This window comes from Zingiber officinale, chromosome 1A (assembly GCF_018446385.1).
Source record: "Zingiber officinale cultivar Zhangliang chromosome 1A, Zo_v1.1, whole genome shotgun sequence".
NCBI classification, from domain to species: Eukaryota; Viridiplantae; Streptophyta; class Magnoliopsida; order Zingiberales; family Zingiberaceae; genus Zingiber; species Zingiber officinale.
Window position 1 is genome coordinate 42,704,904 of NC_055987.1, and position 72,089 is coordinate 42,776,992.

The 72,089-nt window shown below is 38.4% G+C and overlaps 2 protein-coding genes and 1 non-coding gene across 4 annotated transcripts; 1 reads left to right on the forward strand and 2 right to left on the reverse strand.

The window, feature by feature from the left end:
- Positions 1-43,122: 43,122 nt before the first annotated feature.
- Positions 43,123-43,208, reverse strand: TRNAM-CAU. Its single transcript is given in 2 exon segments — positions 43,123-43,158; positions 43,171-43,208. It is a non-coding gene; the product is annotated as a tRNA-Met (tRNA).
- Positions 43,209-47,621: 4,413 nt separating this feature from the next.
- Positions 47,622-57,249, reverse strand: LOC122023849 (peroxisomal membrane protein PMP22-like). 2 transcript variants are annotated; one of them, XR_006123242.1, is made up of 9 exons: positions 57,100-57,249; positions 56,928-57,026; positions 55,896-55,997; positions 55,729-55,804; positions 54,541-54,611; positions 54,364-54,449; positions 52,940-53,008; positions 52,549-52,592; positions 47,622-47,639 (listed from the first exon to the last, which is right to left on the reverse strand). XR_006123242.1 is itself a non-coding variant. In XM_042582238.1 (8 exons), exons 1-7 carry the CDS (start codon positions 57,169-57,171, stop codon positions 52,954-52,956), a joined length of 561 nt encoding a protein of 186 aa, XP_042438172.1. In that variant the 5' UTR covers positions 57,172-57,249; the 3' UTR covers positions 52,370-52,592; positions 52,940-52,953. The 2 variants fall into 2 exon arrangements, 1 of the variants encoding a protein (XP_042438172.1); XM_042582238.1 differs by lacking the exon at positions 47,622-47,639 and having other exon boundaries at positions 52,370-52,592.
- Positions 48,515-50,010, forward strand: LOC122023843 (3-ketoacyl-CoA synthase 12-like). The gene has a single exon (XM_042582226.1). It carries the CDS (start codon positions 48,631-48,633, stop codon positions 49,987-49,989), a length of 1,359 nt encoding a protein of 452 aa, XP_042438160.1. The 5' UTR covers positions 48,515-48,630; the 3' UTR covers positions 49,990-50,010.
- Positions 57,250-72,089: the final 14,840 nt, after the last annotated feature.

The following is a 72,089-nucleotide window of genomic DNA, read 5'->3' on the forward strand; positions in this document are numbered from 1 at the left end:
CTAGCATCCGATCACCCTTGACCTGCTAGGACTCCCTCACCAAGTATCCGGTCAATTGCTTTGACCCACTTGGACTTTTCCTCATCATGCCAAGTATCCGGTCACTCCCTTGACCTACTTGGACTTTCACCAGATGTCTGGTCAACCTTGACCCATCTGGATTTCCCCGTGTCTGGCTTCACTCACCAGGACTTCCCTTTTGCCTAGTTTCACTCACTAGGACTTCTTTTCTACCTGACTTCACTTACCAGGTCTTTCACCTAGCTTCACTCACTTGGATTTCTTTTCTGCCTGGCTTCACTCACCAGGACTTTCACCTAACTTCACTCACTAGGTCTTTCACCTGGCTTCACTCACCAGGATTTCCCTTCTGCCTAGATTTACTCACTAGGTCTTTCACCTGACTTCACTCACCAGGATTTCCCTTCTGCCTAGTTTCCCAGTTAGGAATTCCCAGTCAAGTATCTGGTCAACCTTGACCTACTTGGTTCTTCTTCAACCAACCTGATCAGACCCTGATCAAAGGGGAATTGCACCAAGCAATCTCCCCAAATGTACAACTGCACCTGCACTTGTCCACATCATCGAAGTCTTGTATTGTCAAACATTGAAACCCAAACCAAGACTCAAGCTTGGTCAACCAGGTCAATCTTGACCTGAGGGATATTGCATCAACACTATAAGCTACAAAAGGTATAACGAGTTATTTAATTTCGCATCATAACTAGTTCATCTTTTGTATATATCTTGAAAAACCAAACACAAGAGGCTATTGGTTTTTTAGTTATCATTTTTGTAATCGATTTTTCGTTTCGATTTCATGTTTCGATATTGTGTTTCTATTGGTGTGGAGATCCATTGATGGTTGGTTGCTTGAAGGAGAAGAAGAAGAGAAGGAGGTTCTCTTGTCTAGCATCCCTTGGAGGAAAGTGTTGGTCCCTTTGGAGGCCGGCAAGAGGAAAGGGGTGAATTGCCCTACAAAAATAAAACACCCTTTCTCGGATTTTTAACTAGATAACGAAACTTGTAATTAAAATAGAAGAGACTAAATAAACAAAATCTAAAACATACACAAAGGGTTTACTTGGTTTACAATCAGAGGATTGATAATCCAAGGCAAAGATGGTGCACTATCTGATTCTCCTCTAGGCGGAGTAGCTTCTTACAGCATTGACAGTACAAAAGAATAGAAAGCACAGAGAAAGATGGATTACAAGTTAGTTGAATGATCTATGCAAACCAGTGTTATATATATAGCACTGGTCGGGGCACCCCGAAGGGTTCAGGCGCCCTGGGGGGCATAAAATTTTATCCCCCAACGTTCAGATCGAGTTTGACATGATCTGGTCAATTCCTCTGGTACGGGCGCCCGGAAGGTTTCCGAGCGCCTTGGGCTGCTCCGGGTGCCCGGAATGGTTCCGGGCGCCCCGAGCCCTAAAGTCAACAGAGGTTGACTTTTTTGTCTCTGGTTCAGCTCATCTCTGTCCGGGTCTTGTTCACTCCGGCTCCGCTAGCTTGGGTGATTTCGGCCATCCGGAATAGGGCTCACCCGAACCCAAGTTCCGGCCTTCTCCTCGAGCAGCCTTCCTTCCCGGTTTCTCGTCCCTCGAATGTCGCGTATGTTCTTCTCGTCCACCCGTGTACTCTTCCGCGGTCACCTTGTCCCTCGGACACACTGAGCACGTCGGCTCTCTCCCATGCCATCCTTCTCGCTAGCCTAGTCTTCCGCTCAACTTCCTTTGTTCCTAAGCTCCTGCACACTTAGACACAAGGGTTAGACAACGCAGGATCTAACTTAGCTTGTTTGATCACATCAAAATACCTTGGAATTCCAACAATCTCCCCCTTTTTTATGTGAGTAACCCAAGTTAAGTTAGGGTAAAACAGATGCAATAAAAAATAGTTAATATGCAAATAAGTCCAAAAATTTTTCAATTGAAAAATTATATACCTCCCCCTAGACTTAACATACTTCTCCCCCTTTGATCACATAAAAAAATAGGGTTTCTAAACAAGTCTAACGTAAATTCTCAAAAAAAATCTTAAGTGTTAAAAATTTTTAAAAATTTCTAAGTTTAAAATATTCATAGGGACAAAATTTCTAAGGCAAATTGCAAAAAAAATTTAAGTATTTGCAAAAATTTCTAAGTAAAACAAAATTTTATGCAACATAATAGATACCTTAAAAAAAATCAAAAAAAAAAATTAAGGCAATTTTTTTTTAAATTTCAATGTAAAAATTTTCTAACTTAAAAAAAATTCTAAGTTAAAAACATAAAAAAATTTCTAATTTCCAAAAATAATAATTTTCTATATTTTTTTAAACCTGAATATTTTTAAAAATATTTTTTAAAATAAATTGAATAATCCTTTAAAGCATATTTGCAACAGAAATATTTTCTAAGTAAAATTTTCAAAACAAATGCTTAAAGGCTTTTAAGCATTATTTAATTCTAACTTTAATACTTTTTTCAGAAAGTTAATTAAACATTTGATTTCAGTATTTTGGCTTTCAGATCGTGGCGAGACACTAGGCCTTCTTGGTTATTGGAGCAACAACCACTTCCTTAGACAAAACCTCATAACGAAACTATCTGTTTAATTTTCTTGCTGAAAAATGCTAAGTTTAATTTTAATTTTTTTAAGTTAAACTTGTTTTTGGAACCCAATAGAGGTTCCTTCCTACAGGGTTAATTAAATATTTTCTAGGTACATAGGCCTTTGATATTTTTCTAATTTGATTTTGGTGAAACCTATAATACCAGTTTAGTCCTCTATAATTTTTAAAAGTAGAAACATTTGAACCGTTAGACTTTTTCAGCCTTACTATTTCTTCTTTTAATTTATCATTTTCAAACTTTATTTTATCAAAGTCTTCTATTAAACAAGATTTTGCCAAAGTTCTTTTTATTTCCAAAATTTCATTTTTTAATTTGGTATTTTCATTCTCTAATTTATACATGGATTTAGCCATTGCCTTAATACCAAAGTAAAGTTGATCAGGGGGTAAGAGGCATACCTCACTTACCATATCAGACTTGAAGCCTGAATCTCCCCCTACTTCGCTACTTTCATCTGAGGTCGCTCCCCCTTCATCGATGTTGGGTTCTGATGTACTTTTCCCTTCGTAGCTTGACTCAGTGCTATCCCAACATATTCTTGAATCTCGGACTCAGATGAAGAAGTGTCGTCCCAAGTAGCTTTTAGATTCTTGTGCTTTTTGGGTGCCTTGACTTTGCCCTTCTTTAGTTCTGGTCAGTCTTCTCTTAGGTGTCCTTCCTTTTGACACTGGTAGCAACGAACCCTTCTTCTATTTCTTGGATTCTTTTTATTCTGTATTTCTTTAAACTTATTAGATCTAAAAAACTTTTTAAAGTTTCTTACCATGTATGCTTCCTGATCCTCTTCTAAGTCTGACTCAGGTTCATCCCTTTTAGTTGCATTTAGTACGATCATCTGGCTTGATTCCTTTGTTGTTCCTGCACACCTGGTTTCATGTAGTTCAAGAGTGGAGAACAATTCTTCTAGAGTACTTACCTCCAGGTCTTTCGAAATATAGTAGGCGTCGACGATTGATGTCCATTCTGAGGTTCTGGGAAACGCGTTGAGTGTGTAGCGTATTGTAGCCTGATTTGTTACCATTTCTCCGAGGTTCTCGAGACCAGTAATCAGTTCTTTTACCTTCGCGTGTAGACTGGCTACCTTCTCACCTTTTTCCAGACGAATGTTCATCAGCTTGTTCCGGAGGATGTCTCTTCTAGCGAGCTTCGCTTCGGACGTGCCTTCGTGGAGTTCCAGGAACTTCTCCCAGAGTTCTTTAGCAGATGAATAGCTTCCGATGTGGTTGACTTCTTGAGGCGGCAACACGCTCAGCAGGTGATATTCCGCATGGTTGTTTGCTACAAACTCATGTTGCTCCTTCTTTGTACAATGGCTCTCTTCTTTTTCTTCTCCATCTTGATTCGTCGGAGCTAAAAAATCATACTTCATAATAAACCGAATTTTGAAATCAGTTTTTAGGAATACCTCCACACGACGCTTCCAGTCTGCGAAGTCCCCCTCGAATTTTGGTGGAACGATGCTTGGTCCGGCCATCTTGTTGCTTCGATCGGCGGTTAGTCCTCCTGAAGCACCTTGCTCTGATACCACTTATTGGTCCCTTTGGAGGCCGGCAAGAGGGGAGGGGTGAATTGCCCTACAAAAATAAAACACCCTTTCTCGGATTTTTAACTAGATAACGAAACTTGTAATTAAAATAGAAAAGACTAAATAAATAGAATCTAAAACAGATGCAAAGGGTTTACTTGGTTTGCAATCAGAGGATTGCTAATCCAAGGCAAAGATGGCGCACTATCTGATTCTCCTCTAGGCGGAGTAGCCTCTTACAGTGTTGACGGTACAAAAGAATAGAAAGCACAAAGAAAGATAGATTACAAGTTAGTTGAATGATCTGTGCAAACCAGTGCTATATTTATAGCACTAGTCGGGGCGCCCCGAATGATTCCAGGCGCCTTGGGGGGATAAAATTTTATCCCCCAACGTTCAGATCAAGTTTGACTCGATCTGGTCAATTCCTTGGGTCCGGGCGCCCGGAAGGGTTCCGGGCACCCCGAGCCCTAAAGTCAACAGAGGTTGACTTTTTCATCTCCGGTTCAGCTCATCTCGGTCCGAGTCTTGTTCGCTCCGGCTCCGTTAGCTTGGGTGATTTCGGCCATCCAGAATAGGGCTCACCCGAACCCAAGTTCTGGCCTTCTCCTCGAGCAGCCTTCCTTCCCGGTTTCTCGTCCCTCAAATATCGCGTACGTTCTTCTCGTCCACCGGTGTACTCTTCCGCGGTCACCTCATCCCTCGGACGCACCGAGCCCGTCGGCTCTCTCCCGTGCCGTCCTTCTCGCTAGCCGCGTCTTCCGCTCGACTTCCTGTGTTCCTAAGCTCTTGCACACTTAGACACAAGGGTTAGACAACGCAAGACCTAACTTAGCTTGTTTGATCACATCAAAACACCTTGGGGTTCCAACAGAAAGTTGGTGGCCGAACTTCATCATCTCTTGGAGAAAGTTGGTGGCCGAAACTTGGAAGGAAGAAGAAGGCTTGGGTGGATTCTCTTCTTGGTAGATCATCGCCCACACGACGTCTGAGATAAGAAGAGGAATACAATAGAAGATCGTGAGGTTTATAAGCTACAAAAGGTATAACTAGTTATTTAATTTTGCATCATAACTAGTTCATCTTTTGTATAGATCTTGAAAAACTAAACACAAGAGGCTATCGGTTTTTTAGTTATCATTTTTGTAATCAATTTTTCATTTCGATTTCATGTTTCGATATTGTGTTTCTATTGGTGTGGAGATCCATTGATGGCCGGTTGCTTGATGGAGAAGAAGAAGAGAAGGAGGTTCTCTTGTCTAGCATCCCTTGGAGGAAAGTTGGTGGTCGAACTTCATCATCTCTTGGAGAAAGTTGGTGATCGAAACTTGGAAGGAAGAAGAAGGCTTGGGTGGATTCTCATCTTGGTAGATCGTCGCCCACACGACGTCCGAGATAAGAAGAGAAATACAATAGAAGATCGTGAGGCCTATAAGCTACAAAAGGTATAACTAGTTATTTAATTTTGCATCATAACTAGTTCATCTTTTGTATAGATCTTGAAAAACTAAACACAAGAGGCTATCAGTTTTTTAGTTATCAATTTTTTGTTTCGATTTCATGTTTTGATATTGTGTTTCTATTGAGGTCTTCGTAGTTAAACCTAGGTTACTTAAGAAGTTTAAATATCCGATTTCTTTGAAAGCTTTGTCTAAGCAGTGGTGGATGCTCCCATACCCAAGAAGGTCATGTGCCTCCCACGTTTGACCTGGAAGCCGATCCTTGAAATGGATATTTGATCAACTTCTGTAATATGGTTTAACTTAAGAAGAACACATCGGTTAAATTTGGAGTTAGAATGTTAAGCATCGTTCTCAATCCAAATTTAACTTCTGAAGGACAACTTGGATTAATAATGTTAAGTTCTGTTTGCAATCTAAGTTGAACTTCAGTAGAGCACAAGGGTAGCTAGGAAAGTTTTATGCTTGTACAAAATTTTTGTACAAGGGAACTAGAGCAGTCTCCAAGTATAGTAACCAACAGTGTCCGACCCATTACTTGGGTAAGAAGTGGACTTTTGTGGATACAAGGCTTTATAGATGCTACAACAGGGACTGAGAGAAGAAATTGGTTTTGGTCTCCCGATGAGCTTGAGCTTCCTGTGTTCGCCCCAAACACCCAACTCAAGTTCATCAATAATAACTCATACCACTAAAGAGTTATTATTGAACTACCGCACCAATCCCAAATTACATTATGAGCTCCTTCTTTTAAGAGTGCATAAATCTTTCTGTGTTTAAGATATCGAATGTCCATTAATTAAATGAGTTACTGACAACTCACTTAATTAATATCTAGCTCCAAGAATAGTACCGCTCAACTTTATTGTCATATCGGACTAAATCCACCTACAGGGTTTACATGACAATCCTTATGAGCTCCTCAAGGGGACATCATCATCCTAGATTACTAGGACACAGTTTCCTTCTATAAACAACAAAACACCATATAAATAATATTATTTCCCAACTTATCGGGCATATTGATCAAACGAACTAAATCTCACCCATTGATAAATTAAAGAAATACATACTAAGTATATGTGCTTGTTATTATATCGGGATTAAGAGTATGCACATCCATAATAACAGAGGTCTTGTTCTTTTATGTAGTCAGTATAAAAAGAAACTACCTTAAATGGTCCTGCTCAATACACTCATAGTGTACTAGTGTAATTTTATAGTCAAGATAAACTAATACCAAATTACGCTACAACCACTCCAATTGTTTGTCCCATTCCATCTTGGTTGAGAGCTACTATTTATAATTTATAAGGAACTAATAACATGATCTTCTGTGTAGCACCACACACCATGTTATCTACAATATAAATTAAATGGACAACTACACTTAACATAAATGTAGACATTTGACCAATGCAATTCTTATTTAAAATAAATGTTCATACAAAAAGCTAGGCTTTTAGTATGTATCCTAACAATCTCCCACTTATACTAAAAGACTATGATACCATATATGATGTCATACATCTAATTCCCATCCCCTCAGCATGCCCATCAAAAGCTCTCGTCGGAAAGGCCTTAGTGAAAGGATCTAGGTTATCTGTTGATGCAATCTTAGCGACAACAATTTCTCCTCGTTTTACGATGTCTCGTATCAGGTGGTACTTACACTCAATGTGTTTACTTACCTTATGGGCTCGTGATTCCTTCGAGTTTTTTACTGCACCACTATTATCACGATGATAATTTTGGGTAAACCAGGAATCACATCTAAGTCCATCAATAAGTTTCTGAGCCATACAGCTTCTTTGGCTGCCTTAGAGGTTGCCACTTAGCTTCCATGGTGGAGTGTGAAACGTATTTCTGGTTAACACTCCTCCATGTTATGGCTCCACCTCCCAAAGTAAACACATACCCCGAGGTAGACTTACTATTGTCCCTATCTGAATGGAAGTCAGAATCCGTGTAACCCACAGGGTGTAAATCATCTGCCTGGTAAACCAGCATATAATCTCTAGTCCTTCTCAGGTACTTCAATATATGTTTTACCGCAGTCCAATATCCTTTTCCTGGATTACTTTGATATCTACTAACCATGCTCACGACAAAACAGATATCCGGTCTCGTACATAGCAGCGCATACATTAGGCTTCCTACAGCCGAAGCATAAGGAACTGCCTTCATGTCCTTTATCTCCTTTGATGTCTTAAGAGACATCTCTTTTAGATAAAGGTACTCCATGCCGAAAAAGGTAAGAAACCTTTCTTAAAGTTTTGTATGTTAAAACGAGCTAGGATAGTATCGATGTATGAAGCTTGGGATAAGGACAACATTCTTTTCTTGCGATCGTTTATAACTTTGATCCCAAAAATATGTCCATATTCTCCCAAGTCCTTCATATAAAACTACTTGAACAATCATACTCTTACATCTGACAACACTTTGACATTATTTTCAATGAGCAAAATATCATCTACGTATAGTACAAGAAATACCACCCGTTTCCGTCACTCTTCTTGTATACACAAGACTCATCCGGACACTAAATGAATCCATAGGACTGAATAACTTTATTAAACCGGATGTTCCAAGATCTCAAATCTTACTTTAGTCCATAAATAGACTGATTGAGCTTACATACAAGATGCTCTTTGCCCTTCGCAATGAATACCTCGGGTTGCTTCATATGGATGTTTTCTTCAAGATTTCCATTAAGGAAAGCTATCACTTTCTTTGCCGAGCAAGCTTCTTTCTTTGTTGAACTAGCTTCTTCACTCCTGCTTTTAGTCTAGTACCTAGAGATTGATTCACTTTCTTTACCGAGCCAGCTTGTTTCTTCTTCTTCTTCTTGCCTTTAGATTTAAAAGTAGAAACATTTTCAACAAAGTAAATTTGAGAATTATGACGAAATAGCCCTCCTGCTGCCTGAACTTCTGTCAGTAGTTCCGCCAATGAATAAATCCTTTTATTCATATTGTAATTCAGGCAGAACTGCTCAAAAATTTTGGATAGCATTTAGAGAATAATATCGACCTGGGTTTCCCCATCGATTTCGGCTCCAAGGATTTGTATCTCGTTCAAGTAAACCATCATTTTGAGGATATGATCCTTTACGGGTGTCCCCTCTGACATGGTGGTTGTCATTAAGTTTCTCATAGCCTCTTGCCTAGCAACCCGATTCTAGAGTTCGAAGAGTTCCTTGAGATTGTACATCATGTTATAGGCAGTAGGCATGGACTGATGCCGATGTTGCAGCACATTTGACATAGAATCCAAAATGTAACACCGCGCCATCTCATCTGCCTTGACACATTTCTTATGATACTCAATCTCCTCTTTACTAGAATCACTATTAGGCTCATTAGGGCAGACCTCTAACAGTACAAACTTATAACCTTCAGCAGTTAGAACAATGTCCAGGTTTCTTTTCCAATCTATGTAATTTGGACTAGTAAGTTTGTTCTTTTTCAGAATAATAGAAAGTGAGTTAAAAGTCATCCTAAGAATCACAAAATAAGTTTTGGTCAAAACTTAAGAATTTAGAATAATATTGATTCCTTAAAGAATATCATTTAAATTCACCAACACCTCAAAACACCGTGAATTTTGTATGTCACGATAGTGTGGACGTATACAAATTCAAACATTTATAAGAGGAGGTTTTACCCATTAATTTTATTCTTGTCAACCTAACTTTATGACAAATAAAATTAATAGTTGTTATTCCTTCAGTCACACAAATAATAGCAGTGACTCCGATGGGGAGGATACTATTAAATGCGTCTAAGCGTATATCATTACTTGATAGTTAGTCCATTAAATAGAATTGTACCCCTTCAAATGGAGAAGATCACACACTCCTAAATAATTTCCTATAATCATCCATAAAGGAAGTTTAATCTAGTGATCCGCAAACAAACTCATCCGATGTGGAGGAAAGCACTCAGAGGCAATGCGCAAGTTTGTTTGCATCACTTACAAATCAATAATAGAAACCGTGGAATTTATTTATAAATCCCTCCCCCACTTAGTTATTTAAGATGAGGATTTTAACATGCACACACACACATCACAGCAAATAAAAGCAATAAATATGGAAAAATAATTTTCCAACTATTATGGCTTCTTCCATCACTGCCCTCCATGTGTTGCCAGCCCTAGCAGTAGTCAAAACTAGCCGCTAGCCCTAGGGCTCATGTCGTCGCGTCCATCGAGCTTCCTTTTCTGCTGCGCCTTTGTTCCTCAAATAGCACCACGCCTTGCAAGGATACGATCCGCGACAAAAATAAAATGTTACATATATCGATCCTATATTCCACAAAGGAATGTATATAAAGTCTAGATCGAATAAAATGTCAAACCTAAAACTAATACAACTCCTGCTGTATTTAATAAATACAATCATGCACACACATAAAATGCCCTCAACATATCCGAGAGTCCAATCACACACAATCACAATAGACCATAATAGTTGGAGCATGCAACCACAGAGTTAATCTATTTGTACATCCTACTATTATCCTGCCTAAAATATGTATGACATGTGCATAATTAAACTAAAAACAAAACACACAAAGGTATAACCTAGCTCTGATACCAATTGTTGGTTGCTACTCGGAATACCGTCCTAGTTCCACTGTACAAAAATTTGTACAAGCATAGAACTATCCTAGCTACCCATGTGCTCTACTGAAGTTAAATTTGGATTGCAAACGATGCTTAACATTATTAATCCAAATTATCCTTCAGAAGTTAAACTTGGATTGGAAACGATACTTAACATTTTTACTCCAAGTTTAACCGATGTGATCTTCCTAAGTTAAACCATATTATAGAAGTTATCAAATATTTATTTCAAAGATTAGCTTACAGGTTAAACATGTCGAGGCACTAGGCCTTCTTGGGTATGGGATCATCCACCACTTCCTAGACAAAGCCTCTCAAAGAAATCGAATATTTAACTTCTTATATTAAATCAGGTTTAACTACAGAGACCTCAATAGAAACACATTATCGAAACATGAAATCGAAAAATAAAATCGATAACAAAAAATGATAACTTAAAACCGATAACCTCTTGTGTTTAGTTTTTCAAGATCTATACAAAAAATGAATTAGTTATGATGCGGAAACTAATAACTAGTAATATCTTTTGTAGCTTATAGACCTCTTGATCTTCTATTGTATTCCTCTCCTTCTCTTGGACGTCGTGTGGGCGACGATCTTCCAAGATGAAATCCACCCAAGCTTCTTCCTTTGCTTCCAAGATCCAGCCACCAACTAACCTCCAAGGGATGCTAGACAAGAGATCTTCCTTCTCTTCTTCTTCTTCTTTTCCTTCAAGCAACCGGCCACCAAGAGATCACCACACTAGATGTCGCCGGCCTCCAAGGAAGAAAACAAAAGGAGAAGAAAAAACGAAGAGGGTCAGCCACCAAAGGATTGGAAGAGAGGAATAGAAGATGTATTATCTCATGAGGCACCCCTCCATCTCTTTTATAATCCTTGGTCTTGGCAATAAAGGAAAGTTTTAAACATAATTAAAATTTTCTTATATTCCTTGCCAATGACTAAAAAGGAAAGTTTTAAAATAAAAAATTAAAACTTCCTTTAATGCTTGTCATGGCCGGCCCTATACTTGTGTGCCAAACAAGGAAAGTTTTAAACACAAAATTAAAACTTCCTTATTTATTTCCGGTAAAAAATTTTAATAAAAAATTTCTCTTTTAAATCCCTTGTTAGTTATAAAAGGAAAATTTTATAAATTAAAATCTCTCTTTTAAAACATGTGGATGGTTACAAAAAAAAAAGTTTTATTAAAAATTAAAATCTTCCGTTTAACTACAAATAGGGAAAGATATCAAACCTCTCTCTTAATCCTTTGTAGAAAGCTATAAAAGGAAAGATTTTAAAATTTTAAAACTCTCTTTTAAAACCATGGCTTCCATAAAAGGAAAGATTTTAAAATTTAAAATACCCTTTTATTTTAATGTGGTCGGCCACCTAGCTTGGGCTCCAAGCTTGGCCGGCCATAAACTTGGCTCTAATCTTTGGCTTGGTCGGCCACAACAAGATGAGTAAGAAGCTTAACTTTAAGCGGATATAAGGCTTTATAAATAAGAGGCTACAATAGGGACTGAGAGGAGAAATTGGTTTTGGTCTCCAGATGAGCTTGACCATCCTATGTTCGCCCCGAACACCCAACTCAAGTTCATCAATAATAACTCATACCACTAAAGAGTTATTATTGCACTACCGCACCAATCCCATATTACAATATGGGCTCCTTCTTATCATGAGTGTGTTAGTCTCCCTGTGTTTAAGATATCGAATGCCCACTAATTAAATGAGTTACTGGCAACTCACTTAATTAATATCTAGCTCCAAGAGTAGTACCACTCAACCTTATTGTCATGTCGGACTAAGTCCACCTGCAGGGTTTACATGACAATCCTTATGAGCTCCTCAAGGGGGCATCATCAACCTAGATTACTAGGACACAGTTTCATTCTATAATCAATAACATACCATATAAAAAATATCACTTCCAAACTTATCGGGCCTATTGATTTAACGAATTAAATCTCACCCTTTGATAAATTAAAGAAATAAATATTAAGTATACTTGCTTATTATTATATCATGATTAAGAGTACACACTTTCATAATAACAGAGGTTTTGTTCTTTTATATAGTCAGTATAAAAAAAACTACCTCAATTGGTCCTGCTCAATACACTCATAGTGTACTAGTGTAATTTTATAGTCAAGATAAACTAATACCAAATTACACTATAATCACTCCAATGGTTTGTCCCATTCCATCTTGGTTGTGAGCTACTATTTATAATTTATAAGGAACTGATAATATGATCTTCTGTGTGTCACCTCACACCATGTTATCTACAATATAAATTAAATGGACAACTACACTTAGCATAAATGTAGACATTTAACCAATGTGATTCTTATTTCTAAATAAATATTTATACAAAAAGCTAGGCTTTTAGTATACATCCTAACAATCTTCCACTTATACGAAAAGACTATGCTGCCATATAAGCTGTCATACATCTGATTCTCATCCCTTCAACATGCTCATCAAAAGCTCTTGCCTTAAGGGCCTTAGTGAAAGGATCCAGGTTATCTGCTGATGCAATCTAGGTGACAACAACTCCTCGTTATACGATGTCTCGTATTGGGTGGTACTTGCGCTCTATGTGTTTACTTGCCTTATGGGCTCATGGTTCCTTCAAGTTTGCTACTGCACCACTTATTATCACAATAAACTATAATTTTTTGGGCAAAGCAGGAATCACATCTAAGTCCATCATGAAGTTACTAAGTCATACAGCTTCTATGGCTGCCTCAAAGGCTGCCACATACTTAGCTTCCATGGTGGAGTCTGAAACGTATTTTTACTTAACACTCCTCCATTGTTATGACTCCACCTCCTAAAGTAAAAAAACAAAACCCCGAGGTCAACTTACTATTGTCCCTATCTGATTGGAAGTCAAAATCCGTGTAACCCACAGGGAGCAAATCATCTGCTTGGTAAACCAACATATAATCTCTAGTCCTTCTTAGATACTTTAATATATGTTTTATGGTAATCCAATGTCCCTGTCCTGGATTACTTTGATATCTTCTAACCATGCCCACAGCAAAATAGATATCTGGTCTCGTGCATAACATTGCATACATTAGGCTTCCTAGAGCTGAAGCATAAAGAACTGCCTTCATTTCCTCTATCTCTTTTGATATCTTAGGAGACATCTCTTTAGATAAAGATACTCCATGCCGAAAAGGTAGAAATCCTTTCTTGGAGTCTTGCATGAGCTAGGATAGTATTGATATATGAAGATTGGGATAAGCACAACATTATTTTCTTACGATCCCTTATTACTTTGATCTCAAGAATATGTCCGCATTCTCCCAAGTCCTTCATATCGAATTGCTTAGACAACCATACCCTTACTTCTGACAACACTTTGGCATTGTTGCCAACTATCAAAATGTCATCTACGTATAGTACAAGAAATACCCACGTTTCCGTCACACTTCTTGTATACACAAGACTCATCCGAATACTGAATAAATCCATAAGACTGAATTACTTCATTAAGTCGGATGTTCCAAGATCTTGAAGCTTACTTTAGCCCATAAATAGACCGATTGAGCTTACATACAAGATACTCTTTTCCCTTTGCAATAAACCCCTCTGGTTGCTTCATATGAATGTTTTCTTCAAGACTTTCATGAAGGAAAGATGTCTTGACATCCATTTGCCAAACCTCATAATCCATATGAGTAACAATAAATAAAAGTATCCAGATAGACTTAAGCATAGCTACCGGCGAAAAGATTTCCTCATAATCGATTCCCTCTTTCTGAGTATACTCCTTCGCAACAAGCTTTGCTTTGAAGGTTTCCACCTTCCCCTCTGTCCCTCTTTTTCTTTTGTAGATCCATTTACATCCAATAGCTTTTACACCATTTGATGGTTCTACTAGCTCCCAGATTTTGTTAGAATATGTTGGACCCAGTGATTATTTTGATGTGATCAACCAAGTTAGGTTAGGTCCTGCTTGTTATTTGATCCCTGTGTCTAAGTGTGCAGGAGTTTAGGAGCGCAGGAAGTCAAGTGGAAGACGCGGCTAGTGAGAAGGACGGCACGGAGAAAGAGCTGACAAGCTCGGTGCGTCCGAGAGACGAGGTGACCGCGGAAGAGTACACCGATGGACGAGAAGAATGTACGCGGCATTCGAGGGATGAGAAATCGGGAAGGAAGGCTGCTCGAGGAGAAGACCGAAAGTTGGGTTCGGGTGAGCCCTATTCTGGATAGCGGAGATCACCCAAGCAAACGGAGCCGGAGTAGAAGAGACCCGGACCAAGCCGAGCTAAAATGGAGCAGAAGGCCCGAACGAAAAGTCAACCTGGTTGACTTCACAGTCCGGGCGCTCGGACCTCTGGGCGCCCGGAACCATTCCGGGCGTCCGGGATGCCTTCTTATCTTGATCGCAGTCAAACCACGATCTATTCGTTGGGGGATAAAATTTCATCCCCCCAGGGCACCTGGAATCCTTCAGGGCGTCCCGACCAAGGCTATAAATATAGCATTGGTCCAGATCTAATCATTCAATTAAGAAAACAACTCTATATTCCTTTCTTGCAATAGTTTTGAGCTTCTAGTGTGTAAAAGGCTTCTCTGCCTTCAGAGAAGGAGATTCTTCAGAGCTTTTTCTACTGCCTTGGATTAACAACATTCTTGGTTGTAACCAAGTAAATAGCAAAGTCTTTCTTTTTCTTTATGTTAGTTTACTTTTATTACTATTGCATATTTTGGAGTTGAAAGAATCGAGGAGGGTGTACTTTTATTTTGATAGGCAATTCACCCCCCTCTTGCCGGCCCCAACTAGGCTAACAATTGCTATCAGAGTCCGACAGCCTCAAAAAGACTAACCGCCGACTGAAGCACAAAGATCAGGATGATGGTTGGCGCGAACATTCATCCCCCGAAGTTCGACGGAGACTTCGCTACTTAGAAGTGAAAAATGAAGGTATTTTTTAAAACTGAATTTGATATTCTTTTAATAATGAAGTATGGATATGCAACGTGAAAAGATAAAGAAGAGTGCAACTAGACGAAGAAGGAGCAGGCCGATTGCGTGGCCAACGGAAAGGCCGAATTTCACCTGCTCAGTGTGTTGCCGCCCCAGGAGATAAGTCGGATTGGAAGCTACGACTCCGCCAAAGACCTCTGGGATAAATTCCTAGAGCTCCACGAGGGCACCTCAGAAGCGAAGCTAGCAAGGCACGATGTCCTTCAGACACAACTAACAAATCTTCGGATGAACAACGGCGAGAAGGTTGCGCAACTCCAAGCAAGGATCAAGGAGCTGATAACGCAACTGACGAATCTCGATGAAACGGTAACAAACTGAGATTCCATTCGGTATGCACTTAACGCCTTCCCCAGAACTCTAGAATGGGCCTCCTTAGTAGATGCATACTACATCTCTAAAGACTTTGAGGTAAGTACTTTAGAAAACTTATTCTCTACATTTGAACTTCACGAGTCTCGAATCACAGAGCCTAAGCAAATGGAGAAGATGAACCTCAATATTGCCCTACAAGACGAAAAGGACGATCCCGATTCTAAAGCATCGATCGACGAAACCGAAGCGGTGCTACTGGTAAGAAAGTTAAATAAATTTGTTAATACTAATAAATTTAAATCTCAGTCAAGGAAGCATCAACGCAACAGAAGGACGGTCCGATGCTACAACTGGAATGAGGAAGGGCACATCAAGGATGATTGCCCCAAGTTGAAGAAAAGACATAAGGAGAAGCCTCAGAGACCGACGTCCTCTATGCGCAAGAGTCTGAAGGCTACATGGGACGACTCTTCATCCTTCGAGTCAGAAGTTGAAGCCTTCTCAGGAATAACACTGATGGCCAACCATCTCTTTGAAGATAACTCGGACTCAGAGATGAGCATAGATGAAGGGGGAGGATCCTCAGAAGAAGAAGAAAGCTGTGATAAAGGGGGAGCGTCACCAAGTAAGGTAAGTAAGGTACGTGATCTTACCCCTACTCAATCCTTTAATTTTATCAAAATGCTTACGAAGGATCTAGCAAACTTAGAAAAAGAAAATACTGAATTGAAATTGAACTTAGCAAAAGCATGTCCACTAGAAATGTATGATAATTTAAAATTAGAAAATGAAAAATTAAAAATTGAAATTGAGAATTTAAAAGATAATCATGCATGTTTAAATAAATTTCCAAAATCAAAACTACGGATTTATGGAAAATTAAACTGGTATATTAGAAAACATCAGGGACAACTTAGGAAAGTTTCTAGAAACTATATACCCCCTAAGTTTCTGATTAATCAAGTAGAAAGGAATCTTTACTGGATTCCAAAATCATTGCTAGATTAAATTTAAAAGTTAAAGGCTTTCAGAGAAGAAAATTAGATAGTAAATTTCCTTATGAGGCTTTGACTAGAAAGTGGTTATTGCTCCAATAACCAAGAAGACCTAGTGTCTCGCCACTGCCTGGAAGCCAAATATAGAAATGAAATGTTTAATTAAACTTTCTTGAAAAGCAGAATTAAATAATGTTTGTAAAAGTTCTTCAAATTTTTTTTTGGCTTAGAAAAATATTTTTAGCATAAAATTTTCACTTAGAAAAATTTTCAGAAGATATTTTTATTTAAGTTAAAAATTTTTTAGAGAAATTCTCTTGCAAAAATTCTTTTAAAATTTTTTTCCGAAAAAAAAAGGTCCTCCAAAGTTAGATTTTTTTTTTTTTTTAGAATTCTTGCAAAATCACCTCTTAAATTCAATATTTTAATGTTTAACTTCAAAATTTTTTAAACCCCATTGTTTTTGCTGTGATCAAAGGGGGAGAGAGGTACAAGTTAAGGGGGAGTTAAAGTTAAGGGGGAGTTAAAGTTAAGGGGGAGTTAGATTTTAAAGTTTTTTTTTGGTATTGCAACTTTTTATTGCAATCCTTTATGCTTAAACTATTAATGAGTAATTTCTTTAAAATTACTATTTATTTTTATATCCTAACTTGAACTTGGGTTGATGCACATCAAAAACGAGGAGATTGTTGGACCCCGTGGTTGTTTTGATTGTTGGGTTTTTTGGCCACGAAAACCGCTTTTTCGCGTCGCGGAAACCCCGAATCACCCTAGCCAACGGATCTCGTGCGAAGAAAACTTTTCAAAAACGATACGAGTACGAGTTTACAACTTAGATCTACTCCTAGATCTACATGAAGAAGAATTATACCTTCGAAGCGTGCCTTTCGCGTATCCCGCTTGTCCAAAACGCCGAATCTTGAGAGTATCAAGATAGATACCCCTCTAGAAGTATCCACACGAACACGTAGGTGGAGAAAAACACACAAAGAGGTGTGCTAGCACCTATTTGTGGTTCGGCCAAGATGAGGAGGAGAAGGAGAGGAAGAGAGCTCCAATAGGAATAAGGAAGAAAAATGCACACTTGAATGAAAAATTGAATTCCCATTCAAAACCAAAAGTGGTCGGCCACTTCCCATAGTGTAACCCCCATTAAATGCAATTAATGTGAAGTTATTAAGAAAATGGCTTTGTAACTTCCATGAGGTGGCACCCATGATGATGTGGAGTAACATCATTGGTCCACTTCAATGTCAACTCACCAATGAGGTGGCATAAAGTCGAGTCTAACTTGACTTTTCATCTTCCTCTCAAATCAAGTCAAACTTGATCAAATCTCTTTCATGGTTGATCTAATCTAACCATTTGATTCAAGCCAACTTAATATAATGAATCTAATTCATTAAATTAAATTGATCTAATGAGTCATAATCTAAATTAGACTCATTGTATACATGAATCAACTTGAGTCTAACTCAATTAGCCCAATTTGGATTACTCTTAATCCAATTAGATCCATCAAATGAATCAAGTCCTCTTGGTTCATCATATGAACCTAATCTCCATCTAATTGTCCTAAGTGTGTGACCCTATAGGTTCTTGTAACGTTGGCAATGCCCTAAACCCATTTAGGAGCATAAGTAATGAGCGGTATCTAGCAACACATCATTACTACCCAAGTTACAAGAATGTCGAGATCCAACATCACCTTGTGACTACTAATTGTGACTCCTCACAATATATGACAAGTGTCCTTCTATCCTAGACATCTAGATTGATCAATATGAGGCATAGACCGTGTCATCCTCTAATCAATCTAAATCTTGAACTCCAAGTAGACACACTAAATCAAATGAGCTCAATATCCTATATTGACTCATTTGGGCATGGCCATGCACTTCGTGGTCTCACTCTATCAAGAATACCGATGTCACTCCCGTCATATAGGTGGGATAGATCCCATCTACATCACTCACATCCCTCCACATAATTTGTTACATACCCAGTAATCGCCTTTATAGTCCACCCAGTTACGGGTGACGTTTGACGAAACTAAAGTACATAACTCCTTATGTAGAGATCTATGGTGACTTCAGGTCTAAGGACTAGTAGTCATACTAATAGCCACATGAGAAAGTATATGACACTCATATAACGATCCATGATACTTTCTCATGGCGGGTCATTCAGTATACATTCTCTAATGTATACCCATGTGTCAACTTGATATCTCTATATCCATGACTTGTGAGATCAAGTCATCGAGTTGACCTACATGCTAGTCTTATTGCATTAACATTGTCCCTGAATGTTAATACTCGACTAGGAATGATTAAGAGTAGTGTTCCCTATATCATCTCACTATCGGTTCAACTAACCGATTGATATAGGTGAGAACCATCTACTCAAGGACATTATTATACTTAGTTTATTTGGTACAAATACAAGTAAGTATAATAACCAAAATCCAAATGCCTTTATTTATATAGAATATGATACAATAAGTCCAAAATACAATCATCTAATGATTGGCTCTAGGGCTCTAGCTAACAATCTCCCACTAGCACTAGTGTCAATCAGTGTAGGCTCTAAGCCCAAATGACCTAGTGTGACCATCATGCTTCTTCTGTGCCAAAGCCTTGGTCAAGGGATCTGCGATGTTAGCCTCTGTAGGTACTCTGCAAATCTTCACATCTCCTCTCTCGATGATCTCTCGAATGAGATGAAAGCGCCGTAGTATGTGTTTGGTCCGCTGGTGTGAGCGAGGTTCCTTCGCCTATGCTATAGCTCCATTGTTGTCACAATAGAGCTCAATGGGGTCAGCAATGCTAGGAACCACCCCAAGTTCAGTGATGAACTTGCGGATCCAAACTGCCTACTTTGCTGCCTCTGATATAGCAATGTACTCGGCTTCTGTCGTAGAATCAGCTACTGTGTCCTGCTTCGAACTCTTCCAGCTCACAGCACCACCATTAATGCAAAATACGAACCTCGACTGCGATCTATAGTCATCCTGGTCGGTCTGGAAGCTAGCATCACTGTAACCCTTTACAACTAGCTCATCATTGCCTCCATATATCAAGAAATATTCTTTAGTCCTTCTTAAGTACTTAAGAATATTCTTGACCGCTATCCAGTGACTTTCACCTGGATCTGACTGGTATCTGCTCGTCATGCTCAAAGCATACGAGACATCAGGTCGAGTACATAGCATGGCGTACATGATCGATCCTATGGCTGAGGCATAAGGGATCTGATCCATGCGGTCTCTCTACTCTCTAGAAGTGGGACCTTGAGTCTTCGAAAGACTCACACCATGTGACATCAGCAGAAATCCCTTCTTGGAGTTCTGCATGGCAAACCGTAGGAGTACCTTGTCAATGTATGTACTCTGACTTAGGCCAAGCAATCTCTTAGATCTATCTCTATAGAACTGTATCCCTAGAATGCGGGATGCCTCACCTAAGTCCTTCATTGAGAAGCAACTCCCTAGCCAGGTCTTGACAGACTGAAGCATAGGGATGTCCTTCCCAATGAGTAGTATGTCATCCACATACAATATGAGGAAGACAACTATATCCCCTACAACCTTCTTGTAGACACAAGGCTCATCTTCGTTCTTGATGAAACCAAACTGTTTGATTGCATCATTGAATCGAAGATTCCAGCTCCGAGAAGCTTGCTTTAGTCCATAAATGGAGCTTGCATACTCTGCTAGTATGCTGTGGATCTACAAAACCCTCAGGTTGTGTCATGTACACATCCTCGAGCAGGTTTCCATTTAGAAACGCGGTTTTGACATCCATCTGCCATATCTCATAGTCATGGTAGGCTGCAATAGCAAGCATGATCCGAATGGACTTAAACATCGCTACTGGAGAAAAGGTTTCATCATAGTCAATACCATGAATCTGCTTGAAACCTTTAGCTACCAAGCGACCCTTATAGATAAGTCCATCCATGTCAGTCTTTCTCTTAAAGACCCACTTACACCCAATGGGTTTTACCCCTTCAGGTGGATCAACCAAAGTCCATACTTGGTTGGTGTACATGGATTCCATTTCGGATCTCATGGCCTCTAGCCATTTCTCGGAATCTGGTCTCATCACAGCTTCCTGATAAGTGGTAGGCTCATCCTCTATGAGCACAATGTCATCATGGTCAGACAAGAGAAATGAGTATCTCTCAGGCTGACGACGTACCCTATCAGACCTGCGAAGAGCTATGTCTACTTGAACCGGTTGTTGTTCCTCAACTCCTTGTGGAACAATATCATCCACAACACTTTGTGGTTCCAGTTCAATTTCCATCGAGGCATCAGTGCTATTGTTCGCATCTTGAACTTCTTCAAGATCGAACGCGCTCCCACTAGTCTTTCTAGAAACAAAGTCCCTTTCTAGAAAGACCCCAGTCTTTGCCACTGCTGACTGGGAATGTAGAAGTAATATCCCTTAGTTTCCTTAGGATATCCGATAAAATAGCACTTGTCGGATTTGGGTCCTAACTTGTCTGAGACTTGACGTCGAACGTAAGCCTCACAACCCCAAATCCTCATGAAAGACATCTGGGCATCTCTCCCAGTCCATATCCTATATGGTGTCTTTATCACGGCCTTGGATGGAACTCGGTTGAGAATGAAAGCTGCCGTGTCTAGAGCATATCCCCATAGATATGTCGGAAGATCTGTGTGACTCATCATAGATCGTACCATATCTAATAAGGTACGATTCCTCCGTTCGAATACACCATTCCACTGTGGTGTTCCAGGAGGAGTGAGTTGGGATAGAATCCCACACTCAGCTAGATAGTCACGGAACTCATGGCTAAGGTATTCTCCACCTCGATCGGATCGAAGTATCTTAATACTCTTGTCAAGCTGGTTCTGTACTTCATTCTTGAATTCTTTGAACTTTTCAAAGGATTCAGACTTATGTGTCATCAAGTACACATAACCATATCTACTGAAGTCATCAGTAAATGTGATGAAGTACTTATAACCTCCTCTAGCAGCGACATTGAAAGGGTCACATACATCACTATGTATGAGTCCTAACAAATCAATCGCTCTCTCGCTGTGCCCACTAAGGGGAGTCTTGGTTATCTTGCCTCGTAGGCATGACTCGCATACCTCATATGATTCAAAATCAAATGAGTCCAGCATACCATCCTTATGGAGCTGGGATAAGCGCTTGTTGTTTATATGACCTAAGCGACAGTGCCAGAGGTAGGTTTGGTTCATGTCATTTGACTTAAACCTCTTAGTATTTACGTTATAGATAGGGCTCTCAAGGTCTAGAATATAGAGTCCGTTTAACAGAGGTGCACTACAATAGAACATATCGTTTAAATAAACGGAACAACATTTGTTCTTTATAGTAAACGAGAAACCTTTCTTGTCCAAACAAGAAACTGAAATAATGTTCTTAGTTAATGCAGGCACATAACAACAATCGTCTAACTCTAGTACAAGCCCAGAGGGCAGAGATAAAAAGTAATTCCCTACAGCAACAGCAGCAACCCGTGCTCCATTGCCTACTCGTAGGTCCACCTCGCCCTTTGTCAATGTCCTGCTATTTCTCAGTGCCTGCACATCAGTACAAATGTGAGAAGCACATCCAGTATCTAATACCCATGATGTAGAAATAGATAGATTGACTTCTATAACATATATACCTGAAGTGGAAGTCTCACTTCGCTTCTTCTTAAGATCCTCCAAGTATACCTTGCAGTTCCTCTTCCAGTGCCCAGTCTGACCGCAGTGGGCGACCCCTCCTTTCGGCTTCATTGCCTTGCCTTTGCCCTTGGCTTGGGACTTTCCTTGCCTTTGGGCTTGCCCTTGCCCTTATGTTTCGAACCATCTAACAGTGTTGGGCTTAGCCTTCTTCAGTTCTTAACATGCTGAGCAGCTCGGGCAGTGACTTGTCAATCTCGTTCATATTGTAGTTTAGAACGAATTGACTGTAGCTATCTGGCAAGGATTGCAAGATCAGGTCAGTGGCCAGCTCTTGGCCAAGAGGGAACCCCAACCTTTGTAGGTTCTCTATGTACCCAATCATTTTGAGTACATATGGACCTACTGGAGCCCCGTCTGACATCTTGCACTGAAACAGTGCCCTTGAGATCTCAAATCTCTCATGCCTCGCTTGACCTTGATACAGTTGATGAAGATGTTCAACCATATCGTAAGCTCCCATTAACTCGTGTTGCTTCTGAAGCTCAGAGTTCATGGTCGCGAGCATTAGACATGACACATCTAATGCGTCATCTTGATGCTTCTTGTAAGCATCTTTGTCAGCTCGTGGGGCATTGACAGGAGGAGCCTCCGGAATGGGCTGCTCCAGAACGTACAGTTTACGTTCCTGATTGAGAACTATTCTCAGGTTCCTGTACCAGTCCAGGAAGTTTGCTCCGTTGAGCTTGTCCTTCTCAAGGACAGATCGTAGGGAGAAGGTGTTCGTATTTGACGTCATGGTTATCTACAACAGAATAAACGTAGAAATAAATATCATATTCTTAATCATTTAATTAGGCCTTTAACTAAATGATGCTCCCACTGAATTCTATAATTCATGTGGGACAAGATCCACATCATACTAACCCTTGAGTTAGCTTTGGCTAATACGCCCAAGATTTAGTATGATCGGTAGGTAACGATTACCAATTACATCTCTATGCAACTCTTGTTTATAGGATAAAATCCGTATTTATATTAAAACTCGAGTTAGCTTTGGCTAATACGCCCGAGAGTTAATATAAACGTGATTTTGTCCTACCTTTCCAACCATTGGAAGAATGCCTATAGTTATACTCGATCCAACCGAGTTAACTAGGGATATTCAATCTTATTGAGTTTATACTCACCCATGCGTTGATAGGCGGGACCAAGATTGTCCCTCCGCACCCTACCAAGATAGTATGCGTTGCTCTGCTTTGGCAGATTCAACAACATCATGCGATCGAGGTAGTGATGGGTATCACGGCATGGTAGGCATTTTGAGTTGTCGTGATTTAGATCTAATCTAAATGATGATGTATCATATACTCGAAATAGATCTAATCTAATCGATAGAGTGCATCTTGTACACGATATAGATCTAATCTAATCGTAAGGGTGCATCTTGTGCACGATTTAGATCTAATCTTAATCGCTAGGCACTAATTAATTACTTAATTAAACATGCATCATATACACAAGTAATTAACTAAGTTTTGTGATAAGTCATGGCCCTACTACGATCTTCTCAAGCCAATGAGAAGATCGGATGGTCAACCTAAGGTCACCTTCTCAAGCGCCTTCCTTTTGACCACCTTGTGTTGCTCGCGCCTTCCTCGTAACTCCGTCTCGAGTGGACCTTCCACAGCTCCAATTTTGTACATTACAATTTTTTGAAACTCGAGTTACATTCGAGTCTAAATCTAATTACAACCAGAATACAAGGAAGGCACAACGCGCAGGTCGCGAAAAATAAAATAAAAAATAAAATTACAAGCACGCACAACACATAACGGCACGCAGGCTGTATTATGAATTACAACACAATATCCAAATCTAATTTGGGTCATTTGGGCCATGACTATCACAAAATTAATATATAATTCAAAATTATATATTTATGTAATTTTTCTGTAATTTTTCATAATTTTACAGATTTTATGAGTAAATTTTTCCCGGCGGTCCCGATTAGCGATTTCGGGCGCAATCGCGGAGCAAATCCCCTTGCGGGGTTAGGGGCAGTACCCCTACCCGCGATCTAACAATCGCGAGTTGCTCCTAAGCGATCCAAGAGCGCCTTATCCAGCTGTCCCAAAAAGATTTGGGTCGAAACGATGCCGTTTCGGGAAAAACTTCTCGGTAGTCGAAGCCTACAAGTGTATAAACACTTGTGCTTCGCTTCTACGAGAAAAATTACTCTTAAAACTATAAAAACCATAAATTTACAGAAATGTACAGAAGATTTAATTTTTCATAAAAATCAAATTAAACTCGTACAAGCTTCGCACGTGGCTCTGATACCACTGTTGGGTTTTTCGGGCCGCGAAAACCGCTTTTTCGCATCGCGGAAACCCCGAATCACCCTAGCCAACGGATCTCGTGCGAAGAAAACTTTTCAAAAACGATACGAGTATAAGTTTACAACTTAGATCTACTCCTAGATCTACATGAAGAAGAATTATACCTTCGAAGCGTGCCTTTCGCGTATCCCGCTCGTCCAAAACGTCGGATCTCGAGAGTATCAAGATAGATACCCCTCTAGAAGTATCCACACGAAGAAAGACACACAAAGAGGTGTGCTAGCACCTATTTGTGGTTCGGCCAAGATGAGGAGGAGAAGGAGAGGAAGAGAGCTCCAAGAGGAATAAGGAAGAAAAATGCACACTTGAATGAAAAATTGAATTCCCATTCAAAACCAAAAGTGGCCGGCCACTTCCCATAGTGTAACCCCCATTAAATGCAATTAATGTGAAGTTATTAAGAAAATGGCTTTGTAACTTCCATGAGGTGGCACCCATGATGATGTGGAGTAACATCATTGGTCCATTTCAATGCCAACTCACCAATGAGGTGGCATAAAGTCAAGTCTAACTTGACTTTTCATCTTCCTCTCAAATCAAGTCAAACTTGACCAAATCTCTTCCATGGTTGATCTAATCTAACCATTTGATTCAAGCCAACTTAATATAATGAATCTAATTCATTAAATTAAATTGATCTAATGAATCATAATCTAAATTAGACTCATTGTATACATGAATCAACTTGAGTCTAACTCAATTAGCCCAATTTGGATTACTCTTAATCCAATTGGATCCATCAAATGAATCAAGTCCTCTGGTTCATCATATGAACTTAATCTCCATCTAATTGTCCTAAGTGTGTGACCCTATAGGTTCTTGTAACATTGGCAATGCCCTAAACCCATTTAGGAGCATAAGTAATGAGCGGTATCTAACAACACATCATTACTACCCAAGTTACAAGAATGTCGAGATCCAACATCACCTTGTGACTACTAATTGTGACTCCTCACAATATATGACAAGTGTCCTTCTATCCTAGACATCTAGATTGATCAATATGAGGCATAGACTGTGTCATCCTCTAATCAATCTAAATCTTGAACTCCAAGTAGACACACTAAATCAAATGAGCTCAATATCCTATATTGACTCATTTGGGCATGGCCATGCACTTCGTGGTCTCACTCTATCAAGAATACCGATGTCACTCCCGTCATATAGGAGGGATAGATCCCATCTACATCACTCACATCCCTCCACATAATTTGTTACATACCCAGTAATCGCCTTTATAGTCCACCCAGTTACGGGTGACGTTTGACGAAACTAAAGTACATAACTCCTTATGTAGAGATCTATGGTGACTTCAGGTCTAAGGACTAGTAGTCATACTAATAGCCACATGAGAAAGTATATGACACTCATATAACGATCCATGATACTTTCTCATGGCGGGTCATTCAGTATACATTCTCTAATGTATACCCATGTGTCAACTTGATATCTCTATATCCATGACTTGTGAGATCAAGTCATCGAGTTGACCTACATGCTAGTCTTATTGCATTAACATTGTCCCTGAATGTTAATACTCAACTAGGAATGATTAAGAGTAGTGTTCCCTATATCATCTCACTATCGGTTCAACTAACTGATTGATATAGGTGAGAACCATCTACTCAAGGACATTATTATATTTAGTTTATTTGGTACAAATACAAGTATAATAACCAAAATCCAAATGCCTTTATTTATATAGAATATGATACAATAAGTCCAAAATACAATCATCTAATGATTGGCTCTAGGGCTCTAGCTAACATTGATGTGATCAACCAAGTTAGGTTAGGTCTTGCTTGTTATTTGATCCCTGTGTCTAAGTGTGCAGGAGCTTAGGAGCGCAGGAAGTCGAGCGGAAAACGCGGCTAGCGAGAAGGACGGCACGGAGAGAGAGCTGACGAGCTCGGTGCATCTGAGGGACGAGGTGACCGCAGAAGAATACACAAGTGGACGAGAAGAATGTGCGCGGCGTTCGAGGGACGAGAAACCGGGAAGGAAGGCTGCTCGAGGAGGAGACCGGAAGTTGGGTTCGGGTGAGCCCTATTCCGGATAGTGGAGATCACCCAAGCAAACAGAGCCCGAGCAGAAGAGACCCAGATCAAGCCAAGCTGAAATGGAGCAGAAGGCTCGGACGAAAAGTCAACCTGGTTGACTTCACAGTCCGGGCGCCCGGATCCATTCCGGGCGCTCGGACCTCTGGGTGCCCGAAACCATTCCGAGCGCCCAGGATGCCTTCTTATCTTGATCGCAGTCAAAGCACGATCTATTCGTTGGGGGATAAAATTTTATCCCCCCAGGGAGCCTGGAATCCTTCAGGGTGCCCCGACCAAGGCTATAAATATAGCATTGGTACAGATCTATTCATTCAATTAAGAAAACAACTCTGTATTCCTTTCTTGCAATAGTTTTGAGCTTCTAGTGTGTAAAAGGTTTCTCCACCTTCAGAGAATGAGATTCTTCAAAGCTTTTTCTACTACCTTGGATTAACAACCTTCTTGGTTGTAACCAAGTAAATAGCTGAGTCTTTCTTTTTCTTTATGTTAGTTTACTTTTATTACTATTGCATATTTTGGAGTTGAAAGAATCGAGAAGGGTGTACTTTTATTTTGATAGGCAATTCACCCCCCTCTTGTCGGCCCCAGCTGTGTCAACAAAATACATAGATTCTATTTCTGAATTCATTGCTCTTTGCCAAGATGATGCATCTTTATCTTGGAGTGCTTAGTCATATGTTCAGGGATCAGGTTCATGTTTACCTGGGATCAAGTCCGAAGACTCTCCCAAAAACATGAATCTTTCAAGTTGTCTAACAACCCTCCCACTATGACAAGGCACTGTTTGTAGTTGTGTATCATTTGTGATACGTGTTGTAGTTTCTTGTAATATTTCATCTTGCATTGTTAGTACTAAAGTAGACGTGTCCTCTCTCATTTCTTATAGAACAATTTCACTCATGGGCTTGTGGTTCATTACATAGTCCTCTTCTAAAATTTGGGTATTAGTGCTAACAATGACCTTCTGATCTTTAGGACTATAAAACAAACTACCTTTCGTTCCTTTAGGATAACCTATAAACAGGCAAACTTCTATATGAGATTCCAACTTATCAGCATCTCCCTTTAGCACATGTGTTGGACTACCCCAAATCCGAACATGACTCAGACTAGGCTTATGCCCATTCCACAATTCCGTGGGAGTATAGGGTATTGATTTAGAAGGTACCAAGTTCAGAAAGTACATTGTCGTTTCTAAAGTATATCCCCAGAATGAATTTGGTAATTCTGAATAACTCATCGATTTAACCATTTCCAAAAGAGTCATATTCCTTCGTTCTGCCACACCATTCTGTTGGGGTGTACCAGGTGCAGACAATTGGGATTGAATCCCAACCTCTGATAAGTAATTCCTAAACTCTCCTGAGAGGTACTCGCCACCACGATCAGACCGTAGTGTCTTGATACTTTTACCATAACGTTTCTCCATATCAACTTTATACTCTTTGAACTTATCAAAGCACTCAAAGTTGCGGCGCATCAAGTAAATGTACTCATATATCGAATAGACATTTATAAAAGAGACAAAATATTCGAAATCACCTCTCGCCTAGATAGTCATAGGTCCACACAAATTAGAATGAACCAATTCTAACACATCTTTTGCTCTATACCCCTTGGCCTTAAAAGGTCTCTTGGTTATTTTTCCTTCCAAGCAAGATTCACAGGTTGGAAAGTTTTCCAGCACTAATGAACCCAAGAGTCCATCGGTTATTAGCCTTTGAATCCTACTCAAGTTAATATGACCAAGTATTAGATGCCAAAGATATGTTTGGTTCATTTTCGAAGGTTCCTTTCTCTTATTAAAATTAGAGGATGTGTTATTAATTTCCATTTGTTGCTTTGTGGGAGCTATTGGATTTAGAGTATACAAATTGCCAACTAATATACCAGAATAGATAACTACCCTATTTTTCTTAATAACCACTTTGTCATCAAAAGAAATAGTATATCCATCCAAAAATAGTTTAGAAACTGAAATTAAATTCTTTCTAAAACTTGGTACATAAAGATAATTTCTCAAAATCAAAGTTCTATTCCTATCAAATGATAAGTAAACATCTCCCACTGCAACAGCCGTCACTTTCACAGCATGTCCCATGTAGACGGTTATCTCTCCTTCATATAGTTGTCGGGTTTCCTGGAACCCCTGCAATGAATTGCAGACATGATCAGTGGCTCCTGTATCTACACACCAGGTATTGATAGATAACACCGCTAAACATGTTTCAACTACTAGAGAATAAGATATACCTTTATTGTTTTCTTTCCTACGAGGACAGCCCGCCTTCCAATGTTCAAACTGCTTGCCAATGAAGCACTTGCCCTTCGGCTTCTTCACTCCTGCTTTTAGTCCAATACCTAGAGATCGATTCACTTTCTTTGTCAAGCCAGCTTGTTTCTTCTTCTTCTTCTTGCCTTTCGACTTAGAAGTAGAAACATTTTCAATAAAGTGAATTTGAGAATTATGATGAAATACCCCTTCTGTTGCCTGAAGTTCTTTCAGTAGTTCCGCCAATGAATAAATCCTTTTATTCATATTGTAGTTCAGGCGGAACTGCTCAAAACTTTTGGGTAGCGTTTGGAGAATAATATTGACCTAGGTTTCCCCATCGATTTCGGCTCCAAGGATTTGTATCTCGTTCAAGTAAGCCATCATTTTGAGGATATGATCCCTTACGGGTGTCCCCTCTGACATGGTGGTTGTCATTAAGTTTCTCATAGCCTCTTGTCTAGAAACCCGATTCTGGAGTCCGAAGAGTTCCTTGAGATTGTACATCATGTTATAGGAGTAGGCATGGACTGATGCCGATGTTGCAGCACATTTGACATAGAAGCCAAAATGTAACACCGCGCCATCTCATCTGCCTTGACCCGTTTCTTATTATACTCAATCTCCTCTTCACTAGAATCACTATTAGGCTCATTATGGCAGACCTCTAATAGTACAAACTTATAGCCTTCAGCAGGTTGGACAGTGTCCAGGTTTCTTTTCCAATCTATGTAATTTGGACCAGTAAGTTTGTTCTTTTTCAAAATAATAGCAAGTGAGTTGAAAGTCATCCTAAGAATCACAAAATAAGTTTTGGTCAAAACTTAAGAATTTAGAATAATATTGATTCCTCAAACAATATCATTTAAATTCACCAACACCTCAAAACACCGTGAATTTTGTATGTCACGATAGTGTGGACGTATACAAATTCAAACATTTATAAGAGGAGGTTTTACCCAATAATTTTATTCTTGTCAACCTAACTTTATGACAAATAAAATAAATAGTTGATATTCCTTCGGTCACACAAATAATAGCAGTGACTCCGATGAGAAGGATACTATTAAATGTGCCTAAGCATATATCATTACTTGATACTTAGTCCATTAAATAGAATTGTGCCCCTTCAAATGGAGAATATCACACACTCCTAAATAATTTCCTATAATTATCCATAAAGGAAGTTTGATCTAGTGATGCACAAACAAACTCATCCGATGTGGAGGAAGGCACTCAGAGCCAACGCGCAAGTTTGTTTGCATCACTTACAAATCAGTAATAGAGACCGTGGAATTTATTTATAAATGTTGGTGCGGGTAGCACTAACGGTCTAACCCAGGTTTTGATGAATGACAAATAGGTTAAATTAGTTTTGTTGTTGTCTGACACTTTGATCAAGTGTGCAGGAGAAGTCCAGACAGGTCGACGGGCTGACCGGATGTCTGGCACGAAGTCCAGCTAGGTCGACGGGCTGACCGGATGTCTGGCACGAAGTCCAGCTAGGTCGACGGGCTGACCGGATAGCTGGCGAGAAGTCTAAGCGGGTCGACGGGCTGACCGGACGCTTGGCGAGAAGTCCAGCTAGGTCGACGGGCTGACCGGATAGCTGGCGAGAAGTCCAAGCGGGTCGACGGGCTGACCGGACGCTTGGCGAGAAGTCCAGCTAGGTCGACGGGCTGACCGGATAGCTGGCGAGAAGTCCAGACGGGTCGAAGGGCTGACCGGACGTCTGGCAGGTAAGTAAGGTAAGTCACTGGAGGGGAGTGACTGCGAGGACGCGTTCCCGGGAAGGGAACATTAGGCGTCGATCCGGCTTAGATCCATTTCGGATATCTAAGTCGAGATCGTGACTAGATTCCGGTCTCGGAAAGACGGAATCTAAGTCATACTATTTTTGCTAATTCATACTCACTTTGCTTTTGCTAACAATCTGTGTTGCAGGGTAAATTTGCCTCCGGACTAACGTTTGTCTTGCAGGACGGATTCTGCGAGAAAACAGGGTCCGGGCGCCCGGGAGGGAAATTTCATCCTGATCACGCGTCGCCACGTGGAGCTCGCTGGTTGGACTTGCTACGTCTCACCAGGGCGCCCGGAAGGCATCCAAGGCGCCCCGAGCCTCATATAAAAGAAGGGTCAGAGGAGAGCTTCAGAACAATAATGAAAAGAAAAGTCTTCCACTGCTCTGCACTTCTGCGACGCGAACAAAGCTCCGACACTACGCTCCATTCTTTTCCCTTCTTGTCGGTATTTGTTTTCAGTTTTTCATTAGCATTCTTTGTACGGTTTTTTTGTAATCATTATTTCGAACTGCTAGTGAATTGCCCAACGAAAGTACTCACGGAGTACGGGCCTTCGAGTAGGAGTCGTCACAGGCTCCGAACGAAGTAAAAAACATTTGTGTCTATTTTACTTTTCCGCTGCGTTTATACTCTAAGTTTTCGAATCGATATTCACCCCCCCCCCCTCTATCGAATCTAACGGTCCTACAAGTGGTATCAGAGCAGGTACCGCTCTGATTTGGTTCAACCACCAATCAGGCAAAGGGGGGACTTTTTGAAAGAAAAATTAGATATCGTTTGTCTTTAAAATAAAACCTTACGCCTTTCATTTTTTCCCTCCAAAACTGTTTTTGAAAAATACATCGTCATCTCTTCACCATTGCTTAGTATTGACAAGATATTACATTTTCAAAAATTTGAAATAATATTTTTTTTATTAATATTTTAATAATATTTTATTAATTTTTTTTCGAAAATAGTGAAATATTATTTTTTTCGGCACTGCTAATCCAAGACCAAGTCTTGGGATCTTTTGTTTGTTTCTCTGTGTGCAAGAAATTATGACTCTTCTAGAAGGACGGAACCCCTGCGAACCGCCACCATACGATCATGAAGACTTCAACTACTGGAAGCGATTAATGGAATGCTTCTTAGGAAGCGTAGACATCGATTATATGCTAATTTTGAGGAAACCTTCTCAAAACTCGGAACTGAACAAAAAGGTAAGTAACATTATTTGTAATGTTTTACCTAACAATATTTTATGCAGATTAGAAAAGTACAAGAATGCATATGAGCTGTGGACCCAGTTGATCAAGCTTCACGAGATGCCGATGGAGCTAGAAGATCAAGTTAAAGTCGAATCCGGACTCGAGTCAGATCCAACGGAGAAGCCTGCTGAATTAGGGGTTGCGCTCAAGGTTAGTAATATTTACCAAAACACCCTTGCTAGTAGTAGTTTAAAATATGCGTCTGTTAATTTGGATATGTCTGAAAGTATATGTGAAAATAGTGTACATGACAATACTTGCAAAAATACCTCTAGGATATTTTCTGATAAAACAAATATAATTAATTTAGAAAATACAGAAAATCTGAAAATAATTAATAAATCTAAAAATTTGAATTTAAACCTAAACAAATTTGAAAATTCAAACAAAAAAGATGACAAGGTCAATATTGATCTAGATAAAATTAATAAATTATTTAATCTAGACAATATTAATCTAGAAAATTCTATCCAAAACCAAGATAATTTAATTAATAAGAAATTAAACTTTAAAGATAAAACTAATCTAATAAATTCAATTAACCATATCAATTTAAAAGGCAAAGAAAATATAAGGATAAAATCAAACACTTTGATAAAATCAAAACGGAATTTAACAAACTTAAAATTAAATGTTAAAGATAACATATTAAACAAAAATAATCTAGAAATTTCAAAATTAACAATTAATAAAAAGCTAAAAGATAAATCATTAAGAAAATATAATTCAAACAGTTTAGTTAATTCAAATTTAAAAATAAATAAAAACTTAAACTTTAAAAATAAGCTATTAAAGAAAGATAATTCAATTAATCCAATAAAATTGAAATTGAAAGAACATTCAAATATTAAATACACTCTCTTAAAGAAAGATAATTTGACCAATTTAATTAATTCAAAATTAAAAACTTAAATTTAAATTACAAATTAAACATTACAACTTAACTAAAACCAACTCTAATTATACAAAAATCTTAAATTAAAGACCAATGATTTAGGGGGAGGCTCCAGAATAGCTGGCACCTCCAAAACTAACTTACCCGACAGGGTAACCCAAACAAACTAACCCGGCAGGGTAATTAGGATTAGTTAAAAAGAGACCAAGTTTAACTTGAATCATGGTACTGGTGAAGTTTTTGGATGATAGTACGTTAGGGAAGCTTGGGCATCGCGTGTCTAGAAAGATATGGCTTCGATCTGGTGCATTTGGCCAAGTGGAACTGACCGAAGCTATCCTTAAATGGATACTAACTAGTTAGACCAAGGTTTAATATTAAGCTCCGTGGATAGGACTATTCGGAAAACCTCGAAAGGTTGGCTACTTCTAATGACGTCCAAGTGACTCACCAAGCTTAGAAGTTTATCCGAAGAATGCCTATTTGTTGAGACCAAAGCTAAACCTGAATCTAACAAAAGTTAAACCAAACTCTATAATTAAATCTAATTCATCTCACAAAATTGTAGGATTCCCTGATTGAAAATATAGATCAGGTGAGATAACTAAGGACCTAAAAGAAATTAATTAAATTAATTAAATTAAATTAAATTAAAATTAAATCAATTAAATTAAAATAACATTTTCTTTAATTTAAAAATTTATTTTAGAAATTAAATTTAATTTTCTTTTACTTACAAATTTATTTTAAAAATTAAACTTAAATTATCTTAATCTAAAAATTATTTTAAAAATTCTTTTAAAAACTTTTAAAACTTATTTTGAAAATTATTTTAAAAATTCTTTTAAAAACTTTTAAAACTGATTTTAAAAAATTATTTTAAAAATTCGTTTAAAAACTTTTAAAACTTATTTTAAAACAAATATTTTAAAAATTCTTTTAAAAACTTTTAAAACTTATTTTGAAAATTATTTTAAAAATTCTTTTAAAAACTTTTAAAACTGATTTTAAAAAATTATTTTAAAAATTCTTTTAAAAACTTTTAAAACTTATTTTAAAAAAAAATATTTTAAAAATTTTTTTAAAAACTTTTAAAACTTATTTTAAAAAAAAATTATTTTAAAAATTCTTTTAAAAACTTTTAAAACTTATTTTGAAAACTATTTTAAAAATTCTTTTAAAAACTTTTAAAACTTATTTTAAAAAAATTATTTTAAAAATTATTTTAAAAACTTTTAAAACTTATTTTGAAAATTATTTTAAAAATTCTTTTAAAAACTTTTAAAACTGATTTTAAAAAATTATTTTAAAAATTCTTTTAAAAACTTTTAAAACTGATTTTAAAAAATTATTTTAAAAATTCATTTAAAAATTTTTAAAACTTATTTTAAAAAAAAATATTTTAAAAATTCTTTTAAAAACTTTTAAAACTTATTTTATAAATTATTTTAAAAATTCTTTTAAAAACTTTTAAAACTTATTTTAAAAACAAAAAAAAAATCATTCTAAAAATTCTCAAAAAATTACTTTTTCAATAATAATAAAAAAAAACTAGTAAAAATTATGATTTAGACTTTAGGCATATTTTTAACATTAAACATTATTGTAACCTCAAACATTATTTTAACTTTAAAATTAAAGTTAAAACTTAACATTAAAACTTTAAAGTTAATTTAGGTTTAAGACTTAAACATAATTTACAATTAAAATCAAACTTAAATTGCCTTCAAAAACTATTTTAAGAATAAACTTAAAACTAAATAACATTAAATAATTAAATTCAAAATTACATTGAAATATGTTGTTAACAAATAATTAAAATTTGATTAACTTAAGATTATAAACTAAGTTAAATACTTAATAAGTGAATAATTGAAATAAGAACTTAAAAAATTAACTTACACCAAATAGTTAATTAATTCTTAATTTAACTCAATAAATCTTAATTTTAACATTAATCAAAATCCTAATTTCACTATAAATTAAATCATAAGTTATCCTTATTAACTATTAATTCAAATTAAACTTTAACTATGTTTAATAACTTTAATAAATTGTACTTCAAATCACTACTAACTTTAAACTAAGTTAATCCAACTTAAAAGGAAGTAAATGAAAAAATTGAATTATAACTAATACTTTTATTAACCAATTCAATTAATTAATACAAAGGTTAACTCATTTTAAATAAATATTAAATTATTAAATCATGTACAAATTAATCAATAAATTATTGATAATGGTTAACTGTTATTGAATTAATAAATTCTTTTCGTATTTAACCTTAAGCTTAAAAGTCTGAATCTAAAATTAATTATTGATTAATCAAACTCAAATAAACAATTATGGGGGATAATAAAATAAGGAAGATTAATAAATTAAGGGAGAGTAATAAATAAGGAGGATTAATATATTAAAGGAGTATCAAATTCAGGGGGAGGTTTATTTATCTCCTTAAGTGTTAGTTTTTAATCTTCTCTTTAAAATCTCTCTAGAAAATTCTACCTCAATTTAAAAAAAAAAAATTACTTTGAATATTTTTAGCAAATACTTTCAAAATTTTATGTCAAGTTCAGGGGGAGGGATTAATTAAAATTTTCCCTTTATTTAAAAAATATTTTAAAATTTGTGTTTGAAAATTGTTTTCTTAAAAAAAATTTCTTAAACCTATTTTTTTAAAAAACTAAGCTGTTTTACTTTTTATTGAAAATTGATTAGATTTAACTTAGTTTTTGAAAATTGAATTTAAAACTCTAGTTCTTAAAATTTGATTTTACTTAAATTTGACATTTTGATTTGAAAGTTAACTTTTACAAAAATTAGTTTTAAAAATTGCTTTGTTATTGAAAATTTTGGAAATTAGATTTCTTTCAAAACTTAAGTTTACAAATTAAGCTTCTCAAAATCATTTTCCTAATTTTGAAAATTGAATCTTTTACAAACTTAGTGAATTTCAATCAGTTTTGAAAACTTAGTTTTGGAATTTTGATGTTGAAAACTTATGTTTGAAAACTATAGTTTTTAACTTTGACCTTAAAAACTATACCTGAAAAATTAGCTATCTTTCAAACTTAGTTTTGGAATTTTGATCAGTTATGGTTCAAAACTTAGTTTTTTTCAAAGATTTAAGAAATAAAAGCAAACTTTGTCTGAAGCCTATGTCTATGCTTACTTACTCCATGCTTATTTTTGATGAATGTCAAAGGGGGAGGGTTAAGTGGTTAAGTTAGCTAAACCAATTTGAAAATACAGACTAACTTTAAAAACCACATCATAAATGCATGTTGTTTCTTGCATATGTTTTCACTAACTTAACCAAGTTGTCATTCCATCAAAAAGGGGGAGATTGTTGGTGCGGGTAGCACTAACGGTCTAACCCAGGTTTTGATGAATGACAAATAGGTTAAATTAGTTTTGTTGTTGTCTGACACTTTGATCAAGTGTGCAGGAGAAGTCCAGACAGGTCGACGGGCTGACCAGATGTCTGGCACGAAGTCCAGCTAGGTCGACGGGCTGACCGGATGTCTGGCACGAAGTCCAGCTAGGTCGACGGGCTGACCGGATAGCTGGCGAGAAGTCTAAGCGGGTCGACGGGCTGACCGGATGCTTGGCGAGAAGTCCAGCTAGGTCGACGGGCTGACCGGATAGCTGGCGAGAAGTCCAAGCGGGTCGACGGGCTGACCGGACGCTTGGCGAGAAGTCCAGCTAGGTCGACGGGCTGACCGGATAGCTGGCGAGAAGTCCAGACGGGTCGAAGGGCTGACCGGACGTCTGGCAAGTAAGTAAGGTAAGTCACTGGAGGGGAGTGATTGCGAGGACGCGTTCCCGGGAAGGGAACATTAGGCGTTGATCCGGCTTAGATCCATTTCGGATATCTAAGTCGAGATCGTGACTAGATTCCGGTCTCGGAAAGACGGAATCTAAGTCATACTATTTTTGCTAATTCATACTCACTTTGATTTTGCTAACAATCTGTGTTGCATGGTAAATTTGCCTCCGGACTAACGTTTGTCTTGCAGGACGGATTCTGCGGGAAAACAGGGTCCGGGCGCCCTGGAAGGGATCCGGGCGCCCGGGAGGGAAATTTTATCCTGATCGCGCTCGCCACGTGGAGCTCGCTGGTTGGACTTGCCACGTCTCACCAGGGCGCCCGGAAGGCATCCAGGGCGCCCCGAGCCTCATATAAAAGAAGGGTCAGAGGAGAGCTTCAGAACAATAATGAAAAGAAAAGTCTTCCACTGCTCTGCACTTCTGCGACGCGAACAAAGCTCCGACACTACGCTCCATTCTTTTCCCTTCTTGTCGGTATTTGTTTTCAGTTTTTCATTAGCATTCTTTGTACGGTTTTTTTGTAATCATTATTTCGAACTGCTAGTGAATTGCCCAACGAAAGTACTCACGGAGTACGGGCCTTCGAGTAGGAGTCGTCACAGGCTCCGAACGAAGTAAAAAACATTTGTGTCTATTTTACTTTTCCGCTGCGTTTATACTCTAAGTTTTTGAATCGATATTCACCCCCCCTCTATCGAATCTAACGGTCCTACAATAAATTCCTCCCCCACTTAGTTATTTAAGATGAGGATTTTAACATGCACACACACACACACATCACAACAAATAAAAGCAATAAATATAGAAACACAAATTTCCAACTATTATGGCCTCTTCCATCACTGTCCTCCATGTGTTGCCAGCCCTAGCAGTAGTCAAAATTAGCCACCAGCCCTAGGGCTCATGTCGTCGCTGTAGGACCGTTGCGGCCGGCTAGAAGGGGTTGTTGGATAGTCCTGTAAAATAAAAAAACAAAACAACCCTTCTCGAACTCTTTAAGCTAACACTTGCATAAATAAAGCAGAGCAAATAAATAAAGCATTAAAAAGACGAGACACAAAAGGTTTACTTGGTTACAACCGATGTGGTTGTTAATCCAAGGAAGATTAAGCTCACTTAAAAACTCCTTCTGGCGGAGAAGCCTCGTACAGCGTTGAAGTGCAGAAAACAGAAGCTCAACTCTAGACTAAAGCTTACAAGCGTTGGAATTACAATTCAGAGTTCATTGAAAAAGCTTCTGGACCAAAGCTATATTTATAGCCTTGGTCGGGGCGCCTGGAAGGATTCCGGGCACCCTGGGGGGATAAAACTTTATCCCCCAACGTCTAGATCGAGATTGACTCAATCTGGTCAAACTTCACGGTCCGGGCGCCCCGGACTGCCTCGGGCGCCCGGGAGCCCAAAGTCAACAGATGTTGACTTTTTCGTCCGGGACCTCTTCTCTGGTTCAGTCCCGCCTCGGTCCAGTTCTTCTCCTCCGGATCCGATCGCTTGGGTGATCTCTGCCATCCGGAAAAGGGCTAACCCGAACCCAAGTTCCGATCTTCTCGAGCGGGCTTCCCTCCGGCTTCTCGTCCCTCGGAATCGCCGCGTGTTTCCTTCTCGTCCGCCGGCGTACTCATCCGCAATCTTCATCCCTCGGACACACCGCGTGGCATCCTTCTCGCTAGTTGCGTCTCTTGCTCCCCAAGCAATCTTCCGCTCCGGCTTTCGTCCCTCGGAACCACCGCACGCTTCCTTCTCGTCCGCCGGTGTACTCTTCCGCAGCACCTCGTCCCTCGGACTGCCGTCCTTCTCGCTAGCTGCGTCTTCCGCTCGAGTACCTGTGCTCCTAAGCTCCTGCACACTTAGACACAAGGTTAAAACACACAGGACCTAACTTAACTTGTTGATCACACCAAAACAACCTTGGGATTCCAACAGTCGCGTCCATCGAGCTCCCTTTTCTGTTGCGCCTCTGGTCCTCAAATAGCACCACGCCTCTCAAAGATACGATCCGCGACAAAAATAAAATTTTACATATATCGATCCTATATTCCACAAAGGAATGTACATAAAGTCTAGATCAAACAAAATGTAAAACCTAAAACTAATACAGTTCCTGCTGTATTTAATAAATACAATCATGCGCACACATAAAATGTCCTCGACATGTCCGAGAGTCCAATCACACACAATCACAATAGGTCATAATAGTTGGAGCCTGCAACCACAGAGTTAATCTATTTGCATATCCTACTATTATCCTACCTAAAATATCTATGACATGTGCATAATTAAACTAAAAACCAAACACACAGAGGTATAACCTAACTCTGATACCAATTGTTGGTTGCTAATCGGAATACCACCCTAATTCCCCTGTACAAAAATTTATACAAGCATAGAACTATCCTAGCTACCCATGTGATCTACTGAAGTTAAATTTAGATTGCAAACAATGCTTAACATTATTAATCCAAATTATCCTTCAGAAGTTAAACTTGGATTGGAAACGATACTTAACATTTTTACTCCAAATTTAATCGATGTGATCTTCCTAAGTTAAACCATATTACAGAAATTATCAAATATCTATTTCAAAGATCGGCTTCCAGGTTAAACATGGCGAAGCACTAGGCCTTCTTGGATATGAGATCATCCACCACTTCCTAGACAAAGTCTCTCAAAGAAATAGGATATTTAACTTCTTATAGTAAGCTAGGTTTAACTATAGAGACCTCAATAGAAACACATTATCGAAACATGAAATCAAAAAATAAAATCGATAACAAAAAATGATAACTTAAAACCGATAACCTCTTGTGTTTGGTTTTTCAAGATCTATACAAAAGATGAACTAGTTATGATGCGGAAAATAATAACTAGTTATACCTTTTGTAGCTTATAGACCTCTTGATCTTCTACTGTATTCCTCTCCTTCTCTTGGGCGTCGTGTGGGTGACGATCTTCCAAGTTGAAATCCACCCAAGCTTCTTCCTTTGCTTCCAAGATCCGGCCACCAACTAACCTCCAAGGGATGCTAGACAAGAGATCTTCCTTCTCTTCTTCTTCTCCTTCAATCAACCGGCCACCAAGAGATCGCCACACTAGATGCCACCGCCCTCCAAGGAAGAAAACAAAAGGAGAAGAGAAAAAGAAGAGGGCCGGCCACCAAAGGATTGGAAGAGAGGAATAGAAGATGTATTATCTCATGAGGCACCCCTCCATCTCTTTTATAATCCTTGGTCTTGGCAATAAAGGAAAGTTTTAAATATAATTAAAACTTCCTTATATTTCTTGCCAATGACTAAAAAGGAAAGTTTTAAAACAAAAAATTAAAACTTCCTTTAATGCTTGTCATGGTCGGCCCTATACTTGTGCTCCAAACAAGGAAAGTTTTAAACACAAAATTAAAACTTCCTTATTTGTTTTCGGTAAGAAAATTTTAATAAAAAATTTCTCTTTTAAATCCCTTGTTGGTTATAAAAGGAAAATTTTATAAATTAAAATCTCTCATTTAAAACATGTGGATGGTTACAAAAATGAAAGTTTTATCAAAAATTAAAATCTTCCTTTTAACTACAAATAGGAAAAGATATCAAACCTCTCTCTTAATCCTTTGTAGTAAGCTATAAAAGGAAAAATTGTAAAATTTAAAAACTCTCTTTTAAAACCATAGCTTCCACAAAAGGAAAGATTTTAAAATTTAAAATACCCTTTTATTTTAATGTGGTCGGCCACCTACCTTGGGCTCCAAGCTTGGCCGGCCATAAACTTGGCTCCAATCTTGGCTTGGCCGGCCACAACAAGATGGATAAGAAGCTTGGCTTTAAGTGGATATAAGGCTTTTTAAATAAGAGGCTACAACAGGGGCCGAGAGGAGGAATTGGTTTTGATCTCTTGATGAGCTTGAGCATCCTGTGTTTGCCCCGAACACCCAACTCAAGTTCATCAATAATAACACATACCACTAAAGAGTTATTATTGTACTACCGCACCAATCTCATATTACAATATGAGCTCCTTCTTATCATGAGTGTGTTAGTCTCCCTGTATTTAAGATATCGAATGCCCACTAATTAAATGAGTTACTAGCAACTCAATTAATATCTATCTCCAAGAGTAGTACCACTCAACTTTATTGTCATATCGAACTAAGTCCACCTGCAGGGTTTACATGACAATCCTTATGAGCTCCTCAAGGGGACATCATCGACCTAGATTACTAGGACACAGTTTCATTCTATAATCAATAACACACTATATAAATAATATCACTTCCCAACTTATCAGGTCTATTGATTTAACGAACTAAATCTCACCCTTTGTTAAATTAAAGAAATAAATATTAAGTATACGTGCTTGTTATTATATCATGATTAAAAGTACGCACTTCCATAATAACAAAGATTTTGTTCTTTTATGTAATCAATATAAAAAAAACTACCTCAATTAGTCCTGCTCAATACACTCATAGTGTACTAGTGTAATTTTATAGTCAAGATAAACTAATACAAAATTACACTACAACCACTCCAATTGTTTGCCCCATTTCATCTTGGTTGTGAGCTACTATTTATAATTTATAAGAAACTGATAACATGATCTTCTGTGTGTTACCTCACACCATGTTATCTACGATATAAATTAAATGGACAACTACACTTAGCATAAATGTAGACATTTGACCAATATGATTCTTATTTCTAAATAAATGTTTATTCAAAAAGGTAGGCTTTTAGTATACATCCTAGCAATAACTTCACATGATATCAGTTACACATTGGAACCACATTACACATGCATATTATCATTAATTTCATAACATACATGTCCCTAAAATAACGAACTAATCTAACATACTAGGTTATCAAAACATAATTAAGTGCATATATTAAACCCCAAAAGTCCGAAACACATAGAATTAGCATATGACTCATTAAGTTAACATGATGAACAGAAAGAAGAAACATGGGCATAACTAGATCCAACATCCTAATTCCCTAACATTAACATGTGACTCATTAGTTAGCATGATAAGAAGCAAAAATAAACAAAGGTATAACAAAACCAAATTTCAAAAATTTACATATATCTTAAGTGAAAGATGGTGTTTCATGGCAACTTAACCCATAAGATCCGAACCTATACATGACACAAAGTAATCATAAACTTGGGTTCAACCTTGTGGTATCAAAACTTCTAAGAGCTAGCATGGTATCAACTTCTAAGTAATAAAAGAGCATGAGGTCTTATACAATCCAAACCCTACAAATCTATAAAAGCTAACATGGTATCATGAACTTGAAACCAAAACCAAAACTTATATAGGGTACCTAAACATACATGAACTTGAAGAACTAAAATAAAACTAGATGTGAGAAAAATATAAGAACAATGGTAGCGCAACATCATGATGAATAAGACCCCCTAAATAGAATTTAGAACTACTCCCATAAATCTGAAATTTTATAAGTTTAATACTTAGAATTAAGCATGGATCTTCTAAGGGAAGACAACTAGAAGCATGGCTCAAATTGTAATGCAACATTCATATTCATAACTCTTAAAATAGAATTTAAAACTTACCACAACATAACCAAAAGTAGAAATGTCACAGCATAATTCTAGATTCGTCAATCAGTGATATAAAAATTATATGAAATTCATCATTCATCCAAAAAGGGTTCTGTAAATTGATAATAAAAACTAACTAAATTTCCTACATTTCAACAGAAGACACTGAAGTGAAATTCGTTCACCCATTGAGGTTAATTTACACTACAACAGAACCAAAAGCAACAATGTCACAATATAATTTCAGATTCATCAGTTAGTGGTATTATTATTATTATTATTATTATTATTATTATTATTATTTCAATGTTCATACAATCAGATTAAAATAAACGATTTGCTATGAAATAAAATGGGCAATTGCCGTTTTAAAAAAAATTGTTTTCTTGTCGATGTGTAAAAAATTAATTTTGAATCAAATTTAATATTTTAGCCCCTACAACAACCCAACTCAACTCAATAGAACCGTTTTATATCACCTCATGTGACAAAATGTAACCACTCAGCCTTACAACGAAATGGAGTAAATTACGACGACTGAGCAAATTTAATTACTGGTTTCATGTGACAATCTCCCATATGATATATGTACCAACACATACGGCTATGGCGATGGGGCCTGGGGACGAGCTAACAGAAGTGCTAAAACGAATGCGGCTATTAGCCCGTTTCATCAGTCATCACCTATAAAACATAACGGATTGAATTTGCATAATTGTTCTCATCCAAAAGAGGAATTTATCAGCCAGCATTAAGTTGGACTAGGCCCATTGGACCCATAAGCCTAATTTCAAGAGAAAGGCAGTGTTTTTTATAAAATAATATAAAAATCAAAATGGGGTGAGAGAGGCTCGAACTCTCGACCTCAGGATAACTCAGAAAGCTATGAGACCTACGCGCTAGCCAACTGCGCCACCACCCCATCATGTGAAAATATTGATATAATTGTAGTTCTTATAAATTATACAAACTATCCTTATTCTATTTTAAACCTTTATTATATATATAATTTAATTTCCATAAGGATAGTTTGTATGATTTATAAGAATTATAATTATATCAATTTTTTCACATAGTTTTGTCACTTGTTTATTGGCAATAGTGAACTTCTAGTGTTAATTTTTTTTTTAGCTTAAACATTAAATCCTAAAGTATAAACAATTAAAAATAATAATAATAGTAGGTGCTCATTGGTTGATAATAAAAATAATAAGGTGCTCACTGGTTGATAATAGATGACTGTGTCTCTATATATATCAACATAACATTAGTTTTTAAATTTTTTTAAACTCTCGATTAGATTAATCAGATTCCTTTCTTTAGGATTGAGTTATAGTATTAAGTATTTCAAAAGAAAAAAAAAATAAAGGTGCTTACAACATAAGGGGCGCGGCATATAAAAAAACCCAAATATATAGATATATATAAATGAAATGAGTAAAGGTATCATCTTTTGATGTTTTCATGGTTTAATACTCTAACCCTTTATACCCTAAGTGTAACTTAGTTTGTGGGAGTCAATATTATTATTAAAGTGTTTAACCTCACTAACTGTACAATTGAAATGTGACACAACAATAATCATCCATAACAAGTAGGGTCGTCAATGAGGAAGCCAAACTAATTTTTTTATTGTTTAAATTTATTTTATAAGATAATTGAATAAGTCAAACTAAGTTTAAAATGAAATAAGTCATTTAAATAGATATTTAAGGTTAACTTGAGTTGGATTCAAATTTAGTTTGAATTTGGCTTTACATTCTCAAACGTGTTTGATTTCTTAATGAGCTTTATAAGTTTGTTTACTCGTTATTGTGAGGTTTTTTTTTTCTATTTACAAGTTGACAAAAACTTTATTGATGAACATGGTTTAAAATTTTTATTTGCGAGCATATTATTCATCAACAATTCATGATCTTTGTTGATCAAAATAACAAGCTAAATACATATGTTCTTTAGTGTAATGAGTTATTCTACTTTGTTCATTTGACTTGCCAATTGTATATGTTGAATAAACATAAATAATTTTTTATAAAATTGAATATCAAAATTACTCATGAACATTTGATTCGTTTATAGCCCTAATAATATAAAATAAATATAATAGCATATGTAAATCCTTATTAATATATAATATAGATATTTTTTATTTTAAAATATAAATATTCCTGGTAAAAAAATTATCCTTAAACATTTCTCTTTTAAAAATTATCAAACAAATTTCACCTATTTTTTTAATATATGAAATACTCCTTTATAATTTATCTGCAAGCAACTTTAACCAAAGCTGATCTTTAACCGAAATACCAATATTTTAATTTAAATTGCAAATTATTTTTTATTTTAGAAAAAGAATAACTTTTTCTATTTTTATTCAATTGTGGAAATAAAAATACTCAGTAAAAATAATATATTTCAATTTTATTATGATTTCTTATTATTACATTTTTAATAATCAATTATGTTTTAAAAATAGATATTGCAAAAATATAATGAAAGAAAACTTTATTAAGATGATCCTAATCAAACTAAAACATGACAAAAAAAAACATATTATTTTTATTTACTTATGAACCTGAAAATAGTTATTTATATATTTTTATTTACTTTTCATTTAATTTTTTAAATTCTAACTCAAAATCATTTTTAAGCTATCTTGAAAAATTAAATTTTCTTAAAGAATAAAAATGGAATATAGGCTTTAGGCTTGGTAGCCTTTTCAAATAGGAAAATTTATGAAAAATTAAAAGGATATCAAGTTGATAAAAATACTTGAGAGGTTATATTGAGCATTAAAAGATACCATTTTGTTCATGTAACTGAAAGCTTACAACCTTCGAAAAAATAATTAATTATATTTGATGAATCAATCTTCTAAAAAATAATTAAACATTAAAAAAGTAACAAATAAAATATAAAAATTATTGATAGGGGGAGATCATATACATATATACGTATACCACAATACATTTTAGCATTTATAATCTAAAGAGAATTTAAGTCATTTATTTACTAATTTTCCTTGCTAACAAGTGTTCGATGAGATAGTAATAGTAAAAGTAGTTAGTTTCTTTGAATACAAGATAAAGTATTTTATCCCAATAATAAAAAATGTTAATTATTGTTAGATAATAGAATTAGTTTTTTAGGAAGTATGATAATAAAGTCTTTTGACAAAATAGACAAAATATTTAAGGCCCTTCAACCTATAATATTGACTAAGAACTAAATTATTCAATCTCCAAACTAGATAGAAAGATAAGAAAAAGTAATCAATTAATACGATGGCAATTGTGCATTCTAGCTTAAACTGATTCAACTAATTATGAGAATGCATTTAATGTGTAATTAATACTATACATCGCAATGCGTCGCCACAAATCTTATCAAGGTAAATTTATTAAATTCTCTCAACGTTATTGGTGCACCTAAAAATATATTTTATAAAATATACATTTTATTTTATAATATATATTTTAAAAATTGGAACATGCACACCTTACCATATTGTGCAAATCAATATCTCCTAAGATATAATATATAGTTTACCATCAACTTACCATATCAACTAATTACCTTCTTTGATTTTTTTGCCCTCAAAATTATGATGCAAAGGTAGGACATTTATATTATCATCTAGATACCCGTAGTTTGATCTTCATCTATGATAAATTTATCGTCCGCCATGAGCACTTCCCGATTTAGCCTAATGACTAATGAAAAAATTCCGTAAAGTTAGACCGATCATCCAAAAACTAATCAATGAGATTAATAGTTTTATCATTAATTACATTTGTTTTATATGCTCTCTTCTATAATTCATTGTTTACATATTATCTAATCTAAATATTATGACATAATATAAACAATATTTTAAATGTTTATTATTATTATTATTATGCTGTGAAGTCACTTTAGGAGAAAAATATTGAAAGGGGCACGAGATAACATCTAAACAATGTAATTACAACTTTTAAACTCTTTTCAATTAAAAATTTATTCTAAAAAAACTAACTAAAAGAGTGATTTTGTAAATATAACAGTTTGACTACTGTTTTGTAATCTGTGCATGATTACTATTTCCGGTCTGCATGCTTACAGATTTCTCATCGTATTGTTTGAGCTCATGTTCAGTTCAGCAAATAATATTACAAATTTGTTTTCATTAATTTTATGAGGATTGCGGGTAAGGCTGAGCAGAATATTGATTAAATAAAAATTAATTGATACAGTAATTTTTTTTATAAAAATCTTAATTATTTTGATTTATTGTCTCAATTTTAAAATTTAAAAATTAACTTGGTACCAATGGACTATTATATTATAATCACTATTTTAAAAAAAAAATTCTAAATCTCAATTCAATTCTCCATAAAAGGTAAATCGTCATCTTAATCACCCTTCCAATGGCAAAAAAAATCATGATGACTTATTAACCTTAACCAAATCTGAAAGGGATTATATCATGATGACTTATTTAAATCGGGTGGCCTTCTTAAATAGAAAATACAAGATAATTTGAAACGGCCCAATTTAACTCTATGTTCTTTTTAGTAATCTAAATATCTAATTCTTGAAATCGATCAACTCCCGATCTCACAAAATTTTCTCATCAAAAAACATACACCGTGGCTGATTTGAACTTAAATCTCTTAATTATTGCTGGAAGGTCTAATTACCATTATCCCGGAACTAAAAAAACAAATCAAAATCAATGTAAGTCATAAAAAAATAGATTAATTTGATAATCAAATTTATATTAATTTAATTTATTCAATTTCAATGACAAAATTTGATTGATTTAGTTTTTTAAAAAAATTAATTTTGATTTATACATTTCCGTTGATTCAATTTGAACGGATTGCATGGAGTTGGTAGGGAGCAATCTTAGTCGAGAAAAGAAGCATTCACAGGATATTTCTGTAAAATTTTTAAAATTCTTTCTTTCCATCTAGTTCGGAGGACTGAGTTTACTCTCAAAATTATTAGCTTACCGTTTATATCTGCCTTACATTTTTAATAAAGTAAAATCAGAAAACTTTCCACACCTCCAAATAAACAGGGTTAATCGAACCCATACTTTAAAGGGAAAAAAAACTACTTTGAATATAAAATAATTATAAATACAAACTGACTATTATTTTTAAAATTAATAGAATCTCATCGCCTTGCTTTGTATTTATTATCGTTTAATGCATAAAGAGAGATGTCAACGATAGAGCTTGACCAAATCTTAGATAGATTGTCAATTGAAGAGTTTAAGACAAGATCCATCCGTATCTTCCATTATCGATCCAAAGTCAATGCCGAACATTCGAGCAATAGCTGTCCCCAATCCATCGACCTCTTCTTCCTTGCAATGAAATTTCGTTATAATTAAATAAGTCTTTGGGACAATGGGCAAAATGTCTTTTTAATTTTCCAAATAATTAAGGATGAAATCCAAATCTCAGCAAATAAATGGATAAATTTTGTTAAAGGACGATAAAACATTGAACGACCGTATGTCATGAAAGTTTTGGAACAATCGATGAAAAATTTTTATATAACTAAATTAATAATCATCCTTAAAATTAATTGAAATAAACAGAAAAACGGATGCTAGTATATATATACATCAAAGAGGAGAGCCCCCATTGCCATCAATACCATAGACAATCAAATTAAATAATTACAGGTTGACAGAAGTCGGTAACTACATTAGGTAATTATTCCAATGGATTTTATAAACAATTCTCAATAGATACAAAATAAATTGAGTATTTAGCCTCCTCCTACAAAGAGACAATATAAAATGTTCCCGTCATTTATCTATCTGTATCTAATTGGAAGTCTGCTGATACTAGATTTGATATAAGCATTATCATCTTTTTATTCCAATCCAATCAAATGAAATAACTAAATTTTAAGAGGTAAATTGAATAAACCAACACGAATAGTTATGACTAACAAGCCCACAAATAGATTTCTATAACTAATTTATGGACCCAAGGCCAATCTAATTCCTCCATCTCACGAAAAATAAACTAATTATGGCTCCCTCGTGAGTCCCTTCAGATCCCTCTCAACATCCACCTATTATTATTATTATTATTTTAATTTTTCCCATTTAAAAAATATTAATGTATTCATCCCTATGGAATTAATTTATAGTAATAAGAAATAATAATAACTCGGTTGGGTGTTGGATTGCATTTATGGTCTAGTGGAGGAGTCTGAACCGGTTCACTCGCTACAAATAGGCAACAATTCTTCTTCCCCAACATTATAAACGTAGAGTGCACGACTTAAGCTCCGTGCACCACCACAACCACCGCTGCAGCCGCCGCCGCCGGAATAACTACATGGAATTGCTATGGGTCATCTCCGCCACCATCCTCCTGCATTGCCTCATCCACCTAGCATGGACGGCCCTCGACCGGCGTCGCCGCCAGCAGTGCTATTTACTCGACTATGAGCTCTACAAGCCCTCCGACGACCGCAAGCTCTCCACCCAACTCTGCAAAGCCATCATCTCCCGCAACCTTCGCCTTTCTCTCCCCGACCTCAGGTTCCTACTCAAGGTCGTTGTCAACTCCGGCATCAGCGAGGAGACTTACGCCCCTCGAAGCGTGATCCTTGGCCGCGAGGAGTGCCCCACCCTGGCCGACGCTCGCGACGAGCTCGACGACGCACTCTTCTCCGCCCTCGACGCTCTTTTCCGCCGCACCGCCATCCGACCCTGCGACGTCGACCTCCTCGTCGTCAACGTTTCCATGTTCTCCCCCGCTCCCTCCCTCACCGCCCGGATCGTGAAACGCTACAAGATGCGGGAGGACGTACGCACCTTTAATCTCGCCGGCATGGGCTGCAGCGCAAGCCCGATCGCGGTCGATCTGGTGAACAATGCGTTTAGGGCAACGCCGCAAGCGACGCTGGCGGTGGTGGTGACCTCTGAGTCGATCGCGCCCAATTGGTACTGCGGTACGGACAAGTCGAAGATGCTCGGGAACTGCCTCTTCCGCTGCGGCGGCTGCGCGTTCGTGCTCACCAACGACCCTGAACTCCGGCGGAGGGCGAAGATGCGGCTCCGTTGCCTCGTCCGCACCCACATTGGGGCCAGCGACGAGGCGTACCAGTGCGCCATCCAGACAGAGGACGAGGACGGCCGGGTAGGGTTCCACCTCGGGAAGACCCTCCCGAAGGCGGCCGTGCGCGCCTTCGCGGAGAACCTCCAGCGGCTGGCGCCGCGGGTGCTGCCGCCGGTGGATCTGGCGAACTACGCGCTGCGCCACTGGTTGACCCGGTGGTTAACAAAAGGGGGCGATCCAGCGGCGGCGCGAGGGATCAGCTTGAAGAGCGGGGTGGAGCACTTCTGCCTGCACACCGGCGGGGCGGCGGTGATTGAGGCGGTGGGGCGGGCGCTGGGGCTGACCAAGTACGACGTGGAGCCGGCGAGGATGGCTCTGCACCGGTGGGGGAACACGTCGGCGAGCAGCGTGTGGTACGTGCTGGGGTACATGGAGGCGAAGAGAAGGCTCCGGCGAGGAGACCGGGTGCTGATGCTGAGCTTCGGGGCGGGCTTCAAGTGCAACAGCTGCATGTGGGAGGTGCTTCGCCACCTCAATGACGGCGGCGCTTGGGCGGACTGCATCCACCGCTACCCGCCGCAAACCCTAGTCAACCCTTTTCTGAAGCAGTTTGGGTGGGTCAACGAAGCATAAACGCACACCTCTTTAATAAACTGCCACACCCACACATGCTTCATTATTATAAGGATAGTTTTTAAAATTTCTCCAACATTTAGAAGTTTTTTAAATATCGTTTATATTTTGTTTATATTAAGATACCTTTTAAAATTTCTATTTTACTATCAAAATGAATCGTTTCTAACATTTAAAAACAACATTTTAAAACATTTTAATATTAATAAAATTTAAAAACTATTAAACGTTAGAGGTATCTGAAAAATCATTTTACTAATATCCTCCAGTAATTCTTTAACATTATGTATCAAATAAAAAAAAAATCTCTTGTGAGTGTGTAAGTGTAATTTAATTTTTATTTTCTTCTTCTTTATTATGTATTTGGATTGTTAATTACAACTAATTGTTGAAGACGAATACTTAATAGTCGGATTAAGTGCTGATGAATAAAAGTAATCCATACACATAGAATATTCTATAATAATTAATCAGATTGGATAATGTCAAATCTGAGATGATCATTCGATCTTATAGAAATTTTTTACTGATCATTAAAATAAATCAAGAAGCACTTATAACAGACGACACAACAGCTCAGCATCCTTTAGTTACAAATCTCATTTAAAAAAAAAATTACTATAAATACATCGTATCTAGAAATCAAATCATAGATGTCTGAATAACAATTGAATATCCTTATCATTACACCATGACCCCGGGTCCTACAGAATATTCTATAAGCATCTTAGCGTGTGAGTGTAATTTTTATTAGATAATCATGTCATTTTTTTAATGAAAATTATTAGAAACTATTTTTTAGTTTTATCCGATGATATCAACTTTAAAAATTTATATCTGAATTTATTTTGGTTATTTACTAAAGCTTCAGTTAACACGAAAAAATCTTGGAGTAAATTCATATAAAAAAGAATATTATTGTACGGTTTCTTTGAGTTTAATAAAGTAATTATAATTTTTTTTTTTTTTGCTAAAAGTATCATGTTCAGCTTTTTAAACGGAAAAAAAAAATCAAAACTATCAAATACTTTTTACTGATAAAAGATATTTAACAACAAGTCATCAACCAAGCAATTAAATATTTACAATGAGAAGTGCCTCTTATGAATGAATTGACCAATAATGTGAATTTAATTAGTTTGAACAACTCGAATCACAAGTACCACTTAAAATATTTTTACCTAACAAAAAAAAATTAAAACAAAACACCACTGTATTTAGACATAACCGAATTAATGTGATATTATCACATGATAAATTTATAAAATTAAACAAAGATAAATTTTTTATAAAAATTAAAAAATTAACCTCTTGTATAATGACTAATTTTGATTTTCTGACTTATTATCTCTCAATCTCTCAATAGTATAAAACAGTTATGAAAGAACCATGAAGATGACGAATTTCACTCTTAGTAAAGCGTTTGAACCTTGTTTGATCATTGTGCGTAGCAATAAAATTAATTTAAAGATTAATTTTATAATTTAAATAATTAATTAACAAGAATAAAGAGATAAGGCAAGATTTGGCTTAGCCATATTTATGTGTAGCAACAATTTAATACGGATGGTTAGATAGGTGATGAATCTTTTACTCTATTTAAACAAGGTTCAAAAGGAAGCATAGTTTTTTTTATATTATTTTTTATCAATAAATATAAATTTATTGATTAAATTAAAATATACATCTTATTAAATTTAAAAATCAACGTAATATCTTTTCCAAAAAATATATAAAACTCTAAATCTGTCATGCATTAATTTATATTTTATATTCTTATATAACAGTATATATTATTAACACACATTAGTTTTTTGTATATTATATTAATTATATTTTTATACACTTAAAGCCACATTTTTTTTATAACATCAAGATAATGATGATTTCAAAAATATTTTTCATTATTAATCTATTTTAAATTTTAAGATTATTTATTTGATAAAATTAGAATTTTTAAAAGTTGCTGCATTATCTAGAAACAAAGTTTAACGTTCAAAACTAAATTGGAAATTTTCATAAATTGTTCTTGTCTGAAACCACTTTGGGATTTTTTTAAAAAAAATATCCTTAAAATATTTTTTAATTATATTCAATTTATAATGTTAATAACGGCAAGAAGACATTTACAAAAAATTGTTTATGTATAAAGTAATTAACTAGAATTCTAAATAAATTCGAAGATTTTCAAAAACATGTTTTTTTAAAAAAAATATTAATGAATATTATTCACAAGTTTCAAATAATATTACCTTGGACATTATTACATAAAATCAGAGACGAAAACATAAGTAAAGATTTAACAAATGAATAAATTTCGCCAACTCTCAAATTAGTATTTATAGCATGAATATTAAAACAAATATGTTTTATTTAATGATTAAGTATTTATTGATAATAATTTTTATTTATTAAAAAAACATTTCGAGACATTGCAAAAATGAATTGATACGAAAATCGAAAATATCAAGTGAATAACACATCAATTATAATAATTAAAATATTTAGAAGAATATCCCTCCTTTATGCAAGAAAAAAAAAGTGGATGCGAATTGATACCTTCATGGAGATCTCCAAAAGGCTGCATTATTTATCATTGCATCCTGTTCAGAATTTATCATATAAAAGGAAATTAGCCACAAATGATTTACCTAAATATGAGAAAATCAAGAGTGATTGAACATAAATATTAAATCCATAAATTGTCATAATTAGTAAAGGTAATCTAGAGCTGTAAAGGAGTTTAAGTTGAATCATCCAAAGTTCGTGAATCAATCCGAAGTGTTGTAACACTGTATTTTAGTTAAATCCTATATAAGTTCTTTCAAATTATACTGTACTAATTATATCTGAAGTGTTATTAAATTATATTCTAGACGAAATTAAATAAAAAGGAAAAATTATTAATTTAAGATTCATACTTAAGTTGGAAAATTAAACATGAACTAACCTTTTGATCCAACCTTATGCCTTCTTAACAGTAGCAGCCGACCGTGCTTTCAGGTTCAGAAAAACACCCCTGCAAATACAGACATCTTATCTACTAGTATAACATCAATAGGGATTTAGAGTACATAGAAATAGATAAAGCAATTTTTAGTTTATACCGAACGTAAGGCAACAGAAACAAAACAAAGGAGATTTTTTTATTTGTTTAAATGAATCCACGCACAAAAGGTAAAACAATTTGATGGTTTATAATCCTTGTGTTTGAGTAAACTAAAGGCGAAAAATTGGCCAAGATTTGTTGGAAACAAGGTAAAAAAACTCAAGGGAGATTCAACAGCCAAGGCAATTGTAACACTCATAAAATTAATGAAAAGAAATTTGTAGTATGATTTGCTGATTTGAACATGAGCTCAAACAATATGATGAAGAAATTGTAAGCAAGCAGACCAGAATTAGTAATCACAGGAACCCCCGTCAATTTTTTTTCAAGATAAAAAGTATTTTTCAGGCATGGAGAAGTAAAAGAAGGTAAAAAGGTCCCAGCGCTCACGGAGAACTTTATTCTCACATTTAAATTTCTAAAAGTTGGAGGAACATTAAAGCATTTAGATATACAAACTTGCATAAAGTTATATCTTAATAAAGGTTACACTTAGTGGCGACGCCATTTTGTTCAGGTCATGTGTAATGCAAATGAACAGGGTAGTGTACTTCACCACACCAGTGGACGCACATGCTTATGATGTGGCCCATGTGGTGCATGTGAAACACAATGTGACTTTTTGTTGATAAATTCTGCACTTCACCCATATGCATTGTTGTAAGTCACATCAAGGTTCAATCCACAGGTTTTGGACCCAAGTGGTGTGACCCAATGAACCAATTATTTTGAGTGAAGCAGTCCTTCAAATTGGTACGATCTACAACATTCAAGCGATTGAATATCCAAGAAAAATCTTGGATGGGCACACCCCAAGAGCTACAACTGAACAAAGGAGCGTGGAATAGTCTATATAAAAGCTAGAGCCGATCTTGCATACACACTTTGAATTCAAGAGAATTCATGGTAAATTAGTCTCTCCTCTCTCTCTAATGACAACATCCTTCTCCAGACAAAGCTCAAACCACCAAATTTACGCACTCTAGCAAGTGGCAATTTCAAGTTGGGTTGACCACGAGCTCTTCTTTGACAATGTAAGCCGCAAAAGAAAATATAATCTAGTCATATCAGAAAGGAAATTCATCGAACTCTTGTTGGACAGTGTTGATAAGGGTGGCTTAAATCTTAAGGAAAATGGATATGCTCATTAGGATTGTTGATTGCTTAATCAACAAGCCATAATTTGATCGACTGATGACCAAACATTTACAGCAGTAACTCTTTAGTTAGATGCATATTAAATCGATGAAAGGAGAAGCACAAACCAGCAAGAAGCAACAAAGCTGTGGAACAGGACACGAAGCTGCAGAGGCATGTATTGATAGTTTATCCACCCAACTATTGGCCAAAACTGTATATATGCGGATCAAACACCCAAAAAGGCATTGTATGAGAATGAGCCACGACAGCTTTTCAAAAGATACAATGCTAAAGGATTATACCTTCCATGAAGTCAATTGGATGGTTGGGTAATCATTCCTTATTTTCTTGCTCACTAGGTTAAATGATCTTCCTGCACTCTCAAAACAAGTAAAAGCTTTAATAAGTACATAAATTTCAGAAAGTAGCAAAATTTTCACAAGTTTTGACCGTACACATCCAAGAATATTGCAGATGGGCACTGAGTATCTCCAAATAAAACCACCAAGAACTTTGGATTGACATTGAATTGTATCAAATGAAAAAAAATTTCTTAAAGTTGAATTAAACAAATAGCATGCATCCAAAAGCCATTATAGTATACAACAACAATAACCAAGCTTTATCCCACTAGATGGGGTCGGCTATATGGATCCTTGTATGTCATTGGACTCTATCTCCTACTATATCATCATCTATACTTTAAAAAAAATTTATCTTGTTTTATTGTTATTAACTAAGTCCTTTTTTGTCTACTCTTCCTCGTTTGATGTGCATATTTGTCATAGATTCATATCGCTTAACTGGAGCATTTATTGACCGTCTAAATACATGTTCATACCATCTTAAATGTGTCTCAAAATTTTTACTCAATAGATGCAACTCTGAATTTCTCTCTAATACTATAAACAAAAAAATATTGATTGTCAGAATAATCTGCATACACTTGCCTCGAAAACAATTCTATGAATTGAAAGATGTAAAGAGAGTAGTTATGTTAACATCCTGAAATCAAAGTAGGTTCTAGTGGATTATTCTTCTAGGTCATTAGTTTATTTGTAATTCCCCATCATAATTAGTGTAAGAAAATGTTCAAGTGGCGAGATCCTTAAATCAAAGTAGATCCTAGTGGACTATTCTTCTAGGTTGTTAGTTTATTTGTAGTTTCCATCATAATTAGTGTAAGGACATGTTTAAGTGGTGAGAATTTGTGCTTAAAAGATAAATCAATTTTTGTTGCCTTATCAGTACCAAAAGATTTAATACTTATCAGCTAACTGGAAATATTTTATGTGAACAAATAATTTGAGTGTTGTAGATGCATGATAACAAGAAATCTGGGAAAAAGAAAACAAAAAATTCAAAGTAAGTTTAATGAAGAGTGAAATTAACTAGTAACATACATAGTCGATAACCAAAAAGAGAATCCAACTGAAAGTATTTAGTTTAGCTGGAAACATTCTAAAGCAATAAATTCATAGAATGCAAACCTTCAACAACTAATCCATAGTACATCATAAAAATCATGTTATTCCAAGGTGAGGCTGTTAGTTGTTCCAAAAGTACCTGATCAGATAATATCTTAGTCACAATTCAGAAGAGCTCAGATAACTAATCAAGATATCAAATTACTTCATTAGAAGACTAAAAAAATTACCTTTTTGGCAACAGTTTCATTACCCTTTTTTCCCTTAAAAATTTTTTCCATAAGTTTGTGGAGAAAGTGACCAAAAGGTCCAGCATAACAAAAACCATAGATCTGCAGAATGTTCACAATTTGTAAAAGAAGAAAGAATATGTAATCTCAATTATGTAATCAAAAACATAAATAAAGGAAATGGCATCAAAACAAGACAGGCTTGATTTAGAGAAAAAGAAAAATCTAAATTTCTGTAGCTTAGTTGAACAAAAAATATTACCATCAAATAAGTTTGTTCTTTTACTAAATATCAAGAAGCTTCCAAGCGGTTACAATTAATATGACTTTAATTTGTTCAAGTAGACAAATCAGATAAAGACAATCTATTTTGGTTCCAAATGCACTCTATTAAAATAAGAACATTCATATAAATTAAAAAATAACAATCATGTTAAAGAAAATACACCATATTTTGCAAGCCAAATTTGGAAAAAAACATTGACAATGACAAACACAATCGATCTTCACACTTTCCACTACTTTTTCTAAACACCGATGCAGTTCATCCCATTTTATCAATCAATCAACATTAAAAAGAGTGGCTTATGCGTAATAAACAGAAACTGAAAAACTGCACTCTGCATCTTCACTTGAAGTGATGCACAATCAAAACAAATAAAACTTGTGAATGCCTACCTCCAATACAGAGGACTATCCTTTGTTGTGTGTTTCCAATCTATTCAAAATGATGCTAACAGACTTATTGAAAGGATTCATACTTGCTACAAACTTATCCACGAAACTTCATCCATCAACAAATAAAGTCAACACAAGATGCAAAATTTTTCAAAAAACAGTAGAAACTATAACAATAAAAAACTACAGGAGCAAACCTAGCAGATTTGCAAATGATTACATGAAACATGTGGGCACTGAATCAACAAACCGAGGCTTCAGACAGCTAATCGAGCATTTATTTTTTTTTAAAAAAAACCTAATTTACCAAGGCCCGAAAACCAATCGAACGAAAAAGCGAAACCAATCATTTACCATGAAGAGAAGCAACCTTCTCAACTGGAGCTTCTTGACCCCGGATATCTTCTGCGCGATCGTATCGCTGCACCCGGCCAAAACCCCTGAAGTGATGGCCTGCCATAAACAAACACCGTGAAGAGCAGATTGAAATCCATCAGACGATCATACTTGGAGAGAGCAATCGGACCTTTGTTCTGAGGGGATGAAGCTGTAGCTGCCGAAGGTAACGCTGCCATGCCACGGTCACGATCTCCGACATGGCTGCAAGCCTGCAATGGAGCAAAGAGGGCGAGGAAGTGGGAACTATGGCGGAGTCAAAGGAAAAGGACGAGAAATTTAAATAAGGTCAGGTCAATCATAGCAATGGAAGTTTTCAATTTGCTCTTCAAAGTTTGCCTTCATTCTTATTTTTTTCCTAACTTTTTTTTGTATCATTTAACTCTATTACATTATTTCCTAACTAATTTTTTTTTACTACTTTTAGATTAAAATTTATATAAAATTGAATTGTTTAAAAATTTAAGAGGTATTCTATAAAACAGGGTAAACTTGAGGGCTGATTTTTTGTTAAAAAATTAAATGGAATACTAAAATGTGAATCATGTGATTACTATTTAATAACAATAAATACAGAATATAAAAATAATTTAATTTGAGACTATTATGGAATACCATGTGACAATTGGGAATTGTGATAAGTTATACTTTTATGTCCTTAATTAAAATACATTTGGCAAGTTGTAGTGACTCTTTAAAAGTATTTTAATTTTTATTTTTGAAAATAAAATAAAAGTTATTAAATTTAACACGTAATTCAAATTTTAATAAATTCAAAAGTATCCAAAATAAATAATAGTAAATATTTATTTTACTTTTATTTTTAATTAAAAAATTCTAAAACAAACTTTAGGTTCATGGTAAACTATGTTAATATTAAATAAAAATAATTAATGCATATTGTTTAACTTATTGGTGTTCAATCTCACTTGTATTTAAATCAATTACTAATTGTTTTTAATGGTTTATAATGACTTTTATCTGCCTTAAAAAACAAAATTCTGTACACTAATCTTATTAAAAAAGTAAAAGTATTTTTCAAATTTGAATGCCTACATTAAATAAATCTTAAATAATCATAGTTATTAGTTGAAATTCTAATAACTCTTTAAAAAAATTTATAAAGTTTGCCATTTATTATATTTGTACATATCCGAGAATTGAGGCGATGGACGCTAAGAGACATGGCGCTCTTATTGACTCTTGATGAACTCCGAGTTGAGGGGACTTGTAACCACAGCAACATCAGTGCCAAGCCAGGGCAGGGTTCCCTGGCGATGAACCTCCGATGTTCAAGTCAGCCTTCGGCGGTGTATAAGCGAGGAAACGAAGAGAAGTGAATGTAGCAACGTAACAGTAGCTACAGTAGAGATCTCATACTTTCGTCGAAGCTGGGGGGGGGGGGGTCCTTATATAGGACTCCCGGAGAGCGCATGCACATTTCTCAAGGTGTGTACATTTATCAAAGCATACCCTGAAAAGACGTGTCAGAAAAGCGTCTTTGACACCATACCTTAACAACCCGAGCATATCCTTGATAGACAGTGGAAGCTTCCGTCTGATGATCCTCTACCTGACCATGTCGTCAACCATGCCGTCGGTCGGTGGTACTGGTTCCCAGAAGGATATCACCATCTACTCCCTTTGTCTACTTCTGGGCCGAGCGGGAGAGCCACTCGGCCGATCCTCGTCCATTCGGACGGTTGTCCCTCCTGGGCCCGAGCGGGAGAGCCGCTCAGTCTGTCTTCAGTCATCCGGGCGACCTTGCCCTTGGGCCGAGTGGGAGAGCCGCTCAGTCATCCTTCCATTGTCCGCTCGGTTGTGACTCCACTCTGTTGGTTCTGAGATTTCAAGCAAGTCCGAGCGGATTGGCCGCTCGACATCTGGATTTGCTGATACTTGATATTTTGAGCGTCGGAAGCTCGGTCTAGAGTCGAGCTGTATTGATGTCCAGTCGGGTTCTATTACTTCCGATCGGACGATGATGATCAGGGTGTTGACCTTCTTGACTTTGACCACCATTGTGTCATTGACTCTTCTGCTGAGCGGGCCCGGCCTTACCACTGAATCACATGTCTCCCCCTCAAGTCTAGTCGAAGAAGGTTGTAAGTCCGACTGGTTGGATAAGTAGTCTGAGTTGGATTGGCCGATCAACCGTGATGTTGGTTTGGACTCTGATCGGTTTGTCGAAGAGTGTCGGATGACCCTGAGACTGCTTCTTGAGGTTGATCGGTGCTCCGCATATTTGCACTTCAAGAAATTCGATTTGTATCCTGGGCCGAGAGCGGTCAACGCTGGTATCACCCAAATCCCCTCAGAATTCATGTAAATCAGGATCATTAAAGCCGAGCACGGGTCCACGCCTGTTAATGGCGCCCATTAAATGCTGCCTTGTAGGCGTGTGCCACGCGCCACTGCCACAGTCACCACACGTCCGAAGCGACAAACACTGATGTGACGTTCGATGGTTTGAATTCAACAGTTGGATCTGCGCTCCGACTTCCGTGCCTTAGATCGAACGACTCCAGTCGGCCAAACCCAATCTTTATAAAGTCGCCACATTACCTCCATTTTCTCGCCTCGCGTCTTCTTCTCCGATAGTTGCAGGCAACTCCTTGTGCGACCAGTGCTCCGACGACCCTCTGTTTTCCTCGATGGCAACCTCCTCTCCTCTTTCTGTAAGTTCTTTGCGACTTTTTACTGTTCCTTCAGATTCTCGCGTCCTTCCAGTGTCCTCTGCATTTTTCGTCCACCTCTTCTGTCGATCCTCTTATTTTCCCCTTTTCTGGTCATGGCCACCTCTTCCTGGTCGTTCGACCCCGCCCTTGGTCTCTAGTATACCACCATGGAGACCAGGTTTGACGCGGGTGACGCCGAGAACCTCCGGAGTGTCTATGAAATTCCTTCTGACCACGAAATTATTCTAGCCTCTTCGTCCGATCGGCCCAATGATCCGTCGATCAGTACCATCTGTATATTCAGAGACCAATTCGTGGTCGGCTTCCGCTTTCCCATCCATCCCTTTATCCTTGAAGTTTGTAACTACTTCCGCGTTCCTCTTCCCCAGCTCGTACCAAATTTCTTCAGTCTGTTGTGCGGCGTTGTTGCGTTGTTCCGGCTGCACGACGTTCCCCTAACCCCTTGAGTCTTTCATTATTTCTACTATCACAAGCAGTCCGAGCTAGGGACCTATCTTTTTCAGTCTCGGGTTGGCCTAGTGTTTTTCGACAAAATGTCCACCTCCAACAAACACTGGAAGGAGTAATTCTTCTTCCTTCGTCTCCCCGAGCAGCCGAGCTTTCGAATGCGTTGGCAGGTCGGGCTACCCCCTCAGCCGGATCTGAAGAAGTACAAGAGCCGGCCGGATTATCTTCATGCATCGAACATGTTGGCCGATCAGAAATACAACATCCATAAGCTACTGCTGTAGGGAGTTATGTACATCTTTGGGTTGAGTCCAATCCGCGCGAGGCTCCCGAGCGGCTTAGGTATGAGATTTCTTACCCTTCTCCCTAGAATCTAACTGATTTCTTCTTTTCTTTTGCAGCTGAGATCATAATGCGAGCACATGCGGTCGGTCTGACCAAACTCAAGGATGTTGAGATCGAGGCAGCTGCAATGAAGGAAATGGCGAGCCTCGGCTTAACGTCGGTCGGCTCCCATGAAGGCATGCCGGCGGAGAGCGAGGGGGCACCCATTGTGGGTGAAGGCGAGACCAGCTGGACGACCAGTATAGAGGTGGCGGGTGATCCACTCCCTTCTGGAGCACAACCCACCGCCCAAACCGGTGGCTCGGGCTCTTCAAGCGATGGCGAGCCGCTCATCAGGCGCAAGAGATGGCGCACGACCACTCCTTCCCAATCCTCCACCTCGGTTGTGAGACCCTTCGAGCGAGGTCGTACATCATCTCCCGCGGCCATCCCTGAAACAGTGGAGGTCACTTCCTCCGATCGGACACCCTCCTTGGTTGATCTGCCTACGGAGCCTATCGCCACACGACCTATCGTGCCTCTGCCTCCGTCCCGAACCCAATGGAGGCCACCGCGGTCCAAGATCGATCCTGCATCGACCGCCACTCCTTCCGGTCCGGTGATCATCTCCTTGTCGGACCCGAGCGACTGGCGATCGGTGACCGCGACCCTCAACCTTCCAACGGAGGACTACCTTGAGCAGTGTGCCTGTCCGACCATCCCCAAGCATAATATTCTCATCCGCAAGCCCCTTGCCGGTATCTGGGAGGAAGCAAGGGCCCGAGCAGCGACGATGTCGCCAGGAGCGCTCGGGAACAGTCATCTGCAGATGTCCACTGGGTACGTATTTTATCAATTCACAATTTACCTCTAGTCGGCGTTACCATTTTTCTATTCCCTTGCAGTACTGGGTGGAGAGCTTGGCTATGTGCCAACGACTCGCCTTTGTGGAGGAAGAGCTGAAGAAGCTCAAGCTTTCAGGTGGTGCGTCTTCTTCCCAAGGGCCTTCACTTGTTGAGTTGCCGGTCGATTTGGAGAAGGCCAACAAACTCTTGGAGGTCGAGCGGAAGAAATCCGCCGACCAGGCTATCTAACTGGGCCAACTCGAGGCATAAGTGAAGACTTGTGATAAGAAGATTGATCTGGCCACAACAAGAAAAAACCGTGCCATCACCGACCTAGAACTGAAGAACCAAGAGGCTCGGAATTTTGGCCAGAAGCTCAAAGAAATTGAGGACTTACTGGTAGTCGAGCGGGACGATCGCTCGCCTGCAGAGGCTTCTCTTTGGGGGCAGCTGAAGACCCTTAACGACACTCTGGAGGCCTCTCGTGATGCTCTGAAGACCTACCAGGAGGCCAAGCCCAGCCGCTTCAAGGTGATGAAACAGGAGTACCTCCACTCGAACCAATTCACTGACAAGGTCGTTTGTCGGATCGTTCGGGCCTTTGAATTGGCTGATGACGAGATGCTCGGTCAGCTTAAGGTGAACGGCCCCCCCCCCCCCCCCCCCCCGCCCGAAGCCCTGACTGATGGCATCATCAATCGCAGCCACCTCAATGGCTCGATTCTTGATGACGTCTTTGATTATCTTGAGTGAGTAGAGAGTTTGTAAGAAAATTTTTGAAGTATGTATGCACGCCCGCCGCTCGGCTGTTCCACTTTTTTTTTTTTGGTAATGAAAGATCTTATTTTTCGCAAATTTTCCTTGCTCGTATGCCCTCTCTTGATCCCCCCCGGTCAGCACAACCACCAGTTTGTCTTGCTCTCTTCGCCATTAGCGAAGTTTTTGACTGTATAATCCCAAGCGGACAGTGCTCGGGTTGTAGTTCGACCGTTAATAAAATCAATAGGGTTGTACCTCTCGGGTTTACGGTCGTCACTCGACCATTTATGAAGACTCGCATTTGATTGTCACCATTCGACGATTTAGTGAAGTTGTGGGTTTCGGGTCGTCGCTCAACCGTCGGTGGAGACTAGGGTTAACGTTGCCACTTGACGATTTGACGAAGTCGTGGGTTTAAGGTCGTCACTCGACCGTCAGTGGAGACTAGGGTTTAATGTCACCGCTCGACGATTTGACAAAGTCGTGGGTTTAAGCTCGCCGCTCAACAGCCGGTGGAGAATAGGGTTTAACGTCGTCACTTGACGATTTGACGAAGTCGTGGGTTTAAGGTTGTCGCTCGATCGTTGGTGGAGACTAGAGTTTAATGTCGTCGCTCGACGATTTGGCAAAGTCATGAGTTTAAGGTCGCCACTCGACCGTCAGTAGAGACTAGGGTTTAACGTCGCTGCTCGACAATTTGACGAAATCGTGGGTTTAAGGTTGTCGCTCGACTGTCAGTGGAGACTAGGGTTTAACGTCGCCGCTCAACGATTTGACGAAGTCATGGATTTAAGGTCGCCGCTCGACCGTCGGTGGAGACTAGGGTTTAACGTCACTGCTCGACGATTTGGTGAGTCGTTCGGCCCGGAACTTTGAAACCCTTGGGTTCTTTTTTACTTATCCTGCAACTAGAGTACAGGGCTATCGGGGTACAAAGATTGACTACTACATGAGCACACCTCTTATCCGGCTCGGTAGGGCTGGAGATGATTTGAGCTCCATGGTCGTTCTAGTCGTCTCCCGTCCTCGTCCTCCAAGTAGTAGGCACCTGAGCGGAGCTTTCCCATGACCTTAAAAGGCCCGCCCTAGGGGGCTTCCAACTTCGAGACGTCGCCGACCGACTTTACTTTCTTCCACACCAAGTCACCGACCTGAAACGATCTTGGGATCACTCTTCGATTGTAGTTCTACCTCATCCTTTGCCAGTAGGCCATCAGCCGCACTACTGCTTTGGCGCGCACCTCGTCCACCAAGTCCAGCTCCAAGAGCATCCGCTTGGCGTTGTCCTCGCTATAATGTTGTATTCGGTCAGATTCAACGTCGACCTCGATGGAGATGACCGCTTCTTCGCCGTACACCAGGTGGAAAGGAGTTACCCCGTTCCCTTCCTTGGGAGTCGTGTGAAGCACCCACAATACACTAGGGAACTCATCGACCCAGCTGCCTCCTATATGGTCGAGTCGAGCATGGAGGATTCTGAGAATTTCACGGTTGGCGACCTCCGCTTGCCCGTTGCTTTGAGGGTAGGCTACCGAGGTGAAGGCTTGCTGAATGTCATATCCTTCGCACCATTCTCTGAGTCCTTGGTCGGAAAACTGCCTTCCATTATCTGAGACGAGCCGACGGGGGATACCGAACCGGCAGATGATATGCTGCCAGATGAACTTTATGACCATCTGCTTGGTTATTCTTGCCAGCATCTCAACTTCTAACCATTTGGAGAAATAATCTACCGTAACGAGCAGGAACTTCCGCTGACCTATTTCCATGGGGAATGACCCGACAATGTCCATGCCTCACTAGTCAAACGAGCAAGAGATTGTGGATGCCTTCATCTCCTTGGTCGGTCGGTGTGAGAGGCTATGATACTTCTGGTAGGACAGACAAGTGGCCACCGCTCGGGCGGTATCCTCTTGGAGGGTTGACTAAAAGTATCCAGCTAATAGGATCTTCTTGGCCAGTGAGCGGCCGCCCGGATGCCCTCCGCAGGACCCTTGATGGACCTCCCACAGTATGTAATCGGCATCCTCCGCTCCGACACACTTAAGCAGAGACCTAGAGAAGGCCTTCTTGTAGAGCCAATCTCTGATCAGGGTAAATCGACCAGCTCTTCTCCTTAATGTACGAGCCTCCTCCTGATCGGACGGTGCAACTCCTGACCGCAAGAATTCCACTAGAGCCATTATCCAATCACTTAGAAAGGAGAGTCCCTCCATTCGGTCGACATGAGCCACTAAAGATACCTGCTCGATCGATTGTGATATGACGATCGACGATAGCGAGCTAGCTAGCTTGGCCAGCTCGTCTGCAGCTTGGTTCTCCGATCGGGGGATTTTATGTATGACGACCTCCCGGAAGTTGGCTTTTAATTTTTCAAAGGTTTCGGCGTAGAGCTTGAGTCACACATTACTTATCTCGAATGTCCCGGTTAGCTGCTGAGCGACCAGTTGAGAGTCCGAGTGGATGAAGACCCTGATGACTCCAACATGTCGAGCGGCTTGAAGGCTGGCTATCAGCACCTCGTATTCAGATTTATTGTTTGTTGCCCTAAAATCCAGCTGAATAGACAACTGCATCCGCTCCCCCTGGGGGGAGATGAGTAATATACCGACCCCATTCCCCTGCCGGGTAGATGAATCATCCACATATATCTTCCAAATGACTTCGGGCTCAGGATTGTGTACCTTAGTGATGAAATCCGCCAAGGACTGCGCCTTGATGGTCGTTCGGGGTTGGTATTGGATGTCGAACTCGCTGAGTTCCGTAGTCCATTTGATCAGCCGTCTGGATGCTTCTGGATTCAGCAATACCCTCCCTAAGGGACTATTGGTCATTACGATGATGGAGTGACTGAGGAAGTATGGGCGAAGTCTTCGAGCGGCGAGTACCAAGGCGTAAGCTAACTTCTCAAGACCGGTATAGCGGGATTCATCGTCTTTCAATATATGACTCAGGAAGTACACTAGTTGTTCCTCGTCGTTCGACCTAACTAGTGCCGAGCCGACCGCATGCTCCGTCGAGGATAAATAAATTCTGAGTGGGTTGCCGACAGTTGGCTTAGCCAATACAGGCAATGAATTGAGGTACTCCTTCAGTTCTTCGAACGCTTGGTCATACTCCTCGTCCTATTGAAATTTGGTGGCTCGACATAATATCTTGAAGAACGGCAAGCTCCGGTCAGATGCCTTGGAGATGAACCAAGATAGTGCTGTTATCTGACCGGTGAGACGTTGGGCTTCCTTCAGATTTCTAGGAGGCGACATGTCTTGTAGTGCCTTCACTTTGTTGGGATTGGCCTCGATGCCCTGTTCGGTGATAATGTAGCCCAGAAATCGCCTGCTTTTCGCGCCGAATAGACACTTATTTGGATTTAGCTTGATCCCATATGCCCTAAGTGTCTGTTCCTTGATATCTGCATATAAGTCAGCTGCTCGAAGAGATTTGATCAATATGTCATCGACGTATACTTTCAGGTTACGGCCGATCTTCCGTCGGAATACTTTGTTCATCAGCCTTTGATAGGTGGCTCCGACGTTCTTCAATCTGAACGGCATGACATTATAACAATACGTGCCATCAGTTGTAATAAAGCTGACCTTTTCTTGATCTTCCCGGGCGAGCGACACTTGGTTGTACCCTTGATACGTGCCCAGCTTGCATATCAGCTTACACCCAGCAGTGGAGTCTACCATATGATCAATCCGAGGTAGCGGATAGAAGTCCTTCGAGCATGCCTTGTTGAGGTCCCGAAAGTCGATGCAGACTCGCCACTTGTTACCCGGCTTTGATACCAACACTACGTTTGCGAGCTAGCTCGGGAATTGAACTTCCCGCACATGATCGGCCTCCAGCAGCTTCTCTACTTCCGCCCGGATGATCAGATTTTGCTCGGAGCTAAAGTCTCTCTTCCTTTATTTCATTGGGCGAGCGCCTAGTCGGATGTGGAGTTGGTGTTACGCGAGGCTCGGGGAAATCCCGGAGAGCTCGTGCGTCGACCACATGAACACATCATGGTTTTGCTGGAGACAGGCGATCAGCTCCGCCTTCTGTTCAGCTTTCAGGTCGGATGCTATGAAAGTTGTTGCTTCCGCTCGGCGAGGATGGATTTGCACTTCCTCTTTCTCCTCATAAACTAGAGCAGGCCGTTTTTCAGTGATGGCGCTTACCTCTAGTCTGGGAGCCTTTCGAGTGGATCTAGCCTCAGTCTTGACCATCTCAACATAGCAGCGCCGAGAGGCTAACTGGTCGCCTCTGACTTCTCCAACCCGGTCGTCTACTTGGAACTTAATCTTTTGGCAATAGGTTGAAACTACCGCTCGGAACTCATTGAGGGTCGGTTGACCCAGGATGATGTTGTAGGCCGAGGGGGCATCTACCATAATGAAGGTTGTGGCCCTGGTCCTCCTGAGTGGCTCCTCTCCGAGCGATATGGCCAATTTAGTTTGGTCGATCGGCTGTACCTTGTTGCCAGTGAACCCATATAATGGGGTCAACATTGGCAGTAGCTCGCCTTGGTCAATCTAGAGCTGATCGAAAGCCTTCTTGAAGATTATATTCACCAAGCTCCCTTTGTCAACAAAAACTCGGTGGATAGTATAGTTAGCGATTATCGCTCAGATGATGAAGGCGTCGTTATGCGAGACTTCTACCCCCTCGAGGTCCCGGGGCCCGAAGCTGATCTCGGGTCCCCTACCCTTTTCTTGGCTACAACCCACACATGGATCTCCAACCACCGAGCGTATGATTTTCTGATTCGGTTGGAGTCTCCGCTGGTCGATCCGCCGACGATGATGTTTATCTCTTCTCGAGCGGCATTGCTTCTATTTTCCTCCTCCCGAGAGGACGACCTGTGTCGCTCGTGTGAAGCTCGGGGATGGTCATTGCTCCTCTATTGATGGGGGTGCAGCCGCTCGGGTGACCGCCTGGCATCTTCTCATCGACTAGCGGTTTGATGCCCGTGTCGCCAGTCGGGTGAAGGCAATCAGTAACGATGACCCCTTGGTGCCGGTCGGGCGATTGGCGTCAACCCACAATAGTCGCAGGTGTTGTGGGATGTCGATTGGTGGAAGGAACAAAACATGGGAGTTCATACCTTGTCCTACAATGCCTTTGGTCGGCCGGAGGCCACATGCTGCACGACATGCACCCTCGTCTCCTGATGTGGCCGTACTCCTTCGGCTCTCAGCTTCTTGGGCGGTTGTGGGCCACTTGGCGGCCTACGTTCGGTCAGCGCCGAGGGCTCGGCTGGTGCCTCCTTCCTTCTTGCTGTTTGGGCCTCTTCCATATTTATGTATTCACTGGTTTTCTTGAGTATGTGGTCGTAGTCTCGGGGTGGCTTCCGGATGAGAGACCGGAAGAAGTCTCCTTCGACTAGGCCCTGAGTAAACACATTCATCATGGTCTCAGATGAGACTGAAGGGATATCCATGGCTACCAGGTTGAAGCATTAAATGTACGCTCAGAGGGCTTCCCTGGGTCATTGCTTCATAGAAAATAAGCTGACGCTCATCTTCTGGCGGCGTATACTGCTCGCGAAATGGTGTAAGAAGGTCGTTCAGAAGTCCTTGAAGCTTCGAATCGACCTGTCTAGCAATCTTTTGAACCACCGTTGTGCCAAGCCGGACAGTGTGGCGAGGAAGACTCAACACTTCACGCCATCTGTATACTGATGAAGAGTATGCGCATTGTCGAACTTACCCAAATGGTCGTCCAGATCAGTGGACCCATTGTACTCTCTGATCGCCACAGGAGCATAGTGCCTTGGCAGTGGGTCTTGCAGTATCGCCTCAGAGAACTGGCGATTGACCCACTAGGGAGATATGTCGGCTCGGGGTGCTTTGCCTTTCCTCGCGTCCCGCACGAGTGCTTCATCTGAAGAAGATCCTTTCTCCTAGTTTGCCTGAGTAATCTCCGAGGGCGTTTGGAATAGAACCCGATGGAATGGTATTGGGGTTGGCGGCACCTCCCCATGCGTGCCAGTCGACCCTTTGTTCTACCCCCAGATGAAGAGTTGCTCCGGTCGGTCTTCATGCGTCGCTTGGCCTCCTAAGGTTGATGTTGCTTGCTGCGCCAGCCGATCGGCTAGCACCTTTTGCTGTTGTTGCTAGACTATTTTAAATGCTCAAGCTTGCACGAGCATATTGAGCTCCTCTTGAGTGAGTGTCACGGTGTGAAGTCGTCCAGCTTCTTCCATCTTCTCGGCTTGGATACAGGTGCGTTCCCACAAACAGTGCCAAATTTGATCCTGTCCGAGAATCGAGGCGATGGACGCTGGGAGACGTGGCACTCCTGTTGACTCTTGATGAACTCCGAGTTGAGGGGACCTGCAACCACAGTAACGTCAGTGCCGAGCTAGGGTGGGGTTTCCTGGCGATGACTCTCCAACGCTCAAGTCACCCTCCGGCGGTGTATAAGCGAGGAAATGAAGAGAAGTGAAAGTAGCAGTGTAACAGTAGCTACAGTAGAGATCTCATACCTCCGTCGAAGCTTGGGGGTCCTTATATAGGACTCCCGGAGAGCGCATTGGTGTTAGCCATTTTGCATGTCACTTGGCACATCAAATTAATAAAGATTGAAACTCATTGTAATTAAAGCAAACACGTGTAGTAAGGAGTCCCAAGTCGTATTTTTCCAAGGATAACTAGCGAGTTGTGTGAGTACTCTAGCATTGAATCACATGAAATTATTATATCAACAAGGTCCGTATGGCATTTCCACTTGATTCACATCATAAATTGAATTCATCTAATAAAATCAAGTTTAGAACCAGAGAAGGATTATTCACTTCTTAACATGATCCAATATCTTCCTATTCATAATTCAATCACAACATAACAATCACCAATCGAACTTGTAGAATCCAAATTTACATTTCATTCACACTCGTAATCAAAGTCAACAATTAAACTCAATTGCTCATTCACAATACATTGTTCAAATATAAACAATCAAATCCTCAGGTTAAGCTTTCAATGAGTAAACTAAATTACAGCAACAATTAATCTCAAGAGTTCAACCACAGTAATGTTTAACAAAGACACTTCTCAAGAGCTCAAGTTTAATATCCAACATACAAGTAAGTTAACCATCACAAGATTAATTGCATTGAACAAGAAATTTCCAAACTAAGTAACCTAACCTACAAACAAACAGAAAAAGTATCAAATCTAAATCAATTCTAATGGATTAGTAAGATCGGGATTTTAAAGCATGAAATCGAAATCGGAAACACAAGATTCAAACAAAAATGAAATCACAATGTAAAGAATCAGATATGAAGATATGAACAAAAGACAATTCAAAGATAAGATAAAGAAAAACAAAACATAAACATTCCTCATCTGAATCCAAGCTTAAACCTCCACAATCTGCTGTGAAATAGAGGTGAATCGGAAACCTCCCCTCAACACCCAACGAGCAATGTACAAGCTTACAACTATCACCAGGGATCGCTCACAGTCTTTGGAAACCTCCCCTCAAACTCGCAATCATCTGGCAACCCCAAATAGCCGAAGAACAAAGGATGAATCTGTGGTTTGCAGACCAATCCAATTGATCAGATCAAGCCAGTCTTGCTATGGAATGACGATCGAAAAGATGATCAGAAACTACAAGAAACCTCCCTCGAAGCTCTGATGGACGCGAAGATCGCTGATTGAGAAACCTCCCTCTTTCAGAATCACGGCAGTGAACAAATCCAAAATCGCACCAGAGAAACCTCCCTCTGGCACTCACTGATCACGGGAGATGGACGCCATCAGCTCGCAATCGCCGCCGATGAAGAAGCTCACTCTCGGATCTGGAATTGAGGAACAGGAAGCTCGGCGTCGCGGAAGAAGGAAGACGAAGGCACTGTAGTCGTGAAAACGCCGAGTCCAAGCTACTGTAGCTTCTCACGCGGGTTTTTAAACCTCCTCAGTTTTGATCGGACGATTAAGATGTTTCTGAGATAAATCAACGGTGAAAGATTGCCTAAAATCCGATCCAAGGGTATTGATCTTCATCTACGGTCCAGATCTACTCTCCCTTAGGTCGGATGGACCAGATCTTCAATGGATGGCCCAGATCTCTCCGATCTTCAATGGATGGTCCAAATCAATCCATAGCTTGATCACCTCGTTTAGCCCTAGAATTGAGCCCAAATGTGGTCTGATTTGATCGGGTCCATGACCCTTTTGATGTCTACAAAATAAGAATCAAATATTAGCACCAAATACCATGAAAATTAGCTAATTTGCAATTAGGTCCAAAATCAAATGCAATATTGAGATATGATGTAAAATGTGAGATTACGCTGTGAAAATATCATTAAAATATGCATTATGAATCAAGATAATATAGCCAAAATCATGGTTATCAAATCCCCCACACTTAATCTTGGACGTCCCGTTCAAGTCAAGAAAACTAAAAATCCTACTTAAATGGCACCCCATAAACAAATTCCTAAACATAATTAGAAAATAAAGAAAGTAAACCATCTAAGATTATCACATTCAAAAATCTCAAGCATTCATGGACTTAAAACTTTACTCTTGGTTAACCACATAATAATTTCCATCAATCATGAATAAATTGAAATTGGTTTCACACTAAAAACCTCACAAGATAGAATTTTTGTGGCCCTCATCCTATCTCACATGTAGTCACAAAAGTGAAGGGCACTCATGCTACTTGTGCTTCTTGAACTACCATATGCTTGCTTATCTTCTACTCTCTACCATGATCGTGGAAATAAATCACAATATGAAGGTTGATCATGAAGAAATAGGAAATATGAATTAAATGCACATCAAAGCATTCGTTGCAAGAAAAGATAAGAAAAGAAAGAATTAGCAACAAAGAAAAGATAAGAAAGAAGATTAAGCTTTAGTGGAAGATATGGATACAAAGAATGTTATATAAATGAATACTTGACCATACTTCCCTCTTTAACCTTCTTCCTTAACATTCTTCCAATTGCTTAAGCACTGTTCAACAATTTACTTCTCATTCATTTAATTTCAATGAATGCATAACTAAAAACTAACCCTTGAAAACTATTTCCTTCATTACCAATTCCAGCAATCTTCATTTATTTAATTGCGGTTCTTAACCTTTCAAAATTTTGGCACAAACTGCACAATAAAAATTTGACCTTTATTACATTTATCTCCTTCCTGTTTAGCTGCAAAGACTCACTGTGCATCTCCTTTTAATTGCTTTTATCAAGTTCTACTAATGAACCTACTACTCCTTGAAGAATTTTGACCATTTGTTCACCTTACAACACTGATCCTTTTACAAAATAATTCTGAATTCAGCTCTGCTATTCAATTTCAGCACTTAGATTCTTCAAGATTCTGTCACATAAGTTTACTACAACATATAGAAAATACAACAACAATGCAAAATCTTCACTACACTACTTTTCCTTTCTGGATTTAAAGCATTCCACATTTCTGATTCTACTCAACATTTCACCATTTCATCAACTGATATGGTATTAATTTGCACTCCCTTGTTCTCTGATTTTTCATTCAATCCATCAATAAGACACTCGGATCATACCTTATCTCCCCCACACTTAGATCTTTGCTCGTCTCGAGCAATAAAACTCAACAAATGCTCAATCAACTCAACAAGTTCAACAAATTTCTACAACTTCACAGAATTTAGCACAACTGCACAGTAGGCATCTTCATTCTTGCAGAATTCAGCTCAGCAGTGATGTCACTTTGCATTTCAGGTCCAATTTAGCAAGGATTCACTGGATTTCATCTGCCAAAAGGTTTATACATTCAAATTCACAGAAGTCAAAGATGCTTCAAAAAACCTTGTTTTGCAAGAGTTTCAGAAATTCTGATATCAAACATTCCAATTTACTCAAATTTCTGCACTTCTTTGTATCAAGTGGTTGTTCTTATCTTTGTTTCTTAAGGATTTATGTTCCAATTTGAAAGTGCTCCATGAGTGGAATGGTTCTCTACAAATTAATTTCGAATTTTTGATCCATTTTGATCAGATTTCAGTAACTCATAGTTCACTGCTTTGAGCAACTTGATACTTAC

Coding starts and splice junctions, on each gene's coding strand:
- LOC122023843 (XM_042582226.1), top strand. CDS start 48,631: ATGGAATTGCTATGGGTCATCTCCGCCACCATCCTCCTGCATTGCCTC.
- LOC122023849 (XM_042582238.1), bottom strand. CDS start 57,171: ATGTCGGAGATCGTGACCGTGGCATGGCAGCGTTACCTTCGGCAGCTA. Junction 57,027..57,099: donor TTCATCCCCTCAGAACAAAG/GTCCGATTGCTC, acceptor TGTTTATGGCAG/GCCATCACTTCAGGGGTTTT. Junction 54,612..55,728: donor CTATGGATTAGTTGTTGAAG/GTTTGCATTCTA, acceptor TTGAGAGTGCAG/GAAGATCATTTAACCTAGTG.